This window comes from Lipophrys pholis, assembly GCF_963383615.2.
Source record: "Lipophrys pholis genome assembly, chromosome: 10".
Classification (NCBI taxonomy): Eukaryota; Metazoa; Chordata; class Actinopteri; order Blenniiformes; family Blenniidae; genus Lipophrys; species Lipophrys pholis.
Window position 1 is genome coordinate 23,072,073 of NC_137640.1, and position 71,878 is coordinate 23,143,950.

General features: G+C 40.4%; 3 protein-coding genes and 1 long non-coding RNA gene across 4 annotated transcripts; 1 reads left to right on the forward strand and 3 right to left on the reverse strand.

Annotated features, from left to right (window-relative positions):
- Nucleotides 1–2,543: 2,543 nt before the first annotated feature.
- Nucleotides 2,544–29,432, forward strand: LOC308115241. The gene is made up of 3 exons (XR_013935671.1): nucleotides 2,544–2,809; nucleotides 14,174–14,321; nucleotides 28,366–29,432. It is a non-coding gene; the product is annotated as an uncharacterized lncRNA (long non-coding RNA).
- A 4,474-nt stretch (nucleotides 29,433–33,906) lies between these two features.
- Nucleotides 33,907–43,262, reverse strand: LOC308115312 (uncharacterized protein). The gene is made up of 9 exons (XM_080472756.1): nucleotides 42,914–43,262; nucleotides 41,004–41,156; nucleotides 40,695–40,800; nucleotides 40,230–40,353; nucleotides 37,467–39,872; nucleotides 36,713–36,881; nucleotides 35,894–36,056; nucleotides 35,681–35,813; nucleotides 33,907–35,453 (listed from the first exon to the last, which is right to left on the reverse strand). Exons 1-9 carry the CDS (start codon nucleotides 42,976–42,978, stop codon nucleotides 35,287–35,289), a joined length of 3,486 nt encoding a protein of 1,161 aa, XP_080328882.1. The 5' UTR covers nucleotides 42,979–43,262; the 3' UTR covers nucleotides 33,907–35,286.
- Nucleotides 43,263–44,766: 1,504 nt separating this feature from the next.
- LOC308116218 (alkaline phosphatase-like) lies at nucleotides 44,767–54,141 on the reverse strand. Its single transcript, XM_080474265.1, has 11 exons — nucleotides 54,015–54,141; nucleotides 53,522–53,641; nucleotides 50,835–50,950; nucleotides 49,594–49,768; nucleotides 48,447–48,619; nucleotides 48,005–48,130; nucleotides 47,791–47,860; nucleotides 47,046–47,184; nucleotides 46,416–46,606; nucleotides 46,170–46,286; nucleotides 44,767–45,314 (listed from the first exon to the last, which is right to left on the reverse strand). Exons 1-11 carry the CDS (start codon nucleotides 54,088–54,090, stop codon nucleotides 45,043–45,045), a joined length of 1,575 nt encoding a protein of 524 aa, XP_080330391.1. The 5' UTR covers nucleotides 54,091–54,141; the 3' UTR covers nucleotides 44,767–45,042.
- Nucleotides 54,142–56,055: 1,914 nt separating this feature from the next.
- On the reverse strand, nucleotides 56,056–67,805 carry alpi.1 (alkaline phosphatase, intestinal, tandem duplicate 1). The gene is made up of 11 exons (XM_080474182.1): nucleotides 67,704–67,805; nucleotides 66,887–67,012; nucleotides 64,708–64,823; nucleotides 63,387–63,561; nucleotides 62,080–62,252; nucleotides 61,740–61,874; nucleotides 61,579–61,654; nucleotides 60,742–60,876; nucleotides 60,337–60,528; nucleotides 60,007–60,123; nucleotides 56,056–57,262 (listed from the first exon to the last, which is right to left on the reverse strand). The coding sequence occupies exons 1-11, from the start codon at nucleotides 67,786–67,788 to the stop codon at nucleotides 56,988–56,990; spliced, it is 1,605 nt and encodes a 534-aa protein (XP_080330308.1). The 5' UTR covers nucleotides 67,789–67,805; the 3' UTR covers nucleotides 56,056–56,987.
- Nucleotides 67,806–71,878: the final 4,073 nt, after the last annotated feature.

The window sequence follows — 71,878 nt, forward strand, 5'->3', positions numbered from 1 at the left end:
CATACTCACATAGGCACAATACATTTGCTGAGATAAAGTGACTGCAGTGCATGACCCATTTTGCAGAGGCAGGGTTTTGCTTTCATAACGATAGAGTGTGAGTGAGCGCATGAGTGTATGAATGCATAACCAGTATCTTACACCGGGATGATGCTGCGCGACAGGCTTTTAAATCTTGCAAAGGAAGTGCTAGGCTGGTTCCTGGTTAAAAATGCTACTGTCACACGTCCAGTCATAATGCCGTTAGCCATACTCCCCTGAGGCGACAAGACATCAGTACTGAAAGCCACTAGCGGCAAGAAAAGGTGGAGCATTAACTTCTCTTCAAAAATGTAAAAAATGGAGCACACGGGGTGCGTTGCGCATTTGACTTGGTTTTTCTTTTTGTATGCAACAAACCTCGAAAACCCCCGAACATGCTCTTTACGCAATTAATAATCGTTGTTTCACGGTGTTGGAGGAGCGAGGCAGAGCTAATGTTTTGTGTGGAGATAACATGCTGCCTTATTCCTGTCGTCTCCGGTTAATGCAGGAGACAAATGGAACGGGCGCATCGCCTTGGAGCCATCCAAATGAGGGTGTCTGCCATGGAGTGAAGTCAAGTGAAGTGAAGGAGGAGGTGCTGGAGAAAGAAGGGGGGGTGGGGGGGTGGGGGGGGTGGGGGGGCAAGTGCCACAAAAATCAGGGAGCGGCTGCTCGACCCTCGCGGCGCATCACGGCAGCAGTCAAGTGAATGTGAAAACAAGAGAAAGCTTTGCGGAATATCGATTTAATGCTGCAGCCTGAGCAGGGGAAGATGCGTACTCCCGATTACGTGCGCTCTATTTCCCACCCATACAGAACCTTAAGTTCCTCTGTTTCCACACTCTAGAGAACCACATGGAGGCGCAGAGAGGATGCTCTTTTATGTGTCGTCGGCCTTTGTGAAACCCAACTGTGTTCGAAAATGTGTGTCGGAGTAAAAAGGAGGGTTAAACTACATAAATATGCAAAGCGTAACGTTCCCTCACTGTACCTACACATGTAAAAGACGATATCATGGGATCTTCGAGGTGCCAGCATAGCAGCCATAGGGTATACCTGTTCCTTTAAATTAACTCCATGTCTTTTTAATAATAAATCATATTCAAGACTTATACAAATCAACAATTTATAGTTAAAATTGCTTGTGGTATTTTCAAGCTCGGTAGAGCCAACAAACACATTGATAATAGATTTTTCTTGTTTGTTGTTTAGCACGAGCTATTGAAATTTCAAATTTTTACATGAAAAAACGTGTGGTGTTTGATCAATATTTGTCGTCCATCCAACTTCTGTACCACACTGAATGACAGGGGAACAACTAAGACAGGTCGCAAATCCATGGCAGGGCAACATATCAAATTCAAATAATGTTTTTAATAAAGCAATATCACAACCTCTCTGTCTGCTTTGACAGAAAAAACTCCAACTATATACATAAGCAGCTCCCGTTTAACAAGAATATACTACTAAAAGATGGACAATCACAAACACATTACAATAGCAGTCATCATTTTCTTACTTCTTCGTTATGTAAAAAAGAAAAACCCTTATCATAAAGGGAGTGCAGTTTTAACTGAATGGCAGCATGGCTGGAAATTGTTTTGTATAGGCTGAAGATAATTAAAGTCTTTCAGATGTTCAGTGCACCACCATGACCTCAGGTGTCTTATGGCATCAATACGACAGTTACACTTCTGCTAAATATTTCTTCACAGCGAAACAAATAAATGCTATAAAGATGTATTGATTGTTTTGCTTTGTCTTTGGCAACACAAACAGCGGTGCTATACCTCAAAATGATCGTTGCTTAAGCCTCAAAGCTTTCCGATCTTTGTCTCTGTATTTCTACATCGGCGCTCATAGAAAGCCTTTAATCCGCACAGATAGAACAACATTAAATTACACAATAAGAGCCACAAATTATATAATGGTCTGTCGCGCTGCTTGTTTTTGAAGTTTCATCAGATGGGCAACAAGCATAAATGTTCACTTCCCAGAAGTACAATTAACAATGACCACTTTTCTGGGGCTCAGAAGCGATGACATTTCAACTGGTACATTGGCTCTATTTATGTATTTATGGAAAAGGGGTTTTGTATTTGACAAGAATCATCTGACCATTGTAATAGACAGTGACAGCAATGGATAACGTTTATATATATATATATATATATATGTCACTTAAAACTTGTGAACACATCACATGGAGAGGAAATATAATGTGCATTTCTCATACTGTCAATGACAAGGGGGGAGGAGGGGGAAGAACCCTGAAAAATGTGAGGAACAATTTGTTACTTATGTCCCCCTCCCCAATCCACCCTCTCTCACCCCTCCCCGCTGAAAAATTATGAACACTGACTGAGCTGCACACACATTCTTGCGCAGAGCCCGGTGAGGAGGCGCCTCCGTCCCCGTCCTGGGCCAATGGCGCACAGAGAAGCCTTATCATGCTGATCCCCGGCTGGCCAATGGCGCGCCGCTCCCCGGCTCACATGACGCCTTTCTGTGCGCTCCCTGTCCTCTCAGCGCTCAATCCCGGCGAGTGTAGACATCACTGAAGACCCGACACCGGCGGAATCGGACGTCCACTGTCCACCTCACGCGAATGACCAGGTGTTATCTTATACTAAAAAAAAACCAATCAAAACAAAACAAAAACAACAAAAAAAAAAAACTTTGACTCCATTCAGCGAGGTTCACCGTTCGTGGGCGCGAGCAGACTTTATCTTCCCATCAAACGGAGAGACACGGGGACCAAGCCCAGAAGTTATTCACATGAATTGTAAGTAAGCCATTTTTTTTTCTTTTTAATATTTATATATATATTTTTTCTTCTTTTCATCGATTATGATCGCACTCAACAAATAAAAAAAAAAAATCGAAATCATGATTTGATCGTTAACTCAATTTTTGTTAAATGAAACGCTCAATTTATTTACTTTTGGACCGTGTGCTCGCCTTTTTTTTTTTTTTTTTTTTTTTTTTTTTTTTTTTTGTGTATCCATTCAAATGATATCCAAACATTGTAAACCTCTTGATCGTGGATTTGCATTGAAACATATTTGACTTCACTTACGAGGGGAGTAGTCCCTCACGATGCGTGTGCGTCTTGTGCGTGTCGTTACTTTGTGTGCGTCCCTCAGAATTTTCTGTCATTGTGAATGTGCGCCTGTTTGCGCCTACCCCCCCCCCCCCCCCCCCCCTCTTGCATGAAATATATAGGTAAAAAGCACACTGTAAACCTGCTGACCTTAGGCAGGCAGGCAGACTGTGCAGCCAGTCCACACGGCTCAATGAGGACAATTAAAGCAGGGGTGGTGGGGGGGGGGGGTTGGAGAAGAAATAACTGGAGTGCTTCGGCCGCATTAAAAACATGGCTGGACTTCACTTCAGCCCACCATGTAGGGTCAAGGTGGATATTCACTCACCTTATTTGTCAGCTCTTGTGCAGAACATGGCTAAATTGAGACTTGACATTACCAATCTGTGTAGAAGATTCGTTATCCAGTGAATTGAATCTCACCCACTAAGGTCACGTCACTCACTGAACCCTTTTAATGATCGGAAATTAGTGGGTCGCCTGGGTCAGGGAAATGAGGTGCAGGGTGCAAAATTTATGTACATTTGGGAGTCGAGGCAACAGAAGAAAAAAAAATACGGTGCCCTCTGATTTTCCATGCTCTCTGCACAATCAGAGGGAAAGAAAAAAGAGTGTGGGGGGGGGGGGGGGGACCATGGCCATTTGATGTTTTGAAAGGCTTCAGATGGCTTTAATTAGGACCTATAAAATCTGTCTGCCCTGTTCTCTGAGGCAGTGCTCTGGTGGAGCAAGAAGGGAGGGGAACTGGCAAAATTCTTAAAAAAAAAAAAAAAAGAGAGGGGGGGGGGGGCAGAAACGCAAACTGACACAGAAAGTCACTTCAGCAAAGGAGCATCTTATCAAATTTTTATAACCGCTCTACTTTTCTTCTCATTGCTCCCCCCGCTTTACCTTCCGCCCGCCCTTTACTTGATGGTGGTGGTATGTAGGCAGCACTCTTATTCCCTCTGTGTCTGCCTGCTGTGTTATCTCCAGTCAGCCCCCCTCATCTTTCCACCACCCTCAATCTAACCATTGCCTACAGTCGGCCCCAGACACCTGAAGGCTAGACATGATGATCAAGAGAAGTTCCAGTCTGTCTGAAGCACAGCCAGTTGTTTTAGGTTTTCTCCGTCTCCTCCTCCTCCTCCTCCTCCTCCTCTCCTTTTTCTTCCTGTCCTCCTGCTTGGCCTGGCTTGCCCTGTCTGTGCATGTTGCTTCTTTCTTTTGCCCTTCATCCACAATGAAGACACGCTATGTTGTTTGCGAGTTTTCGCCTTTTGTGTGCGAGTCTGCGCCGCTGTCACCGTGTAGCCTATGGAACTTGGATCAAGTGCGCTTGACTCACAAAGCTGCAGCACACACTCGACACTCGTGAGAAAACATCAAAGACTTTCTTTTTAGCCTTCTTCGACGTGCACACGAGAGGGTGAAATACCCGCCTAATTTCTCCAGTGACTGTGATTTCTTTCCTGCTATTTCCTGTTAGAAAATGTGCTGCTCGAGTGTTTATTTAAAAAAAATTTTTTTACATTATTTGGCTTTTATTCACTGTAATTGGCTCTACCTCAACCCTGGTTTTCCCTTTGTCAGTAGTTTACTCAGATGTAGTGACATTCAATGTTGATTGCGATTTTGTTGAAAGGGTTCACTGTTTATTTGATGGTGCTCAATTACGAGTAACCATGAGTTAAATCCTTTAAAAGCGAACCACAACATGTAATTATTACTCAACATTTGAATTTTTTTAATGTACCGGAGGCATCAGATGAGACAGTCACAGTGTTCATGTTGTACTTCGACGACAGTAGTTGTCTTTGTATTGAAACCTACATTAGATTGCGATCTGCTGCCAATCGGCTGAAAATACAAAAACGGTAATTAAAAGAAAACGTTAATGCTTTCATATGTGTATATCGGTGACGAATTCATCTTCAGCCGTGTTGTACATGTCTTTGTTTTTGCGATCTGTGTTGGCTACAGATTACGTCATGCATCTTCTGCTGGGTTAGCTAGATAATAAGATAGCCTGCTTTATGAAAAATGGCTGATTGGAGTCTTTGTTGGACATCTCGGCTGCGTCTACACAAACGCAGCTCGTATTTTCTTCCAAATGTATTCTGGGTTGTTTTTCCTCAACCGTGTCTATTTCGATAAACTTGTTTTTTTTAGAAGATTATTCCCCAGCAGCTGTAATGGGCTCTCGGCGCATCCACGACAATATAATCTTCTCAGATATGATGTTTTGAAGAACAAGCACTGACAAAATTTGCACGGAGCTTCAGTCCAAATCCTGCCACTTGTTTGTGTGTGTGTGTGTGTGTGTGTGTGTGTGTGTGTGTGTGTGTGTGTGTGTGTGTGTGTGTGTGTGTGTGTGTGTGTGTGTGTGTGTGTGTGTGTGTGTGTGTGTGTGTGTGTGTGTGTGTGTGTGTGTGTGTGTGTGTGTGTGTGTGTGTGTGTGTGTGTGTGTGTGTGTGTGTGTGTGTGTGTGTGTGTGTGTGTGTGTGTGTTTTTTTTTTTTTTTTTCAAAAGCTGACTGTGTATCATCGCATCAAGGAGATCTTTTCTTCTGCCACCATCCTTTTGTAAGGGGAAGTAATAAAATGCTCAATGGGTGCAACAAGCTGTTCTGCCCTCCTACACTTTGAGGTTTTCTACCTGGAGTAGAATAGAAGGCCCCTCCAAAACGAAAGGGGAGAAAGATCATTTCATTGAAGGCCGAGGATGTGGGGGATGTTGTTATGACAATGAAATATTGAAGTTCTGATCCCTGCATTTGTTTTGTGCGAATGTGTATCATTTCAGCTTCTATGGGTGCTTCATCATAACATTCTAAGCGCAAAGTTGTTGATGTTTAGCGATATCGGTCTGTAAAAAGAATGATTTGTTAATTATCCCGATACATCCTGTTTCGAGTGAAACGTCATCCTCGCATCTTGATTATACAATGTCTCCAATAATGATGCTGGACAATCACAAAGCCCATAGATTAGGATTTTGGAAACCAGATTTATTTGTGCGAAAGGGAAGTCATGGTCAGGAATGTAAATGGCGGAGTCATTCAATTAGCACCATGCCCTTTCCTGGGAAAAGTCCCCAGCCGTGAAGAGGTTAATTGTTTTTTTTGAATCTCCATCCGGGGAGAGAAAACGGGTGAACGGGAAGGATAATTGAGGCGCTGATAGTTGAGCAGGTTATGGATTACTGTGCCTTTCCAGAGGAGAAAAGAATGGGGAGGTGACCAGGAGAGGAAGAAGAGAGGGAAAGGGAAGGAAGGGGTGTGATAGGCTATGTTCAGCGGCAGGGGTAGTCTGGCCTCCTTTGGCTGGGGGGGGGGGGGGGGGGGACCAATCCTGTTTGGTCCACGAGGTGACCCCTGGCCCCTGGCGGGTTCCTCCCTGGTCCAGGTGCAAGCCCTCACTGTTGGCAGCTCACACACAAACGACGCTACAAGCTAATTTTTCACACAGATTGGAAGCACTGGGGGAAATGAGACATGAAAATGCCCCCACCCCCCCACCTCCCCACCCCCCCACCTCCCCTATTTTATTCATGCCATTCTGCTTTCAGAGGTTAAACATCTCTACTTGTCAGAACGGGTAGGGGGTTATGTAGTGATGAAAACCTTTGTTTCCCCTTCATACGTCCATAAAATTATTCTTTTGCCGAGAAAATGAGCAGGTCTCGTTTAATGTGAGGAAACGATGAGTTGACATTGGTGTAATAATCACAAGGGTGTTAATCAGAGGCATGTCATGTATAATTACTACAGTGTTTGATAACACCACCACTGAATCACCTCAGGCCATTAGAGAAAGTTTCTCTTTGTTAATAATGGCTGTTAATAAAATTCAAGAAAATCCGGATGGAGTGAACTCTTTGCACAGCCCGCTGGTTAAAGCACTGTAAGGTTAATGAACCAATTTACATACTTTCTGCTGCCATCTGGGCGGAATGACAAGGCAGATGCTCCTAACTCTGTACTGTTGCACCGTGCTGTTCGAGATGGTGGAATGTGTCAAAGTCCACCGAGGTCAATAAGCACATCAGGTTGACAACATTGGTGAATAAGCTGAAAATCAACGCTGTTAAAAGGCTTTTGTTGCTGTTGCTTAATTTCATTAATCCCATTGCAAATGGGTAAATAAGAGCGATCATTCTTCAGAGAGTCACTCTTAAATAGTGTGGATTAAACCCTGACCAATCCTCACCGGGGAAAATAAATAAAAGTCAGAGAAATAGAAGTCTTCTAAGCCCGAGGCAGTGGAAAAACTTGGCAGAGGCAATCCACAAAAAACATCACCAGTTACGATGCTGGAGACTGGGTGAAAAAAAAAAAAAAGCAGGATTAGTATCTATCCACCTCCCCGCCATCTTCATCTGGGTGATCACATTACAAATAGAACATTCTTTAAGCAGAGGAACAAAATGAGGTCTGTCGGCGATCAATAAAGCCGTGTGAAAGCAAAGGGATATACTTAAAAAAAAAAAAAAATAAATCAAAGGCTCTGGTTGGCATGGCCATCATCTCACCCCGTCTGCTGGAATCAGATAAGAGAATGCGGGGTGGGGGGGGTGGGCTTGCAGGAAGGGATGTTCGGCCCCAAGGCAGCTTGACTTGACGACTATCCCCCCCTCTAGTCACCCATTGCCGACTAATTTCATCGGCAAATGGGCAAAAACCCCTAATGTTTCAGGATCTCGCTGCTGCCGCTGCGATATCATAAATGCGAAAGAACAACCAAAGGTTGAGCTGTGTTAAGGGGGAGCATGATGTACGCTGTAATACCTGCTGTTTGTATGTTGAATAAATACACAACAATTTCTTGAACGACTCTGTTGTCCTCCATGGATAATGGATTTTCGCCTCATGCTTCACTGACACGATTTAAAGAAAATCATATCACCTTGGATTTTTTGCGTTGAAAATGTGTCAGATCTGGTGTGAGTGTTTGTCTCAGATTAGCTCTATTGTGCCGTGAGGAGAGAGAAAAGGAGGAGTGAAGTGTAAAAGGAAAAGGGTTTCAGGGGGGGGGGGGGGGGGGGGGGGGGGGGCAGTACCCTCACAATCCCAGTTGAAAGAAATAATTTGAACAATTTTATGAAAGCAGTATTTGTCCGGTTGGATGGTTCTATCAAAGCCCAACAGCCACGGCGCAATGTGTTTTAAATGACATGGTGAGCTATAAAGCTTACGAGATGTCGGGTTAGAGTCATTCTTTCAGCCGCACGCTCTCCAGGTAAATGCAGATAATGCGCTCTCGAACTGCTTTTTCTATTTGCGAGGGACGTCTCATTTCTGCAGATGGCTCGGCGCTGACACGAGCTCTGCCAGAACTTCTGTTCTCAGCGCTAAGCTGCTACAACATTCATGTGGTGAAGATCAAAAGACGTCATGGCTACACTGTATGCCTGTAAATGTAGCCTACCTTGAAGTGGCAACACCATTCCCGTTCTTAAAATACAATCAGTTGGGTATTTATTCATATAATTCTTTGGTCTAATTTCTCCTTGTGTATTTTCCTATTTGGAGAAGACCTTTAAAAAGGTGGAACGTGAAAGTAGTAGACTTTCAAAAGGTAAGTGAAAAAGAGATGTAACTAGAGTTTGTTGGCGAGCTTTAATGGTGAAATCTGTTGTTCATTGCAGTGCTGATAAAAGAACATTTGCCTCTGCCCATATTTGTTGTTGTCTTTGGTTTCAGAACCCCCTACAGTATTTCCTGGTGACTCACTTCTTTCCGAGCTATTCATGCTTGAAAACTTCCTAAGGATGAACCACACATATTTTGAGTTTTATCGTCAATGAGGGACCATTGGGCATAATGAAGTTCTGTTTCTCAGCATGAGATTGGGAGGCTCATGATTACAAATGCTTCTCTTATTGTCTCCCATCATCTCCTGCCTAATTGAAGACAATATAATGAGACGATAGGGTCTCGCACATCATTCTGCATCAATGGCATGCTCTATGGAACGTGCCAGTCTTTTAAAAGTGGGGTCGGGTGGAGGGAAGGTGTGTGTGTGTGTGTGTGTGTGTGTGTGTGTGTGTGTGTGTGTGTGTGTGTGTGTGTGTGTGTGTGTGTGTGTGTGTGTGTGTGTGTGTGTGTGTGTGTGTGTGTGTGTGTGTGTGTGTGTGTGTGTGTGTGTGTGTGTGTGTGTGTGTGTGTACGCGTATGGATACTTGAATGCTCTTGAGCTTGTTTAATTTGGACCAAGAAGATTTACAATTAAACTAAGGCTCCCGGGGGGCTGCTCGTTTTGGTCAGCTTCCCCGACTTCATGGCTGCCTGCCCTTGTAAACGCTCCTCGATGCGTCTGGGTCATGCCTTTGGGGGTGGGGGGTGGAGAGGGGATATGTGGGCGGGAAAGTCTGCCTGTGGAGGGCTTGTCTCAGATGATTAGGACAGCCAAGTGAAGGGAGTCCCTCAGTGGTTGGCCCCTGATCCCACAGTGGCTGGCCCCCTTCACCACTCTAATGTGCTCTGAATAAGTCCCCCTCCACGCAGCGTTTGTTGCGCGATTTGGCGGGAGGTGGGGCGCTGGGGATTATGTCTGGCCATGGTTTAGGAGTGTTTGTCATCTGCCCCCTCGAGGCCTACATTGGCTCCTTTGTTTGAGTGTCAGGCGTTCAACGTCAAAGCGCACAATGTGCCTTTGCAATCGGGGCATCTCGGGTGAGGAAGTGACACGGGATTCCATGTCTGGATTTTTTCTTCTTCTTTTTTTTTTCTTTCAGTATTTCAATTTAAGGGTTGAGAAATTAAAAACAGGCTGTTTAGGCCTTGTACTAATAAAACCGTTTTTTTTTTTTGGAGTGATTACCAAAATCCACAAGCTCTTTAAAAACGGATTGTAAACTTTTTTAGAAACTGCTACTTGCAGCACATGTTCCTGCTCCCGCCATCTTTCACATTTCTGAATCTGACTTGTGTGAGGTGGTATTCAGTAACAGCTCAACATGCCTTTTATTTATCAACATGGAAAGTTTAAATCAAAATAGGATCGGTATCATGTCACAATGACGCAGCAGTAACAGGATCACAGAATGGAAAGAGGTACAGTTCGGTTATCAGTCAACCAGAATGTTTTTTTAGTTCGTTTATTAGGCGCTAATTTAAAAAGAATACATCAAGCTCTAAACAGCACTTTTTCACAGATATATTGCGCTCAAGTCTCACTTTATCTTGAATATCCCGTCATAACGATTTGCCCTTTTTTGAAAACTGTGAAAGGCATTCTGAGGCGCGTAGGATACAATGAGCAGAAAGAGCACTAGAGAGGCCGCTTTTCATCTAATGTTTGCACATTGAGAGGAAAATCCGCCTGCTTCTAACTCTGTACATTTGAATTCATTTATAAACATGAATGATCTGCTATGGGATGACTGAGGAAAAGCATCTTTATTTTAATGGTTCTTTCTTGCTGGATAATCGTTGTTCATGCCGAGACTCCTGGTGGCGACACATAAAACCCATAGATCAGGTAATGGTCTCTGTGGATTCACACGTTGCGTTTCCCTACATGAAATGTATAAGAAAGATTAACTCGTCACAGCAATATGAGCAACAAAGAAGGTTCAGAGTCCCGGCCCATGCACCACAAGTTTTAATCGAAACAATGACCATGTTTGTGGACTGAAGAGGCTCTCGGTGGCGGTCCGAGAGAGAAGCCTCCCGTGGCTGTGTGTCCAAGTCATTTGGAGCACCAGGAAATGGCAAACATTCCACCTTCTTTGTAACAAAATAAACTCACATCTTGCCCTCTTTCTCTAAGAGTTGGACATTGTTAGAAATTTGTGAAACAAATTGTGAAAATGTCTTTTACTGCAGAACCTGCCTTTCGTTCAATTCGGGGTTCAAATCCTGTGCAGCCTGTGATTGGAGTTTTGTAAGTCTTAAGATATTCATTCAATCATAGCGATAATGTGTGGGAAATGAAAGGCAGTCAAGTATGCTGACGCGCTGTCTTCCTGTTGGAGGTTTATTGCCCTTTTCTGTTTTTATTAATAAAGACACAAACATAAGACAAGCGTTACTTGCTCAACCACATATCACAAAATATTCATTGAAAGTCAAACAAAAGTGTTAAACGTCATCTTTTCTACGCAACACTGTCATGTATGAGAATCCCTTTTGGGTCTCAGCTCTCTGAAATCCAACTTACAACTCATTGTGACTCACAAAGGGACACTGTAATGAGTAAGCATACAACATACTGTGTTTTTTCTCAGGCGTACGCCTCGTTGCTTTACAGATGAATAATTGCACTTTTTGAGGACATTTATAATATTTTTCAATAATTAAATTCATTGTAGAAGTGCTCAAACAATTTGGATTACTTCTGTGATGGAAGTATATGGAAGTATTTAGAGTCACCGTTTTTCTTTCTGAATAACCATAACGATTTTTTCTTTTTTGTGAAGCTGCCAGAATGTGACTGACTTCACTGTACATGAGTTGATCAGGTCATAAACACATTACAGCTAACTGATCAAGAGAAAAGCTGATAATAAAAAAATAAATAAAATCCTTCGTTAAAGTGAATGTTGTATCTAGAAGAAGAAAAATACAGTTTAACATTAGAGAAGTTTCATAGTTGGTGTGAATTTGGTCTATAATACACCCTTGTTCAAACGGTCTTCAATTCATGGAAGGCAGGTCGATAGTGCTTAAGTAATAACAATTGTACAACTCCACTTCTATTTTTTTATAAGACTTAAGATTTTACCAGTTTTGGGATCATACACCGATCTATTCAAATTATTTTAAAAAACAGCCACATTTCTTTTCCTTCTTTTTTTTTTTTTTTTTTTTTTTAACAAGAAGGCAATTCCACTTCAGATGATGTCTGTGTGGGCAGGAAGCCTTGAAGGTTTGCATCATGTCTGCCACGTTCTACCCGAGGGCATTCTCGCCTCCTTACAGGCAGGAAACACACGCACACATTTGCTCACGCATGCTACCGTTTTTCCTCACAGCACAGCGGGAGTCTGTCTTCATCTGTCCTATTGATTAATGAAGCAGGCGCAGCGGGTGTTCGGCGAGAGGCAGGAGTCTAGATCAAGGCTGTGCGCTGCATCGTTGACATACTCGCGCCACATAAACACACGCAGACACAATCACCCGTTCACACTCGCGCTCACACACGCTTTCACCGTCTCTGTCATGTTCTCTGTGTCTGTCACAGCAGACACGACAGACATTGGCAGCAGCCATGGAACACACACACACACACACAAAAATCATAGTTCACAAACATGCTATTGCACACTTCTGCACGCAGAATGAATTAATATGGCTCGGTTGTGCGGGCGCATAAGCTGGAAAGGCGTTCTCTATAAACATAATGTTTGGAGATTAGTGGGGGTTAATGATCCGATTGCCTCGGAGCTGCCGCTTTTTTGTGTGTATTTTTGGCTCGGGGTAAAAAGTACTCTTCTTCTTTGCCGTCTTCCTCACTTCCAAAAGAGACGTGCCCCAGGCCCCATTACGAGAGCAGTATTTATGCCATTAGAAAACAGGGTTTGCCGCACCAGCCGCGGTAAAAGAAATAAATGGCTAAAATTATGTCTTGACTAACCTCAGCGGGCAGGCACAGTATTTTCTTTGCATAAATGAGAAATTACACGTTTGTGCGCTTTAAGGCTATTTTTGTGATTGGCCTGTTGGAATATCAAACACATTATTTTTTGAGGCATTTCAATGTGAAAGCCAAGGAACAGAGCTGTTTTCTTAAGTGTTTGTCCTTTTCGGAGTTGAAATAAAAAAAATGAAAAAAATTTCTCTTTCTTTACTTTAGTGTTTTTAAATAGAATTTCTGTGTAGAGCAGAAAATAGTCCTCTGGAAGAGAGTTTTCTTCTGGTCTCAGTCAACTTGAGTTGGTGGGTTCACCAAGGGTGTGGTCCCTTAAAACCCACTCCCCCCCCCGCCCCCCCCCCCCCCCCCCCCCCCCCGCCCGCCCGCCCCCACTAACACTGAGTAATCCCCGTCACGTAACGCCGAGTGGACAGAAAGCTGAACAAATGACAGCAGGGAAATGAAAATGACTGAAAAAATATTGCTGAGGCCCTTATTTTTGAAGTGACTCTTCCCAACACCAGCTCCATTTTCCACCATCAGTCCCTCGCTCCTTCTCGTCCTGCCGTTCCTGTTGAGGCATGCCTCTGTCTCCGCCAACCAGCATCATTCAGGACGGGGTGAGAGGGCAAGAAGAGAAGAAGGGGAGGAGTCGAAACAAAGGAGCACTGTTGCTGTCTTGCTGGAGGGGAGCAGTTATGGGGTACAGCCAGAGAGAGAATATGACCGAGGAGCTTTATCATTACGAACAGGGATTAAAATTAATGGGACGGGAGCTCTTCTGGTTTAGGAAGACTGCAGTGTGTGTGTGAGTGTGCGTGCGATAGGGGAGGGATGGGGGCATTGTTTTCAGGGGATTGTACAATATTTGTTTAACCCTGGCTTCATCTGTGCAGCTGTATGTTATAAATGATGACGGAAAGGGTGCATGCATTTGTGGCTGCCACAGCTGTTAACAATTTCAACACTGTACCGTGAGAGAGACCCCCCCCCCCCCCCCCCCCCCCCCCCCCCACCCACCCACCCACCCAACCACCATACATATACTCAGCCTGTTTGAAAAAGAGAGGGAAGATGAAATGGGAAGTGCATCGAGGTGAAACGGTAAATAGTGTCTCACAGTCATGCCGTGACTCTTTTTTTTTTAATACCACTAAATTCTGATCCGTTGCTCAACATATCAGATGAACACTTTGTTGAAGGCAATAACACAGAATGCGTCTTTACTCAAAAACATGTCATTATTTAGGCCATGCACTGCATATCTGAATCTCTTGTGGAATTATTTTCAGAGTTTTGAAAGTTAGCTGAATTAGAGGCAATGACTGGTACCCCATGAGGCCCAACTCTGCGACTGGAGAAGTTTGTTTGTTTTATTTATTTATTCATTTATTCTCACAGAGGTGTCATGCTTCTTGCTGTACAGCTGCTTCACTCAAACCGTTTGTCAATGGCTCATTTCCCCCTTTTCTGTCCTTTGCTCTCTCAGGTCAAGTAATAAAGTGACACGATAAGAAGAAACACTTGAGCGCACGCAGTGCTCTGCTAAACCGCAGAGGAAAGGAAGGGAGGACTGAAACGCACCCCTCCCCCAGACCAGAATGCATTGAGAAAAAGTCAAGAGTGATTAAAGAGCGGTAAGAGAGATCAGGTTATACATTGTTTTCTCTCTGTCTACCCGTCTGGCCGTTGCATCTGCACCTGGATGTTGAAGACAGCCCTGCACCTGGTGTGGGCTTGGTGTTTGCATGCTTGCATGGTTTTGTTAAGTGTGAGTTTGTTTTTGTGTTTGTCTCCGGGGATGGGCCACAGCACTTGAGGTGAACAACAAAACAACAACCTCTGTGTCGCCTATTGCATCTCCAACTTTCCTGTTGTTTTTGTTTTTATCGGTGTAGTGTTCATTTGTCTGTCATGATCACCAAGCAACCACAATTACATATACGTGTTTGTGTGTTGATCATTTTTGGGTTGGGTTCACACAGACAAAGCCTAATTGATAAACCTTCTACAGAGCAGTGTAACGTATTATTTCTTGAACCAGTTTTTAAAATAATATCCATTCAGGAACTATTGTAAAGGAATAAATAATGTCAAGGTTTGTGGTCTTTGAATAACAACTTTATTTCATAGTGTTTTAGATACATGTCATGTACAGAAACATACTAATTTTTCATTGACTTTTATATTTCCCATAACAATAAAACATTGCTCTATATCATCTCTCTTCAGTTCCTCGTAGAAGTCTCTTCAAGTAGCTTTTATTTTGCTTGGGTTATATAAGATTATAAGATATTACATACAAGTTAAGCTTTTTATTTATTTTTTTTTTAGGTTTAAGATATCTAGCATATGCAAATCTCACAAAAGGTGTATCCTTGTGACAATTTAAAGTTACAAAACTCTCGATGGCTGTTTACACACAGTTGAATACAGGATTTAAGATCTTCTCCATGCACTAAGTGGCCTGCTCTTTTGGCAGTGATTACTGTAATTGTACTATACCTGCTTTGTAGTCAGAAAATAAATCAAAACCCATTTCTCTCCACACGAGAGCTTCAAAATAAGGTGTTTCTCTACTGGAATGAATTCTCACCGTGTCCAAGGCCACACAAACTCCACCTGTGCTATCACAATTCCTTGTCTACTTCTAGAAATTAAAATCCATGTTGTCGAGATGCAACCTATTTTTTGGGGGGTTTTCTCCAGCCATTCATTAGAACAGAAAACTCCAAACATTTTCAGGATTTGAGGTAAAAAAACCCAAAAAAAAACACTATCTTGCAGAAGAGTAAATTCAAAATGCAAAACACAGGAGAGAAAGTGGGACAAGCGCCACCTTATTGCCTTAACTATTTCGGCGGCTCCCAAACTGAGCGATCTCTCGGAGAGTAATCTTCTCACTCTCAGTGTGAGGCTGGAGCAGCAGTAAATCATTTGCTATCATGCAGGCAATGAGGAGAATGGCTGCATCGTACACAGATAGGAGGATGGTTAAAGGGGAGAACCGGTGAGGGGTAAAGAAAATGTTGTTCTTCCCAGTACTCGTCATGTTTTCTTCTGATGAGACTCACTTTAGGGACCCACCCAGAGGTTATAATGGCGGACGTGTCATTTTTTCTTCAAATCCCTTTCTCGGGAGTGAAGTCCAGGGTTTCTTATCATTACTATTATTCCTATTTCTTTGTCAGATTTCCCCATAAGCTTAATAAATAGACTTATTTAAGCTCATTTGTTCTGTTGGGTTGTTTGGCTTTTTTGAGAACTAAACCTTCTCTTCTACAAGGCGTAGGACTTTTCTGCCTTGGTGGTGTTCTCCTCCATCCAATTGCAATATTTTCCCAGTGTGCATTTCAATTTCTAACTCTGTGTGCAGGACTTTCCCATCACAGCAATGTCCAATAGAAGACAGAAACAAATTCAGTTCAGTGAGAATCTGTTCATTTCACTTCAGGTTACCTCGTCTCATGTCAAGCCACTCCTGTTGTACTCGAATCTCTCTCCCCCCGCTCTGTATGTGTCTTTCATTCACGTATTTCATGTCAACTTTGTGTCTCACACGTTTTTAATTCCTTTCAGTATTTATTTATTCTTTTTTTTTTTTTTTGCTGCACAGTATTCTTAATTTCCTGAGCCCCGTCCACATAAAGCTAGCCTTGGTCTTTATTTACTAACTGTCTTTCTTCTGTGGTATGTGTTGGTTTCCCAGGGAAAGCACATTCCTCTGTTGTACGAGCGATTCAATGTATTGGCTACACCTATTAAAAAAGGTCATTCCACCATTTCAAGACAAAACATGCTGGAAAAGATTAGAAAGGTTATGGGATGTAATGCTTAAATGAAGAAAAACAATCTTACAAGGTTTTGCCGGATTCTAAGAGCTCCGATCGCTTATTCATTTTGAGCGATTTCACAATTTTCGCTTCATTTTAAACAGACCTATTTTGAATGTGCCTGAAGAAGACCTTTTTTTCCCTCTGTCTTTTAATCATTCTTTTGATAGATGGGCTTTGTATCAATCAAGCGCCAGGAGCCACGTCTTCTCCCGCTACACAATGGAGTTTGGTGTAGCGGGATGCAAAGGGTAGTCTTGGGAAGAAAGAAAGGAAAAAGGTGGGAAGGATGTTGTAAGCAAATATCCCGACGTGCCACTGGTCTTATTCTCTTGCCCCTTCTTTTCCTCTCAAGTGTGTCGGCCTTCTGCTTCCGTGGAAGAAGGTCTTTCAGGAGCAGCCGGGTCTGCCTAAGCTGCCTCGCAAAGCTGCAGGACTTTAGGAGCGGCGTGGTTCCCTTTTTGGAGGCGCGGTCCCAAGGCTCATGCCACACTGTGTCACAAGGTTTTATATTTCCAAATCACGCGTACGGGAAAATGACAGGCAAATGAGTCCCCGCACATCATGTCATATTGATTCGGTGCAGGACTGGAGGACAGAGCGAGTAATCGCCAGTTTCACGCTCGCGCCGAGTAATTGACAAATGATGGACAGTGGTTTACAATGGTGAGATGGAAAACACACTCAAGTTGGGCGACGACCATGAAAACCTAATGGACAAGTGTCGAAAATTGTAACATTTGTGTCCGCACAAAGAAGTCCATGAAACAACAGAGTGCAGCGCTATCAAAGACACCCCCCCCCCACACCCCCACCCCCTCCTGTCGGAGCCTGAGGACTGAAGATTAGAATGAAAGCTTTTATTGAGTTTGAAGCAACGGCAGTTTCAAAATGGACAGATGAATGAAAGATTGATGGGGATGAAAAGGCAGCAGTGGAAACTTTTATTTTATATTTTATCTAAAGGGAAGGTAGTGGGCCGACGAGATTTTACAGAGAATCGGACGCCACAAAGGGATGGGTCGGGTTTTAAAACGTCATCCCAGCTTGAACATTAGATAATCTGTCCATGAAAAAAAAGTTATTATAATAATTTAAAAAGTGGAGGGATACTGCAGAACTAGTCAACAGTGAAGGGGTTGAGGGCTGATGGAACAGCGCTTCTAATGTCTTTATAAGGCCATAAAATACTGCACTTCCTGGCTTCTCACTAATTGCTACGTGGAATGGGATGGGGGGGGAGGCTCCAGTCTACCAGCCTACTAAATGAGACCTCTAAATCCTCACCGTTTGGTCTTTGGGGGCTCTCTGTTGAATTGCAGTGTCAGTGAACACCGAGCGCAATTCAAAACTGAACTTGAAATAGTCTTGATTTTATAAGTATAGGAAGCCAAGGAATGACCGTAAAGTCGAGAGGAGATGAAGAGGGCAAGTGTCTCTAATCAAATGTGCTCTCGGGGGTCCTCTCGAAAATAATAAAAATGAAGGGTGAAAGAGAGGAACTGAGAGAGAGAGTAAATGTCAAAAAGCTAAGAGCTAGAATATTATGTACTTATGTGCTATTGGTAACAATAATCATCTCATCATAAGACTGAGAAGGACTGCGGTGGGTCAGGGAGATCTTATTGACTTAGCAAGAAAAGACTACAAATGACTGCTGTTCCCTAAGGAGCTTTATGCTGGACTATTTAATAATAACAATTAAAAAAAAAAAAGCCAAGTAATGTTTGGCATCAGTGGAAAAGAAAACATTTTCATTTCATAAACTGTTTGTTTAAGGGACCCAGCCACCAACCCCTTAACCCGCCAATGAACGCAGTAATGAGCAGAGCTTCCACAAATGTACAAACTAAGTCCGGGCAAGAGAAGTTATTTTAATTAATTCCTAAATATAAAAGTTTTGTTTCCAAAGTTAGAAAGCATTTATTTTGAGTCCTTGAAAATGTTTTGAAGCACGAATTACAAAAGGATAGTTTTATATTTAGTGTAAACACACATTCTCAGATGTGGAAAATAGCATCAGGGAGGACAAAATTTGAATTAATACTTTCCTGACAAAAGATATTTGAGCTGAACTGATTGAAATGAGAACAAAATACCATGAAGTCACACGAGGCCATTCATTTTAATGGATGTGACACGACGAAGACAGAGGTTCTGTTTCTCTGCTCCCTTTTACACAGGTCACAGTGATAAGTCATTGCAACTTGGGTTTTTTTTTTTTTTTTATGCTCCTTATGACCCAACTGGGATTCAAAGGTCAAGTACAATGAATGTTCGACATACATGCGACTCCCAAAATACATTTTCAACTTTTGTCAGTGTCTTATGATTTCATGAGCTGTGAGCCCAACTTTTTTTTTTTTCCTTTTTTTTTTTTTTTCTCATTTTGATTATGGAAGCACGCATATGTGGGCTGTATTGTGAGTAATCTTGACAAAGTACAGAAACTGTGGAACAGTTGCCTTTTCTGTCCGGGGGTTTTTATCAGTGGGTGAGAGAATGAAAACGAGTCAAAGGCAGCCCCCTAAGCTTTTCATAATGCATCCCGAGAGGAGACAAAGGCCTGCATTCACTGCTGGGTGTCGATAAGACCTATCATTAGTCTGCCATTGGAGGTATTACTGACACGCACAAACACTGGGACATGCACATACACAGGGTGCACTGAGGCACTTATTCCAGCACCCCCCCACACACACACACATACACAGGCATAAATATTCCCGAGCACACTAGAAGTAGGAGAGGCAGCCAGGCTCGACTTGAATCGAATAAAGGCAGAGGAGAGGGACCCCCTGCTGTTTTCCCATCATGGTAGAATTCACTCAGCCTTAAACCAGAGACGTCCACACTCGGCTTTACCTTCTCTATTTATGCATTTGTGCTCCTGCGCGCATGTCTAAACCTTAGAAAAAAATTCAAAAGTTGACTGAAATTAACGAATAGAGATGCAAGACAATTTAAAAATAAAAAAAGATTTTGAAAATATAAAGGTTTAAGATAGGAATGGGAAAAAATAGACAAACTACGAATCGGTCACTCAAATTAGATGCCAGCAATAATGATCCTTTTAAAAAGCTGTTATGTAGTGTTTAATCCTGGTCACTTTCAAGGTGGGACATCGAGAGAAAGATGTGAGGCTGAGATATATTTTGGAGGAAAACAGGTACTCTTTAATATTTTTTTTTTTTATAAAGTTGCAGTAGGCATTGTTCAAATAGATGGCAGCCTCAATAATGTTATCAATTTTGTATTATCTGTCTGAGGACGGGCTGTTTGATCTACAAAACTAATACTGTAGCTCACCTCTGTTTGTGCTCTAAAATCTGTTGTGTTTAAGAGTTTTCCTGCAGACACAGATACACAAAGCCAAGTGGTAAAAAAATCTGTTGAAGAATGGGCGGAAGCCGCAAGCTGTCTTGATGATAGAACCCCTTGTTTACAGTAGTAATACCAATGTCTCAGAATAATGTGCTATCGACTTATTGATGGCAAAATGCTACGTGCAGCGCATTTACTTAACTGGACAGGAGGAAAATTAGACGCTGAAGAGGAGTTGGGTTTTCTATTTGCTCTTTCATGTATACGTGTGTCTTGGTCGAATCAGAGGGGAGAAGGCAGCACTGCTGTCTAGTTCTTAAGTAGATGATGGACCGTAGCTCGTATTCCCATTCCCTCTCATTAGCTCAGCCCCCTGAGAATATATGAGGTTACTTACCTTCTCTTGCTCCGAGTTCCCGGGCCAAACGCCAAACGTCAGATCTGGGTCATTAGCCTGGCTGCTTGGAACAAATGGCCTTCGATAGCATCTCTGCTAAAAACAATAGATAAAAAAAAAACAACGGGGGCATCTTCACCTCTTGAACTTCAGTGGATAGCCTGTAGGAGAGATTAGGACAAAAGCAGTGATGGTGGCCATTATCTTTATTTGTAGCTTTTTTCGTCATGCTGTTTGCTTTTCACTTTGTTTGTTTTTTTTGTTTTTTTTTCCCTTAATAATTTCTCCAGATTTCTGACAGTTGTGTCTTTTTTGGAGCCTTGGAACTTCATTGCGCTTCAGCTGAACATCACAGCTGTTTGCCCGAAAACAGAAAGCACACAGAAAGAAGTGGGCACGGGATCAAAGCCCGGGGAGGATTTGTCTGGCAGATTGTCTCTGGGGTTCTGCCTTTGCAGACTCGCTCTCGCTCTCTCTCTCTCTCTCTCTCTCTCTCTCTCTCTCTCTCTCTCTCTCTCTCTCTCTCTCTCTCTCTCTCTCTCTCTCTCTCTCTCTCTCTCTCTCTCTCTCTCTCTCTCTCTCTCTCTCTCTCTCTCATTGTGTCTTAATGTGTCTTTATGTCTTTCTACATGCACGCCACAAGGTTGCTCCTCTCACGCTGCCAGCTTGAAAACTAGACATCATGAAAAAAGAACAGTGCAGTCACAACAACCTCCTCCCTGGAGGGGTTTGCCTGTTTAATACGGTGTACCTGTGGGGGCGCGTGCAGGCGCTGTCCTCTCATCTAAGAGCCGAGCATTGCATACGTTTGAATGTCAGAGGGTTTAATCCCATTCCCCCTTGATATTTCTGATCCTTCACTTGATTTTGAAGCTGTTTTGTCATCAGAAATACTGTACTTGAAGTCTGAGATCATTTACGAGTCATCTGGTTTTCAAAGATAATCCACCAATAAACTCTTATGAAATCAAATTTACCATTTAACAATTGTAAAAGAAAATTTTTTTATTTCCATCTTAGTCCCTCATGCTCTGAAAAATATCTCCCTATAAGTATTTCTCATGGGGTTTGCGGCCGATTGGTTGGAGGGTGGCTCAGATGTCTGTTTTGAGCTGAAAGACACGCCCATAGAACGGATATAATTAAGGCTAGTGCCGTTTTCTTTCTTTCTTTTTTTTTTTTTTTTGTGAGTTAGGAGGGTGTTTTGGTGACTGCTCTGGGTGGTCTGGCTCTACATGTCAGTACTAGTTTATTACAAACAGGCATAATATAGTAAGAACGCAGACATATACTGACAAAACATGATTGGTGTATTGAGTGGAACTGAAAAGCAGAAGTGAAAACAGCCATGTCATTCGTTTCTTGCTCGTGTGTCGTTCGTTATGTTGGTTGTGTGGACATGGCACAGCAGATTTCTTTTCTTCATTGAAAGCGCTGCAGCCAGCAGACGTGTCTGACATTCATCTAAGAATGTATCATTTGCGAATCACTGTCTTTTACATATCATCTCATAACTAACTTCAGCATTTGTTCAAGCCTTTATTTAGGCACCGAGAACCCAGAGGAACCGCAAGAGCTTAAATTTCCGTACAGATGCTTACCATAAAACCTATACTTTTGTCGTCGTCGAAATAGATATATGTATTTATGGGCACCTATTTAGCTCATAAAACTCGAGATGAAACCGAACTGCAGTATTTTACAGTAAAGCGCCAAACATCAATCAATCAAAGTATCTTGCATTTCATCCCTGGGTGGCCCCAGTGGAAATTGGACTAGCTTTTGCAGAGTGTTTGTTCTCTGCCAGTTGAACCACACATAATCACAAGCCCAGAACGTTTACCTTAAAAATGCAAGGGAGCTGCTCATAATGCCGACGCTGGTTTTCACCACGCCGTCTCTGTAATATGTGAGGGGACAAATGTCACTTGGACGATTGTGCGGTTTTAACGGCGCACTTCTTTGTCATTCGTCCATTTAGTATGTGCACAACACAGACACTAACAGATCACATTAAATTAAGACTACGGAGAGTCTTCCACCCTCAAATTTAGACAAAGCCTTCTTACGTGATGGGAACGAGTGCAACAACTTGCAATGCGAGTCAATCCCACAACAAGGGCTTTCAAGCCTTCAGCCCTGATTAATAGTGTCTTCTTGTTAGCACATAAACAGCCAGTGTGCAGTCAAACACTAAAACGTCCGTTAATTTGCAACTTCTTTTTTTTTTTTTTTTCCTCTCTTGTGAATTGGCTGATTTAGTTGGCAGGAAGAACACAAGTCTTTTATTGTTGCATTTTTGATCTGAGAACACATGGGTGGTCTGTTTTTGTTTTTGTTTTTGTTTTGTTTTTTATGTACAGAGATTATTAATTGGTGACTCTGTACTAACGCTTTTAATGACGGCGGTGCCCTCCCCGGTCTAAGAGAGTCGGCTCATTGGAGCACAGAGGAAGAAATGGGGGCGTGAGCCCGAAAAACAATGAGCGAAAACCAGAGTGAAGAAATGATGGAGTAAAAGGTTGAAAAAGAAGCAATAAAAGCTATAAAAAGCAGTAACTCAGGAATACATCTGCTTGTGCAGACAGAAACAGTGAATCGCTGGTGCACTCTGGCAGGAGCTGGCAATGGAAGAGAGGTAAAGTTTTCGAAAGGAAAACAAGGAGAGGAGTGGGGGGCAGTTCTTACGCAGCATAAAAGGTTTAATTTTTCCTTCGGCTGTGGTGAGCTGATTTCCTGTGCTGCCCCGATTCACTGTATTTAACATCAAAGTGAAGTACGAACAATTGAAGCAATTTTTCATCTGGCCAAGGTCAATCATTGTTCTTTCTCCGTGAGTATAGCTTCGGCTGGGAGGAATTCAGAGGAACCATATTTCACTGGCGGGTCTATTTTAGCGAACCACTTTTTAACAGCCTTTTGGACAGACTTTGTTTTTTCTTTTTCTTCTTAAACTATATTGTGCGTGTGATTTCCAGGATTTTCCTGTGCTATTTATGACAGTTGTGTTGCTTTCTTTCCTTCAATGTAGAAGATGTAGAGTTACATCTATTTCAAATAAAGCATGTTGTTTGTTTCACGACAAGTTATTCAAATAAACGTAGTTAATATAGATTAAGTTAACATTCACCAAGAATTATGAACATCGACTGGTAATTTAGGATAATTTGAGTCTGATTTGGTATCTCAATCTCCACTCGGGATATTTACATAAACAAAAGCACACCAACAATGTGGTTGAGCAGCTACTACGTGCGTGTTTAAACACAGAAGACATCGACTTCAACACAAACACAAGAAGGCCTTATGGTTGCCACATGTATCCATGACCCTTCTGTGGCATTTTCTTTCACAGACTACAACCGCAGCACATTGAACAGCAGTGTTCTTTTAAATCATTATTACCCCTAAAGTGATTTAAAACCATTTATGAATATGACTGCCACAGGAAATTTGATCTGCTCATTGACCGTGAATGAACCAGCAGCTTTCTGAGTGCAAAGTGTGACTCATTATTTGTCACAATGGGAGACCAAATGGCGCTCGAATCAAAGAAAACATCAGGACACGCAGAGTGAGTATGACTGGCTAATTGTAAAAAAAAAAAAAAAAGCGACATAATTTGATACCTTATAGCCACAGAAATGATAATGATAATAATAATAATAATAATAATAATAATCAGAATCAGAATCAGAATCCTAATAATCAGAATAGTAGATATAAATGTTGCGATTTAACATTTTTCAATAGCAGATTATTTTCACAGTGTGCTTACATCCTTGTAATTGGTTAATCACACTCTTCTGATGCTTCAGTCTTGATTGGACCTAATTTACATTTTCATTTGCCAAATATGAAAAAAGTAATTTCTATGAAATGTAGCTGGAACACCATGAAGAGGTTATTCTGTTGCACACAACAATGAGAAATTTAGTCCCCAGCAAACAAATGATATACATACATGCATTTGGTACACCTGAGACACTGATGGCTATTAAATGTATCTGTCTTTGTATTTTTTTTAGATCATCTTCATTATATTTATATTGCATTAATTAAAAAAGTGGCTCTTAGTAAGATAAGTGTTAGTTTTAAACTCAATATATATATATTTTTGAAGAATAATACCAGCAAATCAGACATGCTGTGAAAACAGAAAACATGAGCAGATAATTACTTGATAATAAAACGTATAACTTGAACATTCTCCATATTGTTAAAATATCTTGCTGAAAGAAAGAAAAAAGACATTTGAAGATATGCGGTCATGCAGTAATTTTTCATCGTGATGGGAACAAAATGGTTTTTTTTTTTTCTTTTTTTGTTTTTCAAATTAGGTTAAATGTAATCCGGCAGAAATATTCAGTCTCCATGCACAAACATGTTTGCACACTTCATGTCGTATTACAAGCGCGCTGAATTATGGAGGTCTTCAGTCGAGTATTCGGAAAGCTCCATTAGTCACCCCCTGCTGCATCTCCAGGTTGAACCAATTTTTCTTCTCCCTTTCCATCTGGTCAAGTTAGAATCGTCGTACACAGAGAAATTCTCTTTGATAATTCATTCTGTCTCTATGCCCGTCTCATCACGCTATGGGCTGGTCAGACACCCAGCTCCATATACTAGTACATCACGGACAGCTTTTTCATCATGACAAAAAAAACCCAAAAACAACTTCATTGTGTGTGCCCGACGCCACATGAAAGTATATCACGGACACAGAAGCTCATATTAAGAGCGACACATCAGCCATGTCATCATTTACTAATCACCGGGATGCTCTGCCAAGGTCTTTCACAGACGGTACAAAGTGACTTCAAAGGCTGATTCACCACGTTTGTGAGAATGGCTGCGGGTGGACGGGAGGTATTTTTGTTTCCGCGCAAACTGCCAGGCTTACATTTAGCCTCCGTCCTCTTATTTAAAGATGAATCACGTGTTAATGTACACACACGCTGGGGTTTTGTCACAGTTTCTCGAGACCACCCACAGTGTTTATAGGGACTGGCTCGTGAGTTGGCGCGCTGCGCGCATAAAAACTTCAAATCTTATCAGTTGGAAGGAGGAGGTGAAGTGCCGAGCTAGTACGTCAAATACTAATCAGGAATCAGGCACCACTACAAACATAGGTGGGCATAAAGACAAACGTGGAGCACTTAGTGTGGAGACACCATGTGGAATATGAGGCAGTACCTCGATTTGTGCATTACATGGATTTGTTGTGCTTAATTCATTAACAACCGTGTGCCTGTTTCTTACAGTACGAATCCGAGCCCACCGAGGCAGAAGAATACCAGTGGTGTGAATGTGAAAAAAACAAAAAAACAATTATCCAATGAATTTCTTTTCTCCTCCTTCGCTGAATGTGCAGAAACATTCTAATCCCAAATTCCGGAAATGGAAAATAATTAACTGACTCCCTGAGAAAAGTTGCTTCCTGGTCCCATTCAACATACGAGCCAATTAAATGATGCTCAGCTAAATTTATAAAGCAACAACAATTGATTTCCGATGTGTGAATACATTTGAGCTGTGAATGTGCGTTTTCTGTCGTCGTTGCGCGTGCGTGTTTGTGGCGAGCGCGTTTCTTTTTACTCAACAAGAAGCCCTCCATAAACCATTAAAGCTGCTGTTTGTGGAGCAGCATTGTGGGCAAGTCAACCCTCCGTGTCGCGGTGTATTTATGACATACCGTCCCTTCTTATCTCTTTTGGGTTTCAGTCTTTTTATTTAGCCCATAAACTGTCAGAACAGCTGCACCCATTATTTCGCATTATGATTTACCGCCGGTATAAAGACGTTAACAGGGAACGTCCGAATGTGTTGTGTTTTAATGATCCTTTTTTTTTTTTTTATATATATATATTTTGGATTCAAACATGCATTCCGTCTTGACTCCTAAAATGAAAGTGTGTTTATGAGTTTTATGAGGCTGTATGTACACAACTCCTTATTATACAACCGCTAATTAATTTGCGCTAATATCGTGTTCAGAACATGTTTGGGGTTTTTTCCCCCCCGGTCACGAAACGCCACACATGCACTCTGTAGCACCGTCTGAAACTCCAAATTCACACACAAAGTAAAGTGAGGGGGGGGAAGAAAAAAAAAAAAAAGGAGAACTAACAGCTAGTTTCACTGCCATTAGAAAGTACAGTGTACTGGAGCAGGGGTTTTCAGAGAGTGGGAGGATGAGCCCCCTCCTTCCTTACAGAGCTTCACCCATGTTGCACCACCCCCAGCTTCCCAAGTCGCACACCACACATCCTTTGTCTTATACCTCGTCAGAGAGTTCGGTTGATATTTTTCACATTACGAAATTAACTGCTTTTGGCAATTTATTTTACTTTTTTTTTTTTTTAAAGCCTCGCATTTATTTACAGTTAGATTTAATGTTTTGCTGTAAAGCTCATCAACTAATAAATCTACAAACCCAATCCTGAATATGTATTTTATTCAAATATTTTTCGCTTCCGCCTCTCTTTATTCTCACCCCCTCACCCCCCCCCCCCCCCCGCCTTTATTTTCCTGATGGTGTCTCTCTTTGAAGCTCTCCGTTCACCCCCAGGGAAAGTCCTCCCCACACTTAGAAAGAAACTGTACTAGAGCTACTTCAGTCAGGAAACAACACAGTGTTCTTGGTTTATAGCACTGTGGTTCTAACCAACTGGAATGATACGGATCAGCCTTGCCCGTTCGAGGCTAACTTGGTTTGCAGTCGACGTGCTGTGTGTGTGTGTGTGTGTGTGTGTGTGTGTGTGTGTGTGTGTGTGTGTGTGTGTGTGTGTGTGTGTGTGTGTGTGTGTGTGTGTGTGTGTGTGTGTGTGTGTGTGTGTGTGTGTGTGTGTGTGTGTGTGTGTGTGTGTGTGTGTGTGTGTGTGTGTGTGTGTGTGCCAGCTATTAAAGCACTTGAGAGTCAGAGGGAAGGACTAGCGCTGCTAATGGATGTGTCTATTGATGTTCCCATTTAGCAGCACGCTGTAAACGATAGTGTGATGATTGTGTTGAAGACAGAAGGAGGTGGAGGAAGAGTGGCGAGCCGTTCGGCCCGGGCGACGATAATGACATGGAGGGTTATTATTTGGCGCCCCATGGAGTCTCTTCCCACTCTGTGTGTTCGTGTGACGGGTAAAAGAGAGAGCAAGTGGAGAGCAGCACTCCTCCATGTCTCTCATTGGCATCGCTCTCCCAGCCTATTGGCTGTTACTCACTTCTGTCTTTTTTTTTATTTTCTCCCCGAGTCCACTCCTCTCGTGACATTACTTAGCGAAGCATGTCTACATCCAAGTGTGTCTACCTCTGTTCCCCTTTTCTCAATGGACCTTACCTTTTTATTTTTTTATTGTGCAGAGCAAATATCTGTTGTGAGTGTGTCTAACCGCAGAGAAACGAAATAATGCAACGGAGGCAGCAAAGTAGTTTTTTTGTTATGAATTTTTTAAGATGGCAGGTTGCACTTGAAATATTGATTCACCCACCAGTCAATTCTTTTTTGTTTTTTTCTTTTTTTTTTTGCCCAGCTGTGTGTGCGGATGCTGTCAGTTTCAATCAGTGTGTGCGTTTGATGAATATGAATACAGTCAGGCTGCCTGCAGGTTTGGCAGGAGACCACCTCCAGCTGGACTCAGACCCCGACTCGTGTGTGTCTGCGTGTGTGTTTTGGAGCGTGGTGGTGCGAGTCAGTTTGTATCCGTCAGTGACGTGACAGAATCAGAAAACAAAAGACAAACAAAACAAAAAAATAAAAATACAGAAAACATCCCGTCGATGCATTAAATTGGATTTCCTCTATGAATATACCTAACTGGTTGTTTTTAAATACAAGAAAATACATTTTAGAATAACATGTTATATAACTATATATATATATATACATGCATATCTTTTTTTTTGGGGGGGGGGGGGGGGTGCTGCCTCACCCTCACTTCCTTTCCCTCAGTCCTTTCATCAGCCTGATTCTGTCTAGTCAGTCGTCGTAGGTTTTATAGTTGATGGCGTATTGTCTGGTGGAAGATTAATGGTGTCAAAAATAATTTGTAAATGTCCTGTCAGTGTTGGAGACATCCATCTATCATTCTTAACGCATGTGTACGTGTGTGTCTCTCTGTCTGTCTGTAATCGCAGGTCAGCAGATGAAGAGGGAGCGACGCCATTCCAGCTGTGAGGAGACGGAAGAAGTCAACAAGCACGCGCACACACACACACACACACACACACACACACACACACTCACACTCACACTCACACTCACATTGCTGGAGGCTCATGAGCAGGTGAGCATTAAGTCAGGGAGCTAAATAGATCACGTCGCGGTATGATATCTGCAGACAGGCAGACAGAGGAGGCCGGTCTGTACCTGCAGGCGGGGAGAAACAACTCACAGCAGCCTCGCCAGGAATTTACTCGCCCTCCTGAGAGAGAGAGAGAGAGAGACAGAGTGTGAGAGAGAGAGAGAGAGAGAGGGAGGAAGACTGAAGGTGAGAAGAGTCCTCCTTTCCTAACACATACTTAGTTTTTGCAAACTATTTCAACGCCTCCCGCTCACACAGAAAGGAGATGACATTCTGTTTTAGCCCCCTTTTGTTAAAGCGTGAAAAAAAAAAGATATTGACAACCTGGATGGATGGATGGATTGAAATATTCTAAAGTAACACTAATCTGAATAAATATATAAGGGTATTTATCATCGCAAAAAAATATTGCAACTTACGTACAAGAATAAATAAAATACTGTAAATTAAATGAAGTTCAATATAAGAGCAGTTATTATTCGGAAGACTAAAAAAAACTATTTACATGATATATATAAAAAACTCAGTTAAAATTAAATCAGTTACCAGTTTTTGTCAAACAAATTCTGGTCATCACTGAACATGTATGTATATAAAATACATGTTTAAAGCACTTTAGATAATAAAATGACCAGACATGAAATTAATCTATAAGTGTACATGTCAACTATCTTATAGATTTCTTCATATTAATATTTTGTGTTGTGAAATTGTTCTATTACTCATTTTAGATTGAAAAGATTTTTTGAAATCATAAATTACAGTTTTGTTTTTTCTTTTGATGTGTTCTTGTAAAAAAAAAAAGAAGCTGGCTTTTATTAATCAAAATTGATTAATTTAGATATAATAGTTAAAAACGTCACTCAAGAGTCAAAAAAAGGTGCCAGTCCTGTGTAAATTAAAAAAAAAAAAGAAAAGAACAAAACTTGCTCCCGTTTAAGATGGCTCACATCTTTAGTCCAGTATTTCTCAACAACAGTGTGTGAACATTGTCCTCACACTCCTGTGATAGAGAATACAGATGGCTCTTTTGTTGTTTTGGAGTAATCTAATCGTCTCCTGTACGATTTATCTTACCGGAACTGCCAGCCTGTTATGACAGGGTCCACCACACTAATTGTGAAACGCTGATAATATCAATTACAGAAAAACCAGTTCTTCTGGTTTCTACTTTTGTCAGCGCTCCCCAAAGCATTTCAACTCAGTCACAATATGTTCAACATATGTGGTCCTAATCTGTGGCATCCTGTATCACATTCATCATAAATCCCACAGGGGGGATGTCCTCTACGGTCGCGGTGTCTCACTGCCGGCCACACAGCTGCTCCCACTGAACCCACCCTGGGTTATAGAGTTATAGTTATAGAGTGTAGCTCAAAAGAACTTTAAAGTGTCGCCACTAAAAAAGGGGAAAACATCAGCTCACTGCTCCTTAAATTCCCCGTTTCTCATTTTCTCTTTAATCCACCGCCTGTCTTCAGACGGACACATTCGCTCATTAATCAGGTCAGCGCTTCTCTGTGATCGGCGCCGTTTGCTTTGTCTTCCGTTGTGTTTCGCCTCAGGTCTTCCTACCGCATCCGCTTACCTAAAAATGATTTAGTGGTTAAATGTCAGAGCTGTCCACACCATTAAGGCCAGCATGTTTGAGGGAAGAGGGAAGGACACCCCCCCCTGTCTCGCACGCTCCCTCCTCCCTCCCTCTTGTCTCTTCTTATTCCTCTCACTCTTCCCCCTTCCTCTCCCAACTCAGCATCCTCATCACTGTCCAAACACAACACCGCCCTCTCTCAGTCCAGGCTCCTTCCAGGGCTGACGTGCAGACCCTGTCGTTCAGATTAGGGCCACATTGTCAGCTCGGGGTCTCTCTCTCTCTCTCTCTCTCTCTCTCTCTCTCTCTCTCTCTCTCTCTCTCTCTCTCTCTCCCTCTCTTCCCGCGGCCACATAAGACCTTATAAAGCTACATTCCTTCTCATCCACTTCTGTCAATTCCAACACTGTCACTCGAATCACTGCTGGGGAGAGTGAAGAGCAAGAACTGCTTTTTTTTTTTTTTTTTTTTTTTTTTTCGTCCAGACTTAGGAGACGTGTCATCATTTTTTAAATGAGGTGTTTTGATTTATTTTTAGAAGCAGGACTTTTCAGAGGACGGAAGAGATGCAAACCCCTGAACCTACAGAAATGGTGACTCTTGTAGGTGATGCTGCTTGATAGTAAAGGCGCAGAGGTGTTTTTATTTTTAACTCTGTGCTTACCGTGAGAAAAGTGTCTGGCAGGAGGTGAGAGAGCCACCGCACAATCTTAGTCACTCCTTATCCTCCCTTGCTAAACCGTTCCAGCACTGTTTTTATCGTCCCAACACATCTGAGTCACCGTCACAGTTTGCCATCACGTCATATCTAATTGCTGCAGCAGCCCAGTGGTATTTACATTTTTTGCTTCGTAAAAATGCTTTGCTCTTTTTTTTTTTTTCCTTTCCTCTGAAGATGAACAATGATTCAGCACTTTGTCATGAAAAGCCTAACAAGCAAGATGGTGGACAGTTTCTTTACCGGTATCAGTGTAGCGAAAGGGGGGTGTTTAGCCGCAGTGCCACATCATAGCAAGACAACGGATTGTATTGATCGGGGCGAGTCAACAGTTTCATAGCCTGTGTTTGCCCCCCCCCCCCCCCCCCCCCCACCCCACCCCCCCCACACACACACACACACACCTTGCATGAAGCCATTGATGCATGCTGGTGCCTCTCCAGAGGCCGCGCCACTGCGATGCAGTAAAGCGTATGACAGCTGGTGTATGGTAACTCCAACCTAGGTGTCGTGTTTAGTAAAGCCCACTATGACTCAGGAGTTTCAGGATGACTCTACGCGTCTAACCGCGAGCTGCAACACAATAAAATGTGTTTCTGCGAGCCGACACTTACTTTGATGTATAATGACCTCGTGTCATGGGAAGTGTATGCAGTACTTACACAAGCACCAAGAAGAGGTGAACCAAGTCAGGTTTTCCTTTTGTATTGTGTGTGAAGCAGTGTAGTGTCCATTTTAGCTTCTTTTTTTATGTACCAGAGACAAGCACTTGTTTGTCGTACACCTTCAGAAATAGTAACAAATGTAATCATCTTTTTTAAGGTGGAAAGTGGATTCACCACAATCAGTATGACACAGTGATTCGAAAAGTTGCCATCAACCAAGTTGAGCAAAAGACGCATGACCTTTTTCAGCGTCCTTCTAGTGTCAGAAGATCCTCTGTCCGCACAGAAGACATGCTCCTCTCGCATCTCCGAGCAGACTGTCATCCCCGGTCACCATCAGGTCTGTGCCTGCCCCAGTGAACATTCAACGCTGTCGGTGAGTTTGAGCTAATTTGAAAAAAAACCATCGACCGTTGACTGTACCCTGTGGCCAGGGCTCGTCACGTTAACATCTCAAAAAAGAAGACAAACACATGCAGAAAGTTGCACACGAGCACGGTCAGTGGCTCTTTGGGAAGAAAATGAAGAGCGCTTGTGTGTCATCTCTCCACACACACACAAAAAAAAAAAAAAAAGCTTCAAGCGTCCAAACCACAGCAAAGGTCACAATCAACATTCATTGCTGTCGGTGGGTTTAACTGTGTGGAAGAGCTCACTGAACGATGAATGCAACTGTGTCCCAGATTTCGCCTCGGCTGTCACAAGGAATAGCGTCACGATATGCTGATGATGGTGTTATTTATTTCCATGCATGTTTCACTACCCCCTCATCTACCGTCTACACAACAACAGCCACATGTGGGTGGTGTGACTTGACAGACACTTCAGATCGCATCCTGATCACACCGGCTGCAGTAGAGGGGTCCAAGTTCGGCTTCGGGGGCAGGAGAGAGGTTTGTGGAGTTGTGTGTGTGTGTGTGTGTGTGTGTGTGTGTGTGTGTGTGTGTGTGACCTTTGAAGAATAATACACAGATAGGCTGCTGCGCATTGTGGATTTTATAAATGATTCAGTGGTTTTAAATATTACATGAATAAAAACACATGACTGTCCTGAATATGAGTATTATACAAATGAATCCTAGCATTATTTGCCTAACTCTTTAAACTGTTGACTAGCCTTTTGAAGAAACTGCACAATGTGTCAAGTGTTACTTTTGAATCATGTTTTGTTTTCTCTGTTTGCTGTCAACTAATAAAAGAAGATATACCTTGAATAAATTGTGTTTATTCTTGACTGCTTCAACCTTGGCTCCTCATATGTTGACCTCGGCTCCATGATGTCCATAAGGTTGATCACATTTTTATTGCGAAGCTACAAAAGTGAATGTGAAAACACTCTTGTAAAATCTAGATTTAAATGTCGTCATGATTTGATTGTGGTGCTGATACGTAGCTTTAATGTGGAATAGCTGAGTTATACAATATTAAAATAATACAGTCATGTTTTCTTCATAGAATTCTTGTTTCATTCATCACTGGCTGAGTCGCTGACTATATTTATAAAATGCAGCCGGAAAAAACGAATGCAACCCCCCACTAGCTGCCATGAGAAGTCAGCTCAAATAAGCATCACACAGTTGTTTTTAGTCTCTCGCATGCCTGAATTCACATATACATCAGCTTACATAAGCATGTAATGTCACTACTTTGAATCTTTATTTAAAGCTTGCTGGCTTTCAAAATGTTTTATACTGAAGGTCTACTTCATATGGTGTGTGTGTACTTTCTTCATGTTTTGGATTTAAAGAAAAGAAACGACATTATTCAAGCCTTTGGTTTCTGCTGCATGAATTCATTGTAAGACCATTATTTAGAGTCTTACACCGTAAAATGTGCATTAATAAGCACTTACTTTGAATAGACGATAAAACGTATAGGGTCGCAAAGCTTCAAGTGTATACAAGCTGTGAATAGAGGACATTAGTAGTGTATTTCTTTCATATCAGGGTCATATTAAAGTAAATATTAACTGGTGAGAAACATATCATTTAACTCCTGCCTTAACACCTAAATTACATTATTTACAGGAACACGCTTTGTTCACGTTACAAATAGTTTTGTTGTTTATTTCAATCAAACAAAAATATCTGGATGTGCTGATGGACAAAATCTGGGAAAAAAAACATGTTTGTTTGTTTTTTCTTCTCTAAATGTAGTAAATTCATTCAATTGCATCAGGATATGCAAGCTCACATCACATAATTGTGTGACAGATAAACACCAAATATTAATTTCAGACAATCAGGAAATTCAGATTTTTAACTTTTGTCCACCAGAGGGAGACCAAAGAGTAGGACAGGAAACGAGTTCAGGGTTTTATCTTTTGTAATTTTCCCCCTTGTAGGTACATAGAAACACCGAAGGAGGGAAAAAAAGAAAATCAAACACTCAGCTCGTAGTTCGTATAACAAGGACTTGAAAGAACACTTTAATCAATGTATATCAAACATGATACACTTTAAAAATCAATGAAGAGCTTTTCAGAATCAACTACGAGACGAACATTTGTTGTGTAAAAACCTGAAGGCTGCCAGTGTTAACCCAATGACTAATAAAAGCACTTATTTTCACCAAACTAATAGCAGTTTTACACTGATACATGGCTATGTCGTATAAATCTCATACCTGAGGGTTCAAAAAATCTCTACAAACACGGTACATCTCTAAAAGTCATTTAAATCTGAATAATTTGAACAATGTCTTTTCATTTTCTTTGACAACCTGACAAAATTAAAAAGAGCACGACACCAAATGATAGTTGTGATCGTAAAGATTCAAACATCAGAGAGATTCATTTACTTGAGTTGCCATTGAATCAATTTTATTTTTTTTTTTTTGTTAATCATTACTGTGTTCAGACACCCCTTATGACTATCAAACACATTTAAAAAAAAAAAAAAGATACAACAATTCAATTAAGTTTAATCAGATTTTACAAACTATTACACAAACTATTACATTACTGTGCTTTAAGCAGTAGGCAACAGTGAGAGTGCAATTCTCGTATGTTCACCATAACTGTTTTAAACAGTCATCTGATTCACTACAAAAACTTTGAGAAATGTTTTGACGCGTTATGGTAAAAACTATTTTCTGTTCATTATTTGTATTGAATTCCTGAAATTGACTTCATAAAAAATTCACATTTCCTTATAGTTGATCTAGTTTTTACAGCTCAATTTTGTGTCATTATGTTCTTGCCTGATGATGCAGGGAAAAAAAAAAAAAGTGTGATAACAAATGCCTCTCCAATCAACGGAGAGCATATACTTGTAGAGCGATGAACTGATTTACCCAACAAAAACAACAACAAAAAAGACAAGCAAAATGATCTCAATGAACATTGGTTGAAAAAAACAAACAAAAAAAAAACCTCTTCCTTTCAATATTCATTGTTACTTTCTTTAATTCTTTATTTTTATTTATTTGTGTTTCTCTTATGTGAAGCGCCTTTGAGTTTACAAAGAAGCGCTATACACGTTTGATGGATTATTAATATTATTATCAAAAATAAACAATTGATCCCGATGTCCAATTACAAAGCTGAATTCATAAAAAAATGTAACCAATAAAGAAGCGTCACCGCTGGACAACTAAAGATTCATAAAAGCTGCCCAATCTATGTTCAGTTTTGACGGAAAGAAAATTGAATCTAATACGAGAAGAAGGAAAAAAAACCAAGCGAGCGTTCGGTTGGCTTCGCGTTACTATATTAGTGGTATGTTCCTTTCTGCGTGTTCCCATTTTGCCGTTCGTCACACGCCAGTCCTGCGGCAGTGTCTACTGTCTGATGTCTGCCGGTCTGAGCTGCCGCTCACCCTCTGCCAAGAAGATCTGCATGGCACGGTAAAGCAGATGGATGCCGAGCTCCCGCTTCCTCTTCGACTGCCAGTTGGACACGACGCCATAGAAATCCCCCCGCTTCTGATTGGTCAGCATCTTCAGCCCTGGGAACAAACGGGAGAATGACGCTGCCGACTGACGAGACGAGAGCGCGCAACCCATCTTTTCCAGCCTGAATAAGTTAGAACTAAATTTATGGACGCCGTTTACGACTCTCGCGTTGATATATGACATAAGATTCTGACGCAACGCAGTCGGCGATCACCAGTCCGTCCTGTGGATTACGTCACTGTTCATTACAGAGATGAAGCTTCACCCTGCTGGCACTCACCGACAGCCTCCACCATGCAGGCCTCTCTTGTGTAAGCCTCCACTGGAATGACGTTCTGGAAACAGTGGAGGGAGATGACGCCTTGCCCTGCCCTCCACACCTGAAGAATGTGCTGCACTTTAAGGCACAGTCTCTGTAACCGAGATTTAAAACAAAGGATCAGTATTACTGTGAATCAAACTTTCTTTTCATTTAGACCGAACGCTGCCTCACTTTGGCACTTTTGTCCCCTTTGTAGTACTCCAACGCCTCATACAGGTGACTGTAGGGGCGGGAACGTTTGCCTTTGCCAACATAAAATATAGCACTGATGAAAGTCTGGAAACACTCCTGAGGAGTCATGGTGTGACTGCGGAAGGGGAGGTTCTTTGTCACCCTGAAAGGAAAAGAAAAAGAACAACAACATTTAATTAGTTAATAGGAAAAACTTCTTCAGTTTGACCACAGAGTATAGTGTTGACACTGTCTTTTATTCTGACCCCTGAGGAATTTCCTTGCTCTAAAGTTTTCGGGGAGGTAAATTAAATAGTTAACCCATTGACAGTCCGAGACACAGAAATGCAAAAGATTTGTGTCATTTCACTTAAATTCTTAAATTGTTTTTTTTTTTGCATGTTGGACAAGACAAACTCGCAGCAACATTTGTTTGGTTTTGACAAATGATGATTCACATTAAATTCGTCCAATAAACGTAGTTAGGCACCTCACCACTAAGATTGAAAATAGATAAATCAATTAATTGATGTGGCCGCATTGCTGCATAAGGTCTTCATTCAAGCCCAGTATTCGTGACTTTTCAGCGAAAAATAAAAGCATCGTGAGCATGGCCTCTACAAGTATATCCAATAACATTTTCATTTGTTGCTTTATTACATTTTCATCCACCTGAAGAACTTTTCCTCATACAATTAAAAAAATAAATAAACTAATGTGAATGGTATTGTAAAATAAAAGCCTCACTCGGAAATTATTAAAATTCTAGCTGTTCATGTTCCCCTACCAGCAACAAAAACCACATGAGAGAACGAGCACCTTGGGTCGAGTAACAGGTAGTTAAAGCTGGACTTGATTATGCCTTCCCTCCACTTCCTGTTTTGGTCTGGTTGGTCGAACTGCAGGCACAGAGCTTGCTCATCAAACTGGCAGTCGGGCAGCTTGAAGGTTTGGAGGACCCGGCACAGCTCAGGACTGTAACCTAAATCTACAAAAATAAACACAAATTACGCATTGCACTAGTAACACTGCCGATGACTGCGCAGACAATATGTCGCCATCATATAGTCAAGTGCTCCACCAGCAAAAGCAGGAATCTTTAGACTGTGGTGGCGAGCTTGAGAATCAAAAAAGAGATTCTTTATGGAACTGATTTTCCTCACAATACTACACACATCAACTTTACATTAACAGTACGACCTGGATTATCCAGACAGTGTTGGATAACCTCAATAAACCAAAAATGTCTGGATTATAAAAATTATGGCAACACAGTGTGTTGTAAGTCAAAACTTGTTTTGTTGTTTTAATACTACATGTATAGCATGTCCAACAACAGTGTACAGATAATAAGTTTGTGCGTGAAACAATACAGTTTACCAGTGACCCTTATATTTATAGTATATATCAAATCTAGGCTTAAATTCGGTGCCACGTCTATAATATTGAAATATAAATAGCTTGAATCTTTAATTTTTAAAAAAAACTAAATAAATTTAAAAAAACGAATTTGATGTATTTTCTTCACACAAACATGCACAAGCACACTCCATTTCGGATCAAAGACTGTTACCTGTGTGTGGCGCGTCCAACTGCTTCTTGGGATGCTGCGAGTGGAGGTTTGACTCCACCAACAGGCGACACAGCCTCCGCATGTACGTGGGTCGCGTCCGGCTGCTGACGGGACCTGGACTCTCCCCAAACTCCACGAGCTTCATTCTGAGCTCTTTATCAGTGAGCCCTCTGGTTTGTGCTAAAATACGTTCCTGACATTTGTCGCTTTGCTCCACTTCCCGTTGTACCCGGTGGGGTTTCTGGTTCTCCTTTTCTGTACTGGTCTTTCTGTCGGTCTGTGAGGAGCGCCAGTCATAAAGAATAGTCTCCTCGCTGCTGGTGGTGCTCGTGGAGCTGAGGGAGGTGTCTGCGGTCGGGGGCACATGGGTCTCGATCAGTCTGTGGCCCTGTTCTCTGTCTGTGTAGAGGTACTCCACGGGTTCTTCTACGTCCGGAATGAGCGGGCGCCCTCCGGGGGTGTAAGACAAGTTCGCCAGGTGCTGTGGCCGCCGGCAGCCCGACAACCTGCTGACGCTGTACCTCGGAGTGCATCCGGTCCCAGGCGTGCAGGGGAGATCAGAGTCTTCCTGAGACCTCCTCGGCGAAAAATAGCTGGAGCTGGATGAAGATGGAGCCGAGTCTGACTGAGAGCTCCGGTCCTCTGTAATGTAAGCGTCTTCTGTTTTGCGGTCGTCTTGTTTACCCTGGTCAGGGTCGTCTATGACGTCTCCCTTTGTGGTTTTCTCGTCTGCACTTGTCAGATCGTCAGTTAGAAACCCGTTAGCCTCGGGTAACTCCCGGCGCTTCCCTTGGATTGCGAGAATGATCTCCGCGAGGTTTCTTTCATAAGCGTCAATAGAATTATCTTGGTTGTTTTCAAGTGCAATTGTGTCTGACAAAGTCTGTGTGCTGTCAGCGGAGTCTGTTATGCTCTTGGGGAGGATGAACGTGTCGGCCTGGCTATTACTAACACTAGAATCAGCGTCAAGTGTGCAGGACTGTGTGTCTGGGGGACGTCCAGGTGAAGGGTCTCTGCCTGCGCCGCTGGCTGAGCGGGCCGTTAGCTGTGGTGAGCTGTAAATGTCTTCCCTGATCTGAGACCTGGGGGTCTGGCGACATGTTCGAGCTGGCACGGGCAGGGTTTCGTCAAAAAGAGAAGATGTCAGGAGCCTCTCTTGGGTTCTGTTGGACGCCATAGAGCAGCGACTCAACCGCGAGCGTGTTCTTCCCGTCACAAAAGGACTGGGGGTGAAGGGAAGGCGACAGCTTTCTTCTAATGCTTGAAATGCATCGGACCTGGTGTCTGCTACTGGCCGATCAGGACCTCCTTCACTTGGAGTGCCTGCAACAGGAAAAGTAAAATCCTGCAAGCCATCAGTGGCTGGGCGCGGTACTTGAGAGAAGATCAGTTTGTCGGGTACAGCGGGTGAAGCCCAGACACTGTCAAGTCTTGAAATGATCTCAGGGGAGTGAGTCAGCCCACGCGTTGTCCATTCAGACTCAATAGAAATCAGACTTTTTTTGTCAGAGTCTGTTCCAGCTGAATTCTTCTCTCCCACAGGGAGTGATACTTTTCCGTGATGCCCCGGGGCACCCAAAGCGCTGGTGTAATGGTCGCTCTCACAGCTGCTATAATGACTGCTGCCACTGCCACTGCCACTGCCACTGCCACTGCCACTGCCACTACCACTACCACTGCTGCCAACAACGGACTGCGCTTGTTTCGGTGAGTTCACCTGACTTTCTTTCATATTTTCGCCCTGCTGTTCATCGTCACTCTCGCCGAGAGCAAAGCAACTCATCACGGTTTTTTCCAGGTCCCCCTCTCTGCTCTCACTGGTTTCCCTGGAGAAGACATAAACGTGATCCGGAGACGTGACGTCGATCCCCTGCTTGGGTAAAATAGTGGCCATGCGCTCTGAATCCAAGAAATCAGAGTACTCGGACATGTCAAAGGGTAAAGTGCTGGGGGACTGGACGGTGTCCCTAACAGGACGGTATTGAGGAGATTCTGGACTGAAAACGGGAAAGTATTCAGCTGCATCTCTGAAGCTCACACTTTTCTGACTTGCTCGCATGGAGAGAAATGCTGGAAGAGTGTCTCGTCTTGAGAGAGCGATGTCCTCGGTTGGAGCGGCATCTCTAGTTACGTCGTTAACTGTACATGGATCGATGTCTTTTAGAAGCGCCACTCCAGCAGCGGATTCCACTGCAGACATACGGGTGCTGGAAAGTATGGAGTGTCCATTATATGACGCCTCTCTGCAGCTTGGCCGCCCATTGATGGTTGACAGGTTAAATAGTGAAGAGCGCCTCGTGCTGCTCATTGGGGCTTCACCAAGCTCACTTATTCTCGATGAACGGAAACTAAAGTTACTGTCCGATTCAGGGTAGCTGGACGTGTCGGTCTGGTCTGACAAGACAGCTGTGGGGAAAGAAAAGGGGAGGGGCTTATAAATTTGTATTTGTATTTTATTTACTCCATTCAACACGATTCAAATAAAGGTAGCAGCAGAAAATCAACTTTTCCCAGATCAAAACTGCAGCTGTTTCTGATATAAGCTTTTAAAACAGGCAGCTTTCTACAGGTAAAATATAAATGGTAATATAGAAGTGAAATAGGTACTGATGGTGGATGCTGTCTAACGTCTTATTCTTATTTTAGTTCTGAACTTTGTATCACACACATACAATCAATAAAACCACTAAATCTTCATGTTAAATTGTGTTTGATAAATGATGCACAATTGAATGAAGAAACAATTCAAAAGCAGCATCTTACAGTACTGGAACTGAGGCAAGTCGTCTTCCTCTGGGTCCATTGAACTGGCTTGGTACTCCTGAAGAAGACGAGCACATTTCCGATTCTCCTGTTGCTCTGCCAGCTGGCTTGGTGTGTTACCCTCCTGCGTGTAACAACAAAAGTAAACAAAGAGAAAATTGCATGTAGTCAAATGTTAAATATTAGTAAAACTTGTATTCTATCAGTATGGAATTCAATTTAGCGCAATATGAGAAGACTGTTAACAAAATAGTATGTTTCATTGTAATAATAATAATAATAATAATAATAATAATAATAACAATCCACCAAACTTGCAGAGCACTATTTGTGAACTCAAGGTTGCTTCACATAAATAAGGAAAAATAAAGAAATAAAGCATTGTGACGTCATTGTTGATGTCCCACCCAGCTCTCTAAACATACAAAATAGGTGATAGCTACTAAAACTAACAGAAATTCTTACATTGTCTTGAATATTTGGGTCTCCTCCGTTCACCAATAGCATCTTGAGAGTTTGATAACATCCCCACAGTGCAGCCACATGAAGAGGAGTCAGACCCTCTGCTGACCTGGGAAGGAAAATCACAAAGGTACTGTGACCAATAGTGCCCCGAGGATTTGGGTAAAACCAGGTCAATATATAGCTCATATCTACATTTTGCTAACAATAAAGTTTAAAACATTATACATAATATCTTTATATAAACAAATGTGCTATTTTTTTCATTTCCTATGCTGACATCAAATGAATGTCCTGTGTCAACATTTGTACCTGACATTAGGGTCCGCTCCGTGTTGCAGCATTATCTTTAAGCAGCTTGTGCTCTTCTCAGTTTCTCTGCCCACTGCCAAGTGTATGGCAGCCACTCCTCTGCTGCTCACCAGGTCCGGCCTGGCCCCTTGAGAAAGAAGCAGCTGCACCGATCTGTCAAGACCAGACCGAATCTCTTACATTATGACCTTCAAATGAGGGTATGATCACGAGCACAGACGTACTAAGATAATACTGTTACCAATAACGATACAACGATAATTATCAGTATGGTGATTAGCGATTGAGCGGTGGTCTCCCAATCGGAAGGTTGCAGGTTCGATTTCCATCTCTGCCTGCCTACATGCCTTGGGCAAGACACTGAACCCCAAACTGCCCCCATTGGGGTGACAGCGCCTTGCACGGCTGTAGCCTCCACTGGTGTGTGAATGTGTGTGTGAGTGGGTGAATGTGATGAGCGATGTAAAATGCTTTGGGGCTGCTGTCAGCGAAAAGGCACGATATAAGTCAGTCCATATTATCATAGAGTTCAATACTGAAATCTTTTGCGATAACTTTTCTGAACTATATAATGCACTGGGAACTGTCACCAACGCACAGTTACAGGACATAAGTCCAACCGTAAGTACAGTCAGCTTGTTAACACAAGGCGTTTGATAAAAGCCATTATTTGTGCAGTTTTCTTTCTGTAAATCTTTTATCTACGTTTGAACAATAATGTACTTTCTTTTTGCGTTGAGTTTTTGTTCTGGAAAATCTTTTGACTGATGCAGCGACAATAAATGTTTTTTTAGTCATGCATTTCTTTTGTTGTGATTACAAAACGAGTGATGTTATTTTGATGAGTCAGAGAAAGAGGTAACATGTTACATTCATCTTTACTCACTACACCTTTGCCTTTCTTTACCTCATAATGTGTATAAACTATCAAAATTGTTAGCGTCTATTAGAAAGAACATTGGTTGTTTTTACTAATACAACCGATGTTGTATTATCAGTATCGGTTGGGAAATAAAGTTATTGCGCATCTCTAAATACAACCATTTCTAGATGCACACAAAGACTATTAATTTCAATTGTTGACTGAGTACTTACTGTATAACAGTAATGGGCTTTTTTGCAAATTTTGTAAGGCGACCTTGATATTCCGAAAGATCTGTAAAGTTCAGTATTTACTATTTGTTTATGTTATTGCATTTCTACTTTGTGTTAAGACGGCTTATGTCAACTTCACCAGCATTACCAGTACTTGTATGGGGGTTTCAACTATCCGAGTTGTTGACACACGTGAAAGATTGTCTTTGTAATACTGCAAAACCTATGAAGCATATGAACATGATGTGAGGATGTGTTAAATGTATACACAATTGTACACAATTTGAATGTGACAACAAACATATAGAAGCTTAGTGAGGGGGGACGAAATAACAAAGATGCATTTTAAGTTCAACAGAATTTATTTATATTTATGTATGGGGGGATAAACATCAATACCAGATTAAAGCATATTAGAGATTATTCTATATCAGAGCAGGTTTATTTATTTACTGCATGATTATTATCAGTGGTTCTTACACGATTTTTACTTGATACTTTATATTCTCTATAGATAAAGTTAAGTACACTTTAGTGAGAAGAACTACAAAGAGGAAATGTATTTTTGATAGATTTGAAGCAGATGATTAAAAATGACTGACTGAACAATAATATTGTAGTTTGCTGGTCTTTGATCATTTTGCAAAAAGGTGTGTGGATCATGCGAGATACATGTAACCATGATATTATTATTTATATATTTTGCATGTTTATTATTCCTACATAAGGAGATAGTCTGTCGTGTCCATGTTTACAGTCTTAGCTTAGCTCTCGTATCGGGGGCATGTCCCGGAGAAAAGAGGTTAAAACCTCACCTGGGCTCTCCAACCTTCACCGCTTTACACAGCTCATTTTCCAGCCTCCTCGAGTTTCGATCCATTGCTGAGGATTGTTTTATGAGTCTAAATCTCAATCAATCTCACGATAATCCGAGCAGCGAAACAGAGTCTGGCTCATTTTCAGAAATTAGCAATCGAAGCTAACAGCGACTAAATAAAAACATCCTTAAACACACAATTATGTGCGCGATAGACTGCGTTACTTGATAACCAATACATAGGGGTTGCTGCCTTTAGTTCTGCTGTTTATATACTTAAAGATGAACACATTTCATCGCTGGAGCGCATTTACGTCTTCATTGTTTATCGGATTAAATTTCCCTCCGAGGATGTACACGCGACAGACACCGGAAGTCCCGCCTCTGCCCGGCTCTGATTGGACAACCTTCCATCAATCAATACATGGACCACAATAAAGTGTCTACTTTTGGTTGTTTTTTTATGTGGCTGTCGTTTATATTAGAAAGAGGTGTCGTTTGACTTGTTTCTAATTTTTTCGATATAAAGCCTTCACTTTTCTGCTGAAACTGTTGGCTTATTTAATTCTATTTCCTCACAATTGTAAAGCTTAATTTTAAGTTCTTAACCATTTATTCTCCTATTTTATTTGCCTTTTTGTCTTTTTAATATGCTTTTATTTTCTTAATATCTTAGTTCATTTAAATGATTTTAATGTAATTTTATGTATTTCTTTGCCTTTGTGAAGCAATTTTGAATTGTGTTGTGTATGAATGGTACCATACAACTAAACTTGCTTTGCCTTGGCTTCACTGATTGTCACAGCATAGTTTATTTACATCGTTTTATATGCATTATTATGTATTTTTGAATTTCATTGGGAACAGCAAAAATCTATATATATTAAGAAAAAAAAAACCCTATTTGAAGTGGCAAAAAAAAAAAAAAAAACGTTGTCAAAGCGTTGTCACCTTTACATTTTTAATGTAAAGTTTGGAAGAAACATAAGTGAATCTGCAGTTCCATTTCTAACCAAGAACCAGGCCAAGATGTGCAATGGTAATTGAATTTGTTAGGTCACTTCTAAATCACACAGGGAGCTGGTGGAGAAAGGTGAGATATGCAGTGATGAAGGCGTTTGTGTCAAATGATGGACTTAAATATCTCACTTCTTATCTGTAAAGCTTTGAATGGTCTCAGGCCTATGTACATCTAAGAAACATCCAGACCAATGAGGTCCTCAGGAAGGGGTTTGATAAGGGTTCCCAAAGTCAGAAGCAAACAGGGTGAAGTAGCTTTTAGTTCCTGCGCTCCTCACCTGTGAAACAAACTTCCTGGACACCTGAGGACTGCTAACACACTTACAGTCCTTAAAACACTATTATTTGCTCGGGCTTTCCAATAAACAATATATTTTAGTTATTCTTAATAAAACTTTTATTTTATGTATTGTCGTTTTTATGTTTCCCTTTGTTTTAGTGTATTTTATCATCACTTAAGATACTTAATCGCCCTGTTTCTTTGTATTTACGTATTTCCTTGTAAAGCACTGTGGATTGCCTTGTGTCTGAATGATGTTATGCAAATACGTTTACCTTGCCTTGGCTTGATGATCCATCAAAATCAAGATAAACCAGGATGCTGCAGTGCCCACAGAGCTACACACGATGACTTTGTTCATTGTAGTAGAGGTTTATGAAGGAAAATGAATTTTACCTCTTTATCCATCCACCCATCCATCCATCCACCCATCCATCCATCTATCCATCCACAATGAGGGGAATGATGACGATTTCTGAAAGTGTTGTGAAATTAGCCACCTCTGTTTCTAAATCACAGATCATCTTGTAAAACATTAAGAACATTTTGTTATCAGGAAGTTTGGTTTATTTATTCAAAAAAGTTCAATATAATACATGATCACAACCATATTTTACGGACATTAATTCAACATACGTTTACAAGTCATGGGTTTCGGTAGCAAAGAAGTTACTGTGTTTCAAAACAAGTAATCTGAACAAGTTGAAATAATTTGAATGGATCAAATTTCACACACCATAGAGCACAGTATAGTTTATTTTCAACCAAAACAGTTTTGATGGTAGTGATTTTGAGATCAAGACAAGTTTATTTTGAAGTGTGTTATCTCAGACGGAGCGGAGGACAAGAAGAAGGAGACTCATCAGAAGCACGAATACACTTGGGTGTGATGCCGCAGCTTGGTTGTATGGGCTGAGGCTGCATTTGTGGTAGGGCTCTATGCAGGCGGCATAAGCCAAGACATGTGCAATATAGTTCTGCTCCTGCACGCCGTGGAAAAGGTGTGACATGGGGCCTTTAGCAAAGATTGCAACGTCATCTATGCCGTGGGTTTCTGATTCAAGAGGGACAGCAGCCTGCTGTTGGTACGTTTTGTTCGCTGAAGTAAAAAGAAACACAAACAAAAACAAAATGCAATTAAAACTGTTATAACATATATAAGGGTTGTAAATGTTGTAACCTTTATTGTGAATGTGTGTCATGGGTGTATTATTATCTGTGGTTAGTCACTAGTCACATTTTCTATTTAAAACAGACCAGTGGTTCTCAGTTGGGCCCGTCTTTGGGGGCACCAGAGATTAAAAGGGTTTTTCTGCTATGAAGTTGCACATTTTAAATAACAGAGGAATTAGGGATAATCGTCGAGAACTCCATGTTTTTGGACAGACTGGATAATATAGTTAGTTATCTTATAATGAAAAACATCCTTACTCTCCGTGGATAATTTTAAACATATCCAAAACGATAATATTCCAATCTTATCCTTAATACATTTATTGTATAGTTGCCATTTGTAAGTTTATATGATAAGGGATCTGTCTGAACACAATCTCCTCAAAAGTTGTTCCTGAGCATGTATTATTTCTCAGTGCTTGATTTGATTTAATCAAGCATTAGGAATTAAGGGTATTACATCCTATTTATTTATTTATTTATTTATTTATTTGCTGCTGTGATTTATGTTGACATCCCTTTGTTTATTAGTTTAATTTAATGATATTAATGAGGTCTTTGCTTCAACTTGGCTTGTTGACTTGTGATTGAAGACATTTTCAAAAACACAGCACAGTCATTGTAGATAAACAATGTTCTTTAAGGTTGTGCTGTATATCCAAGAAGCGCGACCAGTCAAGCACCACTCAGTGTCGGTGCGGTTAGGATACTGATATACACCACAAGATGGAGCAAATTCTTCACTTTGTCTGCCTCAGAGGACGAGCCAATCTGCACTTACATGTGACCGAATTATTCACATCAGGTCTTATTCCATCCACAATCTGGTATCCTGGTCCATTCCCATACACAGCTGTAGTGAAGTGCTTCTTGTCCTGTGCCAGTTCACGAGACACTCCTGTAAAATCACAGTAGCAATTTACCAGGTGGCAGGTGATCCTCACCCCCACTTTGATTCCAAAAACCTCTTTCAGAAAAGCTTGCATGACTCTATTTGGAAGTGTATTTTATAAAAAAATTTTTTTACCAAAAACCGAGTTTCCTCTGGATGAATATCCTCCAAAAGCAAACACGTGAGAGTGGTCAGCTGTGACCACAGTCAGGGTGTCCAGCTCACTGGTCAGTTCAGCTGCCCGTCCAATTGCATTGTCAAACTCCACAGTCTCATGAAGAGCTTTTTTAGCCATTCCTCCATGATGGGCATGGTCAATTCTCCCCCTTAGAATAAACAAAAGGTAAGCACGGATGATTACACGTCTCTTGAACGTCACTACAACATAGGGCTAACTGTACTTTAGCTGAATCAACAATATTTTCATCGAACGGAACAATGATATTGATTAGACATTAACAACAAAATTCAGTTTTCCTGTGAATGTATTGGAAAAAAAGCTATACAGTTCATATGAAATAAGAACAAGCTATAACAACTCGGAACTGTGATTAACTGTAAAAGCTGGTATTTGCAAGTAATGGTTTTCAAAAAATCATATGTGTACATTTATTGGTCAGAGAAGAGGGTTATATATAAATATTCACCCCGCAATCAAACTTTAATGAGGTGTATGTTGAAGGTGAAGTGAGGATAGCGCGACAACATGAATGCCAGTTTGTAATTGTTTGCGGCACGAAACAGGCAGAAAGAAAAAGGAAACACTTATCTTCCACAAAGAGGAAGAATCCATTGGGGTTCTTGCTCAGAATCCTAATTGCTTTTTCTGTCATCTCCGAAAGGGAAGGGTCCATTGATGGATCACGGTCGAGCTCATAACGGCAGTCTTTGGGTTCAAACAGACCTGAAGGCGGGAAGAAAGCACATGTTATAGCTTTCAAATTGAAAAAAAAATACAAACCCATTTAAAATGTTTAATTTGCTATACTTGAATTCATGTTAAACAGCAAAATTATTAAAAGCCATCTTAACTGAGACCCTTTATACAATTATTTAGACAATGAAGCACATTTAATGTCACCAGATTAACCAGATTAAGGGTTATTGTGCTCATTTTCATACTCTTCTTTAGAGTAAAAGAAAAATACATTTGTAAAAATCAACTTGTGGTCTGGAAAGCCACATTGACTTGCACCCTCAAAAGAATTACAATCAAATGACATATTCGCATGTTCAAAGTGAGGCTTCTTCAACCAAAAGTGATTTAATGACCCATTTTGTTTAGACGTACCGGCTGTGTGTACTTAGGCCTGCATTGTTTAGTCTTTGAGACAAGTATATACCACTGCGAGAATCAACCAGACTGCCACATTTCACTCTGGATAATATTTCTCTATTGACTAAAAAGGCCACAAATGCCTCATTTAAACTGTAAGGCGCTGTACTGAATGCATGATCCTGGTTTTCTATGACAAAACAAATAACAGGTGAACAAGTGTACTCTTCTTACCCATAAGAAAGTCAGTATTTGCAGGATTGACAGCATCAAATTCTGCTTTGTTCCAAACATATTTAGCATTCTGCCACAGGGAACAACAACAAACACATGGCATGACCTTCATGAAATGAAATCATTTATGAAATCTGTCTCAAAGTACAACAACATAGAGCGTTAAAGTTGATTGCACATGATTGTACATTTATTTCCGTCAAACGTTGATCACCTTTTTGTCCTTCGTCCACTCCAAAATAAGATTCCGTCCATCAAAGCGGCCTCCTTTGTCAGTGGGATACTCTGGATCCTGCAGGGTGTTGTTATACATGTACTGACGACCTCCACCAAGGATGACCTGTACTCAGAGATAGGACAAGCTTTTATATTCTGTATTCACACATGATAAGGTTTTTAGCAGATTCTCCATATCATTGTGTTGTCCCCACTATGTCTCTATCCTGCCCCCTGATTTCTTCTTTCGCCCTCCTTCCCCAAACAATGAAGAATTTGTTCTATCACTTAGAGGAGTAGTAGTGAGGGAGAAGTAAATCAGCAAATCTAAACTAATCTTTTGTCCCAAAGATGTTACCGGTTGTCCAGGAGATATATTTACAATTTTTGGGTGTTTCTCACAACAACAACAAAAAAAATATCTTCACATCAAGGCTTACATTTATCTCTGTGTTGTAAACCAGCTGATGAGCGATGTCCCGGCAGCCATTTTGAACAGCCTCATCAGAGAGATCAGAGTCACTGTACCAGCCCCGGTTGGCAGTGTGAGCATAGGCTGCTGCAGGGGAAGCGTGTTGCACTCTGGTTGTCGTGACAATCCCAACTGATTTTCCTTGAAACGCACAAGATTGTTGTAAAGTCAAAATCGTTAGTTTTGGGATCATTTGGATTCAATATCATCTGATGGTACTGTTTAGCCTGAAAACGTCATACAAAAGAAAACATTGTGAGGACCAGTTCAGGTGGACATAGGCCTGCGTTTTGTCTTCTTTAATATGTTTATGTACCAAACAGTGAACAAAAAATGTTTTATAGAAGAAGAAAAAAAGCACATTTTTGGCTTCATGTACTTTTAAATCATTATTATGAGCCATAAAACATATTTATGGTAGAAAAGAAAAGAAAAGAAAAGGAAAGAAAAGAAAAGAAAAGAAAAGAAAAGTCAGCCCAAAAGCAGCTTTCTAACTGTGTACAATATCTGTTATATAAGCAATAGAACCCTAATAAGGTGTGCTCAAGTAGAAGTACTCTTCCATTGCCTAAATTGTTCTCAATAATAAATAACATACACGCTAAAGCAAATGTACAAACTGTGTTAAATTGCATTACCAGTAGCAGGCACTCAACTCCATTTCCCTAACAAATGGTTGTATCAGGGTGTATAAAAATTTACATAGTCACAGTTGGTTTTGCAAACAAAAAAAAATGTAGATACTAAACAGACAATTTCTGTTAAAACATATAAGCTCACTGACTATTAGAAATGCAGATCAAAAAGGTTTTCAGATTAATTCAAATTGTGGTCATACTCAGTAGCAACTTAGCATCCGAATATCCGATGATATTACGTATTTACCTTTGCCAACAAAAGTTGGGCGACGGCTATGTTTTTGGGTCCGTGTGTTTATTTATTCTTGGTTTGTATGTATGTAATTTACCAACTTTTTGCACGATTTGTGTTCCTGAATGGCATGAAATGTTCAGAAATGATTTGTCGTCATCTCAGGACCAATCGATGAGATTTCGGGCGTTGGCGAAGGTACGCCCTCTACCGAGTGCCCGTTCTCGTTTCAATATTGAGCTTACCTGCTTTTTTGGCACGGTGCAGAACTGATGTGACTTCGTTACCGTCGGTCAAACTACAGTTGTACCTTGGGGTGGCGGCTGTGACGCCCAAGGTACCGTAGTTGGCTTTCACGCCACACAGGTAAGCTGTGGCTGTGCCAGCACTGTCTGGCATCTGCTCGTCCACATTGTATGTCTGCAGGGACATTTCAACATTAAAATCAAGACGTGTCATTTCAACTATTCTACAAACAGAAGTTGCAAAAGGAACTCTGATCAGTCACTGGTAGCAAATTTACTTGTGACTTTGAAAAGAAAACTTTCTTCATTGGTGACAGTAAAAAGAAAAGTATATCTTGTATTTCTTTTGGTTTTCGCCTTAGTAATTTGCACACATCTTTTATTCTAGTGATGCACATTAGATGTAAATAGAATTTGCTCTATTATCAGGACTTTAGCATTTATCCAACGATAACCATTTTTGACTACAAGAAACAGAAAGAGAACCACTTAACTGGAGCTCTCCTGTTCCTGTCTTTGACTGAAGTGATGGGTTATATTGTAAAGTTTAATTAGAACTGTATTACTAATTTCATAATGGTGCTCAAATACTAATTTAGTACGTCTAAAAGTAGTGGCGTCATCGCGACATGTAACTTTATCATGCATTGTTTACAAGCCAACATGTTTGGACAATGTTGGATTCGACTCAGGTTTATAGTCAAAACGTGTTTGTTTTTGCTTCTTCTTATGAGGATTCCAGTTATGAATGTTTCCCCAGTACTTCTACACCTACATGGATTTCACATGGAAGCACCGATATGAAACTAAAAATGTTGTGCTCACCTCGATGTAGCACACAGGTGAGTTGATCTTGTTCGATGTCCACTGCCATATTCTGAATGGATATAATCTCTATAGTATCACAAACAGCCTCAGCTTCCTCAGCTTTTGTTATAATCTGCGGAGTATGTCCTATGTTATAAGCTTGGACTAAAAAGCACATCCAACGAATGCTCAAGTCCTGTATGTAGGTAGAAGAGTCATAAAACTGCTCCAGTCCACGAGATCAAACAACAGTTGAAAAAGCACCATTACCTGACGCTCCTGCCGATAACATTGTGTGAACTGACGTTACCATAATGGTGGGTCCATATATCCTAATGATCTCCTAAAAGTGTCGAAAGGGTTTCATTTGTCAAAGAGAAATTTCCCCGAAGCAATTAACGCCAGTCTGTTTATGGGCGACGATGTTGACTGACCTTGGACAGTGCCACGTGAGGAAAGGTATCCATAAACAGATTGGTCTCCTCCCCGGACTGTCCTGCCAACTGACCTTTGAGAATTCGAGCAGCAGTCACTGTTGGTATCCCCATACCTGAAAGCAGGCAGAAACACAGCTCAAACTGAAGTAAAATTAAATGACATTTAATAAAATAAAATAAAATAAAATAAAATAAAATAAAATAAAATAAAATAAAATAAAATAAAATAAAATAAAATAAAATAAAATAAAATAAAATACAATTAAATTAAATTAAATTAAATTAAATTAAATTAAATTAAATTAGATTAAATTAAATTAAATTAAATTAAATTAAATTAAATTAAATTAAATTAAAACATTGTATATTGTCAGTGCAAGTTTATTTTCACAATATCATTCAGACACAAGGCAAAGAGAAAGTGGTGTACAGAAACTTGGAAATACGTTAAAATTGAACAACAAAAAGGAGACTTTAAAAACCTAAAAGCAAGGGTTTAAACCAGAAACTGCAACTAAAATGTGAACATACAGCAAACAATACAGTATATATATATCGGTGTAGATGATCCTAATATCAAGTTAAACATTTACTTCAGAAGTGCGCTACATAAATAGTAATGTTTTAAGTCCTGATTTGAATGGCTTGAAAGTTTCAGCTAATTTCAAATCATTCAGAAAGTTTGTTCGAAAGATGCAGAACAAAGAGGAGGTTGATCAATGGCTCTTCTAATCATATGATTATTACATAACGTAACAATCACATATTGCAGCACACATACAGCAATGTTTACACTTTTGTGACAGTATAATTGTAATTGTTGTTTTAAGATAAAAAAGAATATTTAATTTCAACTCTAAGTGTCAGGTATTGTCACGTCTCTGAACAAAAAGTCTTCATAATAAACTTTCGTATCAACTTGATTTCTCTCCGTGCCTTGAAGGAGATAAAACATTAGATCATAACAACACTATCTCTCTGATTGCAAAGTTTGATTTGGAGTAATTGTGGTTGTTAAACGATGACAATCTCAAACCTAAAAGTGAAGTGCATCGTTTTCTGGTTAAAATCCACTCAAATACTTTCTAGAAATTGTTTATTTTGAGCGAAGCAAGTAGCTTTGGTTACTTGGTGTGATACAGTTGAACAGAGAACAGGAACGTTGTGTTTGTCTTCATAAGCGCCATACTTGTAGGGTTAAATTCAAGAATTTCCTTCTGGTATTAATAAAATTGATCAATTCTATTCTATTCTATTCTATTCTATTCTATTCTATTCTATTCTATTCTATTCCAATAAATCTTGCAGATCAATCGCAAACGCTGATAAAATCTCATGAGTGCTGCAATCAGCATGAGTCATGCATGTAGGAGTGGCGGCGGCCGTGAACATGAGTGGAGATCTTGAATTATGAGGTAGTTATAAATTCATTAACTGACTAGGTTTCATGATTTTAAGTCATATCATGAAAAGTCACCTTATCTTTTAGGTCATCTGGACCATCAGCAACACGTTCGATTATTGTTTACTGAATTGTGATCAAGTCAGGTCACTTGGCTTCTTTTTTTTTTTATTCTTTTGCAATAATAAAAGTCTGTTACCTATATATATATATATATGAGGTAACAGACTTTTATTATTGCAAAAGAATAAAAAAAAAATAAAAAAATATATATATATATATATATACACATCTTATATTCAAAGATGTTGGAACATGCATCAAGACCTTCTTGGGTGTTTTGCAGTGTTGTCAAGTCCACTTATTATGAGAGAACTCAAGCTTGTTTTTATGTGAACATCCGCCGTGTTTTGTGGGGGTGGGTCAAAATGTGTTTGCTTCTTTGGGCTTGTTCTCATCTCCACATTTTTTTAAAACACACGTGCAACCATTTTTTTTTTAATTGACAAATGTCAGAGCTACAATGGGCAAAATATGGAAAAAAACATTTTTTTGCACCATTTCGATTTTGCTGGGACGTTTTTCATGCACTGATTTGTTTTATCAGTCCAGGAGAGACTTTTTTTCCTCTTTTTTTTTTCCGCTCTTTTAGCAGATTATTTATTTGTAATTATGGAATCGCCTTCTGTTTGAAGTCACAGAAGTAAAATGAAATGTAAGATGCATAAAAACAGCAATGAAGTTCTATTATTGGGTTTATTTTGGATATAGTCCATTAGCAAAGATTTACATTGTGGCTGTTTTAATACTATAAATACTGTATATATAGTTGAAGTTTATTGGTTTAACACCCTCAGCACAGTCAGTCTTCATTTCTAGATTCATATTTTTCATTTATTCCCTTTTTTAAAATTACATTACCAAAGACAGTTTTGTTTTTATAGAAGACTGTTTGCTTCTTTTCCTCGTGAGATCTGGAAACACCGGTGTTCAGATTAGTTAAAGTTGCATAAAAAATGGCTGCACATGCAGAGTAAATTGCCTGTTAGCCTTATAGCTTGTTTGGCTCTTATTTTACGCTCTAAGTAGATCATCAGATGTCCCCGTTAATCTCCCAGCCTTAAACAAACATTGCATTTCCCTTTCGGATGCAATCGTAACACAACGACGAACTAAACGCCCCGTTTCAGGCTCCGTTGGCTTTTTTTCTGAGTCGAGGAGAAAGACTCAACATTTTAAAGAAACCTCTTGGATAATTGTGGGATTAATTCGTCCGACTTACCGTCCCCCAAAAAGAGGATCATGTTTTTGGCGAGGTGGATGCTCCGTTGCACACTCATGGCGTTGTGGAGAGACTGTTTGGCTTTGTTGTTCCAGTAGCTCGCGTGAAGCTCGTCCTCCACTAGCAATGACAGAAACAAGATTATCGTACTATGCAGATGATGTTGTCACTTTCTTAAAAAAAAAAAAAAAAAAAAGGTGGATATTTAACTTTTCCTACAGCACGATGTGGCGCTTGAAGTAAAAGTCTAAAGCATTAGCATTTCTTTTTACACAACAGTTTGTCAGTTCATTAACAGGATAGCAGCATCACCATCTCACTCTATTTTCTAATTTGATGTAGGAATTGAGCAACTGAGCTTGACATTAACTCAAAAGTCTGCATAAATATATATATATATATAATATATATATATATATATATATATATATATATATTTTTTTTTTTTTTTCATGCAGATAGTGAGCAGCTGCTATATGTGATAGGTACTTACCTGGAACACACAAAATCCATTGGACTGATATCAAAACCAGTAATCCAGTAAAAGTGAAATACTTTTTGTTGGCCATGTTTCGAACTGCATCTAGGTTTAGCGAAGCCGACTACAATAGCTCTTATCTAGTCGGTGAGGACCTTTTATAGCTGTAGCTAAGGAGCAAAGGGCAGATGGAGCCTCACATTGCACGCACAAGGTTAGATACTGATTACACAAAGAGCGTAGAACCGCACACCGCGTTTTACCAATAGCCGTCTAATTTCTCTCTTTGTCTTTTATGCCTCTGAGGACAAGTACACAGGCCTAAATAACCAGCAATGTAGGAACATTTTGAGAGTATCATCCATTAGCCGTGGTTAGCCGCTGACTAAAACTTGTGTTTAGGTTACATATTATCACTCAGAACATTTCTTTTTAAAATCACCACATGCACAGTTTGCACACATGTTTGGGGCGCAACGATGTGTGACCCATATATGTATGTTTCTTTCATAGATTGACCACTCTGATAAACATTGTGAAGTCCTGTAAAATCAGCGAAAAAAGCTCTATAAAAGAGAAGTCCATTTAATGTGTTTCCTTATACAAATATTATTGTATGATAAAACTATCTGATAAAGGCTGACAAACAGGAGATCTGGCCACTCATGACTCATAGCCACCATAAATCATATTCGGAGGATAATGCCGATCAAAGCAAGTATTAAGAGTTTACAATGCATTGTAGTTGTGCAGATAAGGATCATTCACACCTCACAGCACACTGAGCTTCAGTGCACTGGCTGCCTGTGCGTCAGAGGACTGACTTCAAAATCTTACTTCTTGTTTATAAAGCTTTCAATGGACTCGGGCCTAAATACAAATCAGAATGACTTGTAGACTATGAAGGTTTAGTAAAACAGCTTCCTGACACACTCATCTCTTTTGAATCAGGCCTTAAAATTGTACTGCCTTGATCTTAAAAAAGCTTTTATGTTATTCTTTTTAAATCTTTAATGCCTTTTATTTGATTTCTTAATGAATTGCTTTAATTTCCTTGTGAAGCACTGCAAATTGCCTTATGATTGAATGGTGCTATATGAATAAACTTGCAGTTTTCTATAGAAGATTTGAAACATTTTTTCAGGTGTGTGATATCTTCCAGCAGTGTATTTTGAAAATATCATCACTTTTACGTCAGCTGGCCTTGTGGTACTGGCAAGGTCACATAGTATTTGTTTAGCATAAGCATTTAAACACAATTCAACAAAAATTCTGAAAACAAGTAATGCTGTTTTCTTTTGTCCGTCAACACTGTGATAATATGATAAACTTGTCATACTTTTCCCGAAGAAATCTTTTTACCACAACAGTCGCAAACATGCCAGATGCTTAAAGAACAGTAACACATTGTGTTAAGTTAACAGAACCAACAAGATGCTAACTAACTTAAGGTCCAAACCATTATATTTTGAAATTTAACCATAGTTACATGTATTCAGTTTGTATACCTGCTTTGGTCAAACAGTTTAATTTTCAGATTTCCTTTCAATGTTTTGTATCGGGACCCAAAATAAACACATTTTAATGACTGTTTGTGTGACTATTTCAATCTTTAGACAAGCATGAACCGAACACACACAATAATTTTGCCGTTTTGTATTTTCACATTAAAAGGCCGTTGTCAAGGGTGTCTACCCTTCAACATAGGCATGTGTTATGGTAAGTATATTTTTAGGGGTTGTGGTCCAGTTATTGAAAAATTTGATAATTTCCAATAAGCCATTTCATTGTCAGTTTTTCTTCCAGGTTAACTTACATTTCAAATTCAGAACGAGTCGGGGAACAATGACATCCAAAGATCTTTTATCATCAGATGAAAACGTCCAAAGATATTTTGCAATGTTAGAAGTATTCATGCAATCCAGTGAGAATACCATCCATCCATCCATCCATCCATCCATCCATCCATCCATCCATCCATCCATCCATCCATCCATCATCCATCACAACTTACATTAACTTCAAAATAAATGGAGAATTGAGTCACAAAATGAAACATGATATTTTATGCTTATATATTTGGCAAAGAAAAGTATAAAAATACATTTACAATATTTGCTTACAAATTACATTCATGGACAATTCAAACAGAGTACGCGCTCCATCCTGTGACAAATCAAACTGACAGAATACACATATGCTTTCAAACAGATGAGGTTGATGTACTTAATAAAAATTAAAATAAAACACTACATATTAATCCTCTTGGAAACTCTGAAACTCAAACAGTATCTTTGTATGTTCTTGTTATATTATTGCAACCGATGTTACATAGTGGCTCATTGTTCGGGTTCCTGCCACTAAAATATAGTGATTTGTTCACTTTAGACCGAGAAACATGTCTCAGTGTCTGAACGTTACCAGCTTTGAGCCCTTAACCTGATACTTATGTCAAGTCTCTCTTGTAAAGTCCCAAATGAATGGGTGAAAAATAAACTTTGGTTCTCTGTAAATCTTTGAACTCGCAGTGCTAGAAGTAACCGAGCACGACTTGAGATAATAAGAATGGGCCATAACAAACCTTAATAATGAAATGACTGGTTTATTTTTGTCACTAAGGCAGCTATCTGTTGTGAAGTACTTGCAGGAGACACAACCACAAATTAATTCCCTAAAGAACTGGTCACTAACACAGTAGCGGTAATCTTTGCATAACTCCATGTGTACGCTCGCAGTGCTTGTTAGTTGGTACGCTGCAGATAATAATTATGGCGAGCGTGTCTAAACCTGTGTTTCACTCGCATGGTTGGCTCCAAAAGTGTGTCGCTAAATACAGAGTAAAATATTATTTTCTGTTAACAAATACAGTACTATGTTCATCCCTGCATTCTGATTTATCTGCCAGTGCATGAGTATTAAGTGCATAGAGTGTATTGCAGCATGCATGAACTGTAATTGTATGCGTGTCGACGTGTGTGTCTTCGGGGGTCATCTGAACAACAAAAGGAGGCCGAGCAGGCAGAACAGCAGCCTGTAAGACATATTCTCCCGCCCGGCTGAGGAATGGCTGTGGGGGTGAGGAGGGCAGTTCGTGTAGGGCTCCAAACAGGCGGCGTAGGCCATGACGTGCGCCACGTAGTTCTGCTCCTTCACGCCATGAAACAGGTGCGCCATTGGGCCTTTTGCATAGATGGCCACATCTTCTCCACCGTGTGTCTCAGCATCCAATGGGACAGCAGCTTGCTGCATGTATTCTTCATCGTCTAAAGGCAAAGAAACAGCTCGTATGACGTCCACATGGATACGGCTCATTTTAAATTGTATGTCACAATACATTAACGAAAGCCTCTTTTCTGATCATTCGCTGGCAAACTTGAATCCCTCATCTGTGTTGGTGAATTTACTGAAACTTGCAGCTCATGAAATGAAATGAAATGTTGAACTATTATTGGAAAAGTGACTTTTGTGATACTAGTTTTCTGTAATTATAATTGCTGATATTTTAGCACTTTGTGGGCCAGTCTGTTTCACTCCTTAAGTTCAGCTGAAGTTACAGCAGTTAGTTTTGGATCAGATGTCGCAGCACGTATTTTATTTTGGTATTTTTGAGTTAATTAGTCATTTTCAAAGTCCAGTATTATAAACCAAAAAATGTGGAGCCTATACCAGGCCTTGCAAAACTGAAACTGTAATGATGTTACATGTATGCCTTGTCTCTCTGTATGGAAAGAAAATTCAGTCATAAGACCAATCCTGCCTTTCATGTATGCCTTTCGCATGAATTTAGACTCTCAGAGGTTACCCAACAAGTGATATTATTTCTCCTCCAGCGGTATAAAACTATTTTAAGTATCTCTGGAGTTAAATAGCCACAGAAATAATACCTTATAACTGCTCAATCTTCAATTTAATAAATAAAAATGGGGAATTTTCTTGTGAAGTTATTTCAAAAGCAACAATTGTGCTCTGATATTTTGGAGGGAGATTACAAGAAATGCTGCGACTGTCGATAGCCAAGAACCATAATTTAAAATATACCCATACAAAACAATGTTAACAGTTAACATGTTTTGCACATTATAATGATTACAAAATCACTGTAATCATTAAGTGTGCCAGCATCAAAAGCATTTCACCCAAAACAGTCATATCGCCAAGCTCCTCAAAGACCTTCTGTAATTACATACAGTAAATTGTGGGGGTCTGCTGCCGACTCAGGAAGCTGTCAGTGGAATCAGATTTGGCAGTTCAATATGGATATTTTCAAACATTTTCAATTTTTTTTTTTAAAGTTGGAGAACAGAGGAGACGTTCTGGTCTGTGGTTTTTCCGTAGACCCAAACGTCCGCTTCCTCTGTAGAGCCACACACGAGGACGCCTCTCGGGGATTATTCACATGCAACAAAGTACCAGTTTATTCTGAAGCAAAGTCCAGTAGATTTAAATACATTAATAATAGTAATGGCATCCGCACACTTTCACAACCGTCAAAAGCTGCCCGGATGCCCGGTATAGGGCGTGAAAAGTGTCGGGGCAAAAGAAGACATTCGGTTAACACATTGTAACTGCAAGTTTCTCCTTCAAAAGGAGATAAACTTGCCATAACTTCTCTTCTTGACAGAAACTGATTAATGAACGATTGGCAAGTAGGGGCAGCAGCTGCTGAGATAAACAACCAACATGTGGACAGCCACAGATCAGCTTTTATGTTAATATGTTATTTTTGTAGGGATTACCAGTAAATCTTGGTCACTGAGGACGCAGGCTAATGTTGGTTAATGCCTAAGCGAACAACCGCCTCAGGGACCAGAGAGAGAGAGAAACAACAGATCTCCAAATGTTTTCATGTAATTGTACATCTGTAATTAAATATATACGTATCAGTTACTAGTACATGACTGTTAAAAGTACTAGTATCATACTAGAATAGAATAGAATGGAATAGAATAGTATAGAATAGAATAGAATAGAATAGAAAAACTTCCCAACATTTGCAAAATTCAAATTAATGCAGTTCAAATGCTTTGTCTTTGACTTTGGCCTTCACACTTGGAATAATGTCTACAATATTGGAATATTGTTTCTACAATATTGGCTGAACCGTTAACATATATACCAGACACAAAATACTAAACACATCAATTATTCTAATACACGTAGTGCAGCTCCACGCCACCACAAAATACAACCTCGTACATTTCTATTCATTAAAAGTCTATATTTGATCAATTAAAGCAAATCACAACATCATTCCACATGTATCTGATGAAGTGAATAATGAGTCTATGTAACCTTACGTGCCTCTTCAAATTTCCATCATAAAACATTGCATTAAAAGCAACCCCTCCAAAGAGGATCTTTGCATAGTTTTAAGATGACATTTGTCTAATTTATCCGTGTTGTGGCTGCACTGCCAACACCATGATGATTTGCAAATGTTTTGTAATTAACTTAATCACACCATTTTCAAAGCCCAGTAAATCATTAAGGCCTTTCCTATAAAACATTGCCTAACATGAGTCTGAACAAAAAGATAGTCTCGTTTCCTTTTAAATATAGTGAAGCAATGCAAGTTCTTTTGGTTTTCAACAAATCCCTTCCTCATAATTATTTAGAGTGTGAAGAATGAAATGCGCATTTCAAAGACACAACTACAGCTTTTCAAGACATTGGCCAATTCCCCCCGGCAGAAAGAACGTTCCACCTTCAGTTAAGGACGTTTATGCAAACACCGAAGTGAATACCGAAGCACGAGAGCTAAGAGAACTGGGTCAGAGCAGTCCAATCCACAACAGAGAAATGGAAAATATGTCTAAGATCGCAAAATGCATGAACACAATGTGAGTTGAGCAAAGAACACAAACAAATGGCAGCGCTGCAGATGGTGCAACACAGTATATTTCATCTTTACTGGCATGACTCAGCCAAAACCACATCAGTATGAACTGTCTGTAAACACGTCAGTACAGACGAGTGCCACGTCTGAAAGACATTTGTTTCTACTCACAGTAATCCACCATGGTGATGTTCCCTCTGCTTCCATTCACGTGGACATACCCAGGACCATTGGCGTACAGGATGCTCGTATAAGGCATTTTGTCATCGGCTTTTTTCGGCGCCAGACCTGAATGGCCAAAATGACAGCGGGAGAAGGTTGTTCGTATGGGTCAAGTATTTTGGAAAGGAGACAAACATATACAAACAATCACAATGGAACAACATGAACAACATGATAGGAGCTGCTACTATTGTTAGAATAATATTTCATGTTCTTCTACAACTGGTTAGTGCGAGTTTACTCTGGACAAAACTGAAGTGTTTCGGCTGTGAATTATACCGAAGATGGGATTTCCTCGAGGTGTGCTTCCGCCAAAGGTGAAGACGTGCGAATGGTCAGCGGTGACCACAGTCAACGTGTCAGTCTCTCTGGTGAGCTGCGCAGCTCGCTGAATGGCGCGATCAAACATCACAGCCTCGGTCAGCGCCAGTTTGGCAATTCCGTCGTGGTGGCCGTGATCAATTCTCCCACGTAGCAGCAAAAGCAAAAAAAGATTATTATAATATTGGCAACAAAATTAATTAACTGGCAACTCTGGATTGATTGGTTGTATTTTTTTTTTCAGTTATAAACCTCAGCTGTGCCATAGTTAAACTCATAAAAAGTGTTTGTGTTTGTTTAGTTTTTTTTGCTTTGCCTGTCTATATTTTCAATTTCGAGGAATCTGTTACTTATGATACTTATCTTCCACAAACAAGAAGTACCCTTTAGGATTCCTCCTGAGGATCTGAATGGCTTTTTCGGTCATCTCCACAATGGATGGATCTCGCGTATTATTCCGGAAAACCTCAAATCTCATGTCTTTAGGCTCAAAGAGACCTGCAACCACATATAAATAGAAGGAAGTTGAAATGTGTACTTTAACTTAATGATAGCACGGCGAAAAGCACAACAGGCAGCAATGCGGCGGTAAAGAAATTATAGCCTCGATACAAGACGGCTGAAAATGCATCCAGTACTGCAGAACAGAGTCCCTACATTGTCTTTCCTACATTCTCAGTAGATTTAACAATTGCTGATCACGGAATTTACGGCAATTACTTTTTTGGGTTTTAGACATTGGATGCCCAAACAAAGTAGTTGAGTCATGCTTATAAGGACCTCACTTCAAGCTTCTGGAAAATACAACTTTTCATAGCATACAGTGTGTACACCTGTATCATGTATGTGGAACAAATGACAACAAATTGGCACTTTTTCGATGTGCTGTATGTTAATCAATCTCATGCACATCCCTATGCACTATGCACCCTATGGCTATAAAAAATAGATAGCTGAGGTGAGCGTCCATCTTCTTAACCCAACAGTTAGTTAAGCCACTGAGTAGACATTATCTTTTAGCACCTAATGTAGATAAAGAAGAACATATAGATTACATTTTCACATAGTCTTTATTTCAGCCGGTTTGACTTATGTCCGCACTATCAATGTATTTTTTTTTTTAAACTGCAGTGAGCTCATGTGAGTTATCAGCAATAACTGATACGTGTGTGACTTGGCATATCTAAATATCGTACTCACCCATAAGACGGTCTGTAGTTTTAACGTTAATCTCATCAAAGTCCTTCCTGTGCCAAACATATTGTGATTTTTTGTTCTGCAACAAATAGCAAGGCACATGTGACTGATTGTAAACTTTAAAAATATAATGAAAAATAAAATACTGGTAAAAAAAACCCTACTGGTTTAGCTTTCAGCCACACGTCAATGAGGTTCTTGTTGTCTTTGCGGTCCCCTTTGCGAGAGTTTGAGGTTGGATACTCAGGGTCTGGAGTGCCTTTTGGTGTCATATACATCCGACCTCCCCCCAGAACCACCTAGTAAATACAACACAGAATGCAAATGTAATATAAGAAGAAAGAAATGCATTCATTCATTTTGACACTCTTTAATTTGACTAAATTGTGAACATTATGGCCTTCACTCTTAACAGGAAACAACGAAAGAAATCACGTTGATTGCCTATTCATATCACATATTAGATCATTAAAAATTATTCAAAAACAAAAAAACCTTTCATACATCAATGTCAACATTGGTGACCAGCTGGGTTGCAATGTCAACACAACCCTGTTGGCGGGCGGAGGAAGGAAGATCTGCGTCGCTGTACCAACTGCGGCTGACCGAGTGCGCGTACGCAGCGGCTGGAGAAGCATGCTGGACTCGGGTGGTGGTCACTATGCCTACAGATTTCCCTGGATAACAAAGAGGTCCACAGTTAGAAATAGAACTGCATTTGCAATAGGTGTTATTTTAGTAGCAGTTTTTTGTAACTTTGATAACATTAATGATCCTTTCTTCAAGAAGAATGGCGATAGACGATAAGTGAATATTGTTTCAAATCAGTTGTCATAACGGTAAGCTCCTGCGAAAATCCATGAGTGCCAATGATTTACACACGCACTGATATAAAGGACGGTTGATTAATACACGTGTCTCCTTTCCACCTTTGCTTGTGGATCTGATTTATGTTTGGCAGGGACTTACCTTCACAAATGTTTACCACAAACCAAACTAAACCCAACCAAACCTTGAGGGAATGCGTTTGTAAATTCAGTGAGTTATGATCATTTTAATTTTGTATTGAAAACTGCATGTTTTGAAAACATTTTTCAAAACCCACTGATGTATGTCTCTGGGTAAACAAGGAAAACACCATTTTAATGCACGTCCAATGATAGCACATGCATACTACAGTCAGAGTTAATTTTAAGTTTTAATGCACATGTGCGAGTAGATTGATAGATAGATGACAATAGCTAGGCAATGTTCTGCTCTGGAAACTGTACATTTACTACACCATCATCTGGATCAAACCTGAAACATTTATTCCATTTTCCAGGTACTAAGTGGGCCGATTTAATAAAAAGAAAGTTTAGATTGTATCATTGCCTGTACCAATGTATAAATATGAATGTATGTGGCTGTATTACAGAAACATGTCACAAAGGAATGGCCTGGTATATAAACTATTTTATTTCACTGTTTACATATGTAAGGTGATCCTGATCAACACGCTGCCGTCTGAGTGCGAATCGCTTGTGAAATGAAAACATAATAGCTGCGCTGTTTCTTGCCGATCATCTTTGCGTCAGCAGGGCGTGAGACGCTATAACTATATGCTACATATAATGAACATTGAACCATAATTGCTGGCACTCAAACAGTAAATGATAGGCCAGTCACACGACTGTTTTATTTTTCAAGTTTTTATATCAAGGTTGATATGTTCATGGGGTATCTTTAGATAAGGGTATAATTCGAACGGGTTGACTTTTCCTTTACACACAGCACACCCACAGCTTATCCCAGCCATCACCTCTTTTTACCTTGTGCTTTAGCGCGCCGTAGCACAGAGTAGACCTCGTTGCCAAAGGTGGTGTTACACTCGTGGGCCACCGCGTGAGCACTGAGTCCGACGGTCTTAGCATTGGCCTTCACCCCACAGTGGTAGGCCGTAGCCGTGCTGGCGCTGTCTGCAACCTGCTTATCGACACTGTAGGTCTGTGGAGTCGAGAAACAGACAAAGACACGAAAGTAGAAAACATACAGCGGATTGAGAAATGAGAGAAAAGTTGCTCGATGCTTATCCCGTGCCCCCACAAAGAAAAAATCCCAACGTTGCTTGATGCTTAGGAAAGTTGGCCTTTCGGTCGGGGAGCAATACTTACTGAGAAATACCTACAAGGGCGAGCCAAGCAGACAATGTTGTGTTCATTTTTCTTGAGTAAAGCAAAGTGCAAACTCCTTTTGATTATAGGTTGAGACAAAGAATGCTCACTCATTTTCTCAGTCGCACTCAGGTTACAATAATTTAGAGATTACGTTTGGGCAGGATGCTGAATCTGCTTTTAAACCTGTATTTACAGTTTATGCCACAGTGTCAGCATTTTCAGTTAAAATTTGGGATTTTAAGTAAGTAACTTAAAACTCTTTTCATTGCAAGGAACGACAGCTTGGGTGGGGGATCTTTAAAAAGTATATATGATGCGACAAGTTCAAGGTCTTAGAAATGTGTATATGTAAGCAATGAATCCACCTAAATTCTTAAAATTTGGGACCCAATCTTTATATTGAAGTACTTGCGAGTACATTGTGTTTTGTCCTTCACTCTTTTGTATACGTTACATCTAACCATTCATCTTCTATACTGCTTCATAGCTGTAAATACAGGCCACCACTGGACAAACACAGAGAGACAGACAAGCTTACACCCAGGGTCAATTTGGAGATTACAATGAACCTTCAATCGGTATAATTATACATATCCCTGGGCATCCAATGTTACATCTTTGGCAACCATTTTGCATCACTCACACTGAGCAATGAACATAAGCATATTTCCATTTTATCAGCTGTCTAATGAAAATGTAATGTGTTTGAGCTAATGTGTCAGTAAGGAGCCACAATAAATGTTAAACTGTAACTAGACCAGGGACATGAAGAGTTCAAAGGTAAATGATCATGGACTGTAAATGACCACTTTCCCTTGAACTTGCAATTAGTTATTTAAAAAATAAAAAAAGAATAAATAAGAATAATTCTACAAAGTAATTTGCTGACACCTTACTCCTTCTCATAAGGGCACAATGTAATTTCACTTTGATAATATGTTGGTGAAAAACAACGTTAGTTTCAGTGTGCTGTCACCTTTGAAAGGGCCACGTAAGGGAAGGTGTCCATGGCCAGCAGTGTTTCTTCCCCTGACCGACCCTCCATCTGACCTCGGAGAATCCGTGCAGCTGATACTGTGGACACGCCCATTCCTGCAAGACACAGAATCAAAAATGAAGGTCAGATATGAGGTATTCCTCAACATTTCACCAAAAAAAAGTTAAGTTCTGAAATCTACATTCTGAGTGGGTTTAAAGGATACACATTTTTTGTTGTTGCAGTGATTCCACCAAATCACAAGACTTCACAGTTTGTCCAATGTGGCAACAGTTCACAACGTCAGACCATAATAGGGCAGTGCCTGTTTGAAAAGGTCAGACTATGTTGTATTAAGTAGAAAATTTGGTTTTAAAAGTTTATAAGTAAACGACGTCAGAACATGAAGACCACTACAGTCAAAACAAAGCCCACTAATGGATGGAGCATTTCAGGCAGCGGTTTTCAACAGGAAACACAGTATTTCACAAAGTCATCACCCAGACGAGGACAGGTCCATTCAGAGGGCAGGAAATCTAACATATCACCATAAAACCTGACATCATTCCAAACCATTGGAATGTCAAACAAGCCTAGTTAAATTCAATGTTTCTTGTTGTTGTTGTTGTTACTTTCTTCCACAATTTTTTTTTTCTTTTACTTCAAGTTAAACAATACACCTTGATATATTTAACACTCTTATAAAATACTTTACTCTTGAAACTAATAGCAGGCTTTGGGGCACAGCAGGAGACATGCACAAATAAAACTCAGCACCAACCACCTCAAAATGTGACAGAGTATGTTTGATTGTCGAGAACAAGGCACTTGCAATACATACATAACACACAAGTGATAATATGGGGGAAAAAAAGCCCAAACAAATCTAAGCCAGATGAAAAACACTGCAACAACTCTGTTTTATCATCTGTGTATTCTGTAATATTATCGGATATCTGATACACTCCAGGGAGGCAGACCTTCACCCATCATGGAAAGAATCAAATACATAGTTTACAAATAACTGAAATAGTCATAGTTGTCCAAATTTTCAGATTTTCTTAAATGAAAAAACTCTGAATCTGAACATTTCCAGCTGAGATATGGAGAATTGAGTCTCAACATGAAATGCACAATCCTTCATCAAACTGTGCCATCAATGAGAGCATGCTACTGTCTCTCTGCATGTGGACCAATAACGTGTTTCAGATAGTAACTCGTTCCTTCAAGTGATTAATTTGTGGGAACGACTTATCATCTCGTTTCCTCGTGTTATTTCTTTCTCTCGATGGCCACTCAGGGACTCTGTATAGTAGTACATTAATTGTGGATTGTTCATTAAACAGTTTTTGATAGATTAAGCCATATACCGATTTATTATTGCTTTTATCTTTTATCTTTGAAAGGTACATAGACAATACAAAACATTTGGTGAACATATATTCATACCATTCTAAATTAAAATAAAGGTACAAATTTAAAAATGTTGTCTTTAAGGTTTACTTGTCATTCCACCTCCTGAATACATTACAAATAGTTTCCATTGTTACAAACAACTTACGTGCAAATGATGTGTTGTTTTTTTCTTGCCAAACAAATAATGTATGTTTTAAGTTAGTGCCAACAAGATAAAGCATCTCCAGCATGGCAACAGTTTTACACATTGATTGTTCAAAACTATCCTTTTGCCAACAAGATGATTATAATGTCTTCTCAAATGTTTTTTTTTTTTAATGAGTTCTCATTGAAGACTTATTTGAACCTTTCCATTATCCCGCCAACCATTTCATTCATTTCATTTCATTTCATTAATTAATTTCTTCCAGATTTGAACTAGTCATGTAACAATTACATCCAAAGTTAAAACCATCAAAAGTTTTTTTTTTTTTTAACATTAGGGACTGGATCCAGTGAGAATAAAAGCAGATTTTTGTTAGTCCAGTTCAGCTCTTCTGATTTTTTAAAAGTCCATCCATCCATCCATCCATCCATCCATCCATCCATCCATCCATCCATCCATCCATCCATCCATCCATCCATCCATCCGCCATCTTTACCTGGTACATCCGAATTTCTTTTTTTCCACTTTACATAATGAGTAAAGTAGCACCTGGTCTACACAACTTTTAATCATGTATGACTGTATTTATGTTTTCTAGAAAAGATCTGCAGAACTTACCGTCACCAAGAAAAAGGATGATATTTTTGGCCTGATGCTCCCGAGGTCGCAGCTTCAGTGCAGCATCCAGAGTTGCCCTTGCTTGTGCATCCCAATAGGCTGGCTCCTTCTCAAGTTCATACAAAACTGCTCCATAAAAACACACAGGCAGGGAATGAGATGGTGCGATCTTGGCAGATCTCAGGAATTGCACTGATAAAGACTGAAACACGTGTGTATTATTGACTGCTTAGTATGTGCAGGTGTCTTGGTTGTATGGTTCGAATGGAAAAGTGGACCAGCTTCGCACACAGTCATCCGCTCATAGGTGCACAGACTGCACTCTCTTTGGTTTATCCTAACAGTTCAGTGTGTGTTTTGTCTGAGGATCAACAAAAAAAAAAAAAAAAAGTCTCTCAAGAGTTGACAGAGTGACAAAAACCGCTAGGAAGACAAACTGGGGTTCTGTCCATTCATGCCCATGCAAGTGAAGGAAGTCAAAGAGGAACATTCTTCCAGCCACACATCAAAACAACAGAAAGTCAAACAGTTCATCCCACAGTTTACATAAATAGGTGGAGACAGGCAAAAATAAATTGACACATGCTTTAGTTCCTCTTCACAAACACAGACTCTCCATTACACACACAAACCTGAGATTGCCTTCACATACCATTGCAGTTCAAGTTGTCAAGAATAACCTGTCCTCAGTCTCTCACCCATATCTAGGTTGACATTACCTGTCTATAAGTCTCCCTGTGCCTTTCTTTCTCCACCTCCAACATGTGCTATTAATACTCCATCGCAGGATGCTACAGTAACCCTGTTGTCACCTTACCTTGGCTTGTGGCCCGGCCCACTAACATTAGGAAGGGACCCAGAAGGACCAGTACTTTGGGGCCCCTGTAGTGTAGGATCAGCATCTCTAATCCACAATCTGCAGGCTGGGGAGGTTGACACAGCCAGTCCAGAGCAGCACCCAGACCAAAAGGCACAGGCACAGACACAAGCAGAGTACATGTGGCTGCTGAGACCTCCGGCCCTGCCTTTATAAAGCCCCGCTGGGTGTGTAATAAGGAAGGGCTCATGCCAGCTCATAGGCTTACAGCCACAAAAGAGAGAGAGAGAGAGAGAGAGAGAGAGAGAGAGAGAGAGAGAGAGAGAGAGAGAGAGAGAGAGAGTCAGGGGAGAGACCGAAAAAGAGAAAGAAAAACTAGGACCACACAAGAACTGGGGAGCATCGCAGCCCCTCTCCTCACATCATTGGAAAACAAAACAAAACTAACAAAACAAAATAAAACTGAAAAACTCACCCGGTCTCATTGTTTATAAATGTTGACTTTGATTTGCCACTTTTTCCTACCACATCCACTCTGTACAATAGAGGTTGAAGTCACATTATTATCTGGCAAATGTCTAATAGTTTCCTTTATGTAGCCATCCCTTCAATACAGAGAGAGAGAGAGAAAGCTAACCAATTTTGGTTGGCATCTGTCATGATACAAATCTTAACCACATCTCTTTCCATTTCTTTCCCCCAATCCCCTGGAAAAACAGTCCCAAGAAAGAAAGGAAGCAGAGTCCAACCTATTCTTAAGAATGCCATGATCGGATCCCAGCTCACTCTCATTTTATGTCCGGAAAATGATCATATTTCCATTTCCCCCCTGAATTTTCGCATTTAAAAGACCCCAATATTTTCCTTCTCTCACCAAGTGAACTTGGCTGGTTTTTCCAATGGGAAGTGGAGTAGGGTTAAACATTTTTCTTCTCTGAGGTAGTGGAGGCCGCCTGCAGAATGAAAATGTCTTCTCTCCTCTATGCAAACACAACGACTAATGTGTGAAATGAGGTGAGTTGGGCCAACTTTGTTCCACGTGGCCCGAAGAATCAAATTCTTGGTCGAGCGGTTCTCGCCTGATGAATCCACGAGGCTGAATCTTGTTACAATTCAGAGCTCTGGAAGACCTCTGCTTCTCTGCCAACCGCTCTCAAATTGCCAACAGGAGTTTGCAGTTAGTCACATGTGCCTAATCAAGACTGCAATAAAATCATTGCAGCAATCTGGGTAAAGAGGCCTCACATGATGTGGCCCACACCACATGAACTGGAAATACCAGAGGCAACGCAAAGATGCAGAAAAAACTTGTGCGGGCATGTGTGTCTGTTCAATTGTTATGGGTTTGCCCTTGAGAGAAAGTGTAGCTGGTGTTGGGGAAAGTCACATTAGTCTCCTGCAAGACACACGTAAACAATTGGTAGCTGTTTTTGTTCTCAGCATGGATCATCCATCCTCCAAAAGGCACTTCTGTTGGTTGATTATGAGGCAGGCTTGAATGCTCATGGAAACATTAACTTCTCTGGAGCCCAGTAGGCTTAAGTAAACAACCCAAATGTACGTTTTGGATCTAATTGAGTAATTATTAAAAGTTTTTGAGATGCGGTAGGTTTTCACTATATTCAAATAATGTTAATCTGACCTGCAGGTACCCCTGTGTGACCTATAATATGCTGCTATAAAGTATGTTTTTATCAAATTATGTATTAACAATGTAATGTCATTTATTCACAGTTTCACTACATATCACCTTCAAATGGGAGAAAGCATAACAGTGATTCCATATTTAATCTGCCCGAAGACAAACAGTCATGGTCCTTGATGAAGGGTAAGTGTAGGCTAAATGGGCTATTTATAGTGGAGCAGATGGTGACTTCAGAACACTATTGAGATCACGGATGAGCGGAAACTATACAGCAGGAGTGGCACTGTGGCGTAGGAGGTTCCTCGTCATGTAATGTGTTTGTATGTTTAAACAAGTCTTTCCATTCAATGTAAACGCCAAACCAGCACATACCCCCCCCCCCCCCCCCCCCCCCCCCCCCCCCATAAGGCTAAGTATATACATTTTGAATTTATGTCCCTGTGGGATGATTATGTCTCCTTGAGGATATAAGAGAGATTCAGGGATGGGAAGGATACCTTTTCCCAACATGTTTTTTTCAAATGTTTGAGAAGAAATGACAATACAAACAAAAAAATGGAGGGCAAAATTTTTACTTTGTCAGAACACTGAAAAACGTCTGATCAACAGTAAATTAGAGGATATTTTTTTATTTTCTTTCCCAGCCTCCACTGGATTGGTAACCTGTCCAGAATGTGACCTGCCTTCGCCTGCAGTCAGCTGATTGGCTTCAGCTCCAGACGGACCTGAGTTGGATAAAGCTGCGTACCAATAGAAGATGGATGGATTGTACATTTCTGTAAATATATTTTGGCCATGCAGGATATTTGTGTTTTGTTCAATTAGATTCCGTGACTTCTGATGAGGATGTTTCTTTCACGGCTTCACTTAAAATCTAAACACCAAATACAAAGAGAAAACACGCACACCTCCACATACATGAGGGCTTCATTTAGGCATCTGGGTCCTGAATCAGTCGCTCTTAAAAGTGAATTACAAACCTTGTACTCCCCACTTCGTCTTTCTTGTCTGTTCTTTTCATGAGGGGCTCATTTGACCTATAGATTTTTGGAAATTACAGTGGTTAGCTCCACTTTGCGTTTAAATTACAACTCGTGGAGGAAAATGTTTAGGTTCAAGTTGTCAAAGAGAGGATATATTGTATCTGTGGGTGGTGCCAGACCACACAGATACAATTTCAAAGAAAGAAGTCAAAACCTTTTTTGTCCTGATATTAGAGTAAAACAATAATAATAATAATAAAAAAGAACGCTTACAAATGACATGTAGATGAAAACAAGAGTAAGCCAAGGACATTGGTGGCTAAAGGTGTAGATGTATGACAGAGTATTTTTGAGGAAATGGAACAGCCATCCATCAACTAAGGGGAAGAAAAGAGGGAAAAGACAGACAGGCAGCCAAACCTGAAGTGAACAAAAACAGAGACAGTACTGGTGGAACAATTGAAGTAATTCTGCAATGATGCTTGTGATCTATTTTGGCTCTGTTACAAATCTGATTCCCCCTCTCCCTTTTTAACACACGCACTCATACGGAGACGTCCCCATGACACATAAAGAATACATCTAAATCAATTTAAGGGCCTGCCATAAATGATGCAAGCCATATTCACGAGAGACAGTGATGACTGAGATCCCATCCCGAGAAAAGTGAGGAGGCCAGTCATGTAAAGTTTTACTGCCAACATGCAGCTCAATTGAAGGACAATTAGAGGTGAAGTGCCGCGAGACCCGCGTCAAGGCTCAAGACGGCTTTCCTCACATCTGCTGGGGCAAGAAGTTTTCTACCCCAACATCAAACAGTCTGACAGCTTTGAGAAGTGGCCCCACTCAGTTTTTAATTGGGCTCATAAAAGAAATATGGAGCTTATCCTAATTAGGCTGTAGTACATGTGTGTGTGTGTGTGTGTGTGTGTGTGTGTGTGTGTGTGTGTGTGTGTGTGTGTGTGTGTGTGTGTGTGTGTGTGTGTGTGTGTGTGTGTGTGTGTGTGTGTGTGTGTGTGTGTGTCAGAAAATAAACATCCCTGCCACTCTGTGATGTATTACAATTGTGTTATGTTTTTGGGCTTACAAGTCACAACATGGAGAAAGTAACTTACTGTAAATACATTTCCAGGCCTATAGCTTCATTTTTACTGTGTGCATTGAAGAATATATTGCATTTGACATCATGTCATAAAAAATGCTTTCATGAGCTTTTGTTGACCGCATGAAATAATAGGTTATGGTCATTGGTTTGCTCTTTTTTTTTTTTTCGCTCCCTTAGCAACAGGACAAATATACAGCTCTGACTCACCTGTGCATCCATATGTAGAGAAGAGAGGGATGAGTACAAACAGTATCATCTTTCCTCTCGGCTCTTCAAGTCAACTCTTCAGTTGTTTGTTCACAATAATCTTTGCTCACTTTGTCGCGTCCTTAATGCATTGATTTTACAGTCTGGTTCTCACGGCTCCTTCTGCAACAATGGCTGGCAAACCTTTCTTCCATCCATGTGTCCAAAGAGGTCATATTCAAGTGAATCAAAAAAA

Bases quoted from the DNA above. Each gene is read 5' to 3' on its own strand.
- LOC308115312 (XM_080472756.1), bottom strand. From the start codon at position 42,978: ATGGATCGAAACTCGAGGAGGCTGGAAAATGAGCTGTGTAAAGCGGTG. The intron at 40,801-41,003 runs GTACAAATGTTG...TTTCCTTCCCAG, and splicing joins GGAGCGGACCCTAATGTCAG to GTCAGCAGAGGGTCTGACTC. The intron at 36,057-36,712 runs GTGCTCGTTCTC...TTTTCCTTTCAG, and splicing joins TACCTGTTACTCGACCCAAG to GGTGACAAAGAACCTCCCCT.
- LOC308116218 (XM_080474265.1), bottom strand. From the start codon at position 54,090: ATGGCCAACAAAAAGTATTTCACTTTTACTGGATTACTGGTTTTGATA. The intron at 48,620-49,593 runs GTAAGCTCAATA...GTGCGTTTCAAG, and splicing joins GCACCGTGCCAAAAAAGCAG to GAAAATCAGTTGGGATTGTC. The intron at 45,315-46,169 runs GTAAGTGCAGAT...TTTTTACTTCAG, and splicing joins TGTGAATAATTCGGTCACAT to CGAACAAAACGTACCAACAG.
- alpi.1 (XM_080474182.1), bottom strand. From the start codon at position 67,788: ATGCTGATCCTACACTACAGGGGCCCCAAAGTACTGGTCCTTCTGGGT. The intron at 61,875-62,079 runs GTATGAAAGGTT...TGTATTTACTAG, and splicing joins TCACCAATGTTGACATTGAT to GTGGTTCTGGGGGGAGGTCG. The intron at 61,655-61,739 runs GTAGGGTTTTTT...TATTTGTTGCAG, and splicing joins TGTGGCTGAAAGCTAAACCA to AACAAAAAATCACAATATGT.